Source organism: Rutidosis leptorrhynchoides, chromosome 3 (assembly GCF_046630445.1).
Source record: "Rutidosis leptorrhynchoides isolate AG116_Rl617_1_P2 chromosome 3, CSIRO_AGI_Rlap_v1, whole genome shotgun sequence".
Taxonomy (NCBI): domain Eukaryota; kingdom Viridiplantae; phylum Streptophyta; class Magnoliopsida; order Asterales; family Asteraceae; genus Rutidosis; species Rutidosis leptorrhynchoides.
This window is the reverse complement of record NC_092335.1, coordinates 584996771-585068859: the sequence shown is the minus strand read 5'-3', so window position 1 is coordinate 585068859 and position 72089 is coordinate 584996771. Positions and strand designations below refer to the sequence as shown.

General features: G+C 32.8%; 1 protein-coding gene across 1 annotated transcript in view; it reads right to left on the bottom strand.

Moving 5' to 3' along the window:
* The window catches only part of LOC139898721 (PLAT domain-containing protein 3-like), a 7015-nt gene extending 6737 nt beyond the window's left edge, over positions 1-278 (bottom strand). The window contains exon 1 of the mRNA XM_071881489.1: positions 242-278. The gene's annotated coding sequence lies outside the window, so the exon portion shown is untranslated. The remainder of the gene's footprint in view (positions 1-241) is intronic.
* Positions 279-72089: the final 71811 nt, after the last annotated feature.

Below are 72089 nucleotides of genomic sequence, written 5' to 3'. Positions count from 1 at the left end.
CTTGCACCATTTTCTCACACTTACAAAGTGTTTCTTTCTTTCTCTCCATTATCATCTTTGTTCTTACACTTCATTATTAGTATTCTAAATCAAGAATCAAATCACTAAAGGTAGTTATAAGCCTACTGAATTATAACATCAAGAATCAAACCACTAAAGGTAGTTATAAGCCTACTGAATTATAACATCAAGAATCAAACCACTAAAGGTAGTTATAAGCCTACTGAATTATAACATATATATGTTTATATAAACTATAGTTTGGTTAATGGGGTTTGGTAGAAAACTATATATATGATCTAGATAAGTGAAATCAATTGGTGATTCAAGTCTATGTACATGTGTTTCATTTTATTTGGTCCTTGTGGTCCACATCATTCATTTATTACGGAGTATTATAATATGGTGAGTGTTATATTTTAGTAGGCTTATAACTATTTTTAGTGGCATGGTTTAATATATTCAAATTGAAAGAACCAATAAAAGAGAGATGTGTTGTAGAAGATATAGGAGAGAGAGAGGTTGAAGAGAGGTGTGATGTATTTAATGTATATGTGTGTTTTTGTAACTTACATTATGCACATATATATAGTACAAATTTTACTATCCATATTTGACTAATTACCATCCATATTTAACTACTAAATTTACAACACTCCCCCTTGAATGGTAATTTTTTTTAAAGAGCAATTAATACTGCCTCGTTAAAAACCTTGCTAAAGAAAATCCAGTGGGATAAAACTTTAGCTAAGGGAAAAAGAGTGCAGCATAGAGTTGACTCCCCCTCAAGTAGACAACGCTGAGTCGTCACATCTTTTGAACTTGCCTCATGCCAATATTGTGAACGTATGTTTTGAAAACAGCGATTGACAGTGCTTTGGTATAAAGATCAGCAGAGTTGTTGATTGAACGTATCTCATTTTAATCTGGTTGTCTTTTACGAGATCTTGAGTATATGAGAAGAATCTGAGGTTTTCATCTGAAACTGTATCATCTAAATCTTTTATGTACAAGTTTGACCCATGTGATTTGTCTACAGTCTCCTTCATGGTTTGCTCAAACTGTTGTTTCAATTCCTATTCCCTTTCAGTCTTTTTCTGAGCCTTACCAATATACCATTCTTTTCCATCAAACTTATGACCGTTAAGACCGTTTATAGCTTTAGCGCCTCGTCAGCATTTATGTTTTGTTCTGTCATTTTTGATACTCTTCTTTCATTTGTACTATGTAAGCTGTATTATCTTCATAGATAGTTGTTGGGCTTTTATAGCGTTCTAGTCCACAAGAATCAATAATGATTTGTATCATTTATCTTAACTAAAATCATTCCCGAGTAGCTTCATGTAATGCAATCACTTCGGCATGATTTGATGATGTTGCAACAAGTGTTTGTTTTGAGAACGTCATGATATTGCGGTGCCTCCATTTAGGAATACATATCCAGTTTGAGATTTAGCTTTATGTAGATCAGATAAATAATCTGCATCTGTATAACCAAACAAATCTTGTTTCGAGTTGTTAGAATAAAATAATTATAAATCAGTAGTTCCTCGAAGGTATCAAACTATTTGTTTGATTCGATTCCAATGTCTTTTGGTAGGGGCTGAGCTGAACCTTATCAACAAATTAACTGCAAAAGAAATGTCAGATCTTGTATAATTTGTAAGATACATAAGAGCCCCAATTGCACTAAAATATGGAACTTCTGAACCAAGAAGATCTTCATGATCTTCTAGAGGATGAAATGGATTAGTATCAATATTAAGATCTAATAACCATATGAGTACTTAATGGTTTTTGTCTTGTCCATATTAAAATATTTTAAAATCTTTTCGGTATAAGTTGTTTGATGTATAAGTAAGTCATTAGTTATATGCTCAATATGTAAATCAACGTAATACTTGATTTTTTTTTATTTTAAAATCTTTCTTTAGAAGTTGAATGGCTTCATAGATTTCTTTATTTAAGATAATTGATATAAACAACTATGATCACATATCCGAACATTGTTTTTATAAAACACACGTGCAAATAAGTTTATATGTATACCCTTTTCTTATCAAGTAGTAATTTAATCGATTATACCACATACGTCCCGATTGTATAAACCTATTTAGAAATCTTTGTGATTTAATGGAATATATTCCCTTGGGTTTTGCATTAGATGCTTATGATACCTTAACCCTTCAGGTATATTCATATATATATATCACTATTAAGTGATCCATACAGATAAGTAGTAACAACATCCATGAGATGCATTTAAATAACTACCAGGTTGATTAAGTATCTAATAAGTAATTGTATTCATTATAGGAGGACAAATTATTCTCCTAATTCATTTCTGGTCTTTGTGGGAAATCTTGAGTTACAAGTCTAGTTTTGTCTTGTAACTTCATTTGCACATTTCTTTTCGGATAAAAATTCATTTGTATCCCATTGTTTCACATCTTTAAAAGTGATAACGATTGATCCAAAAACTTTTCTTTTATTGAGCGATTCTAATTCAGCTCGTATTGCTCCTTTCCGTTGAGTTCAATCACGTCTATTTTGATATTCAATGACAGATTTTGGTTCCAGATCATCATCTTTATTCATGATGTCATTGTAACATTATATGAAAATATCTCATCAAGATTTTTCATTTCATTTCAGTTTCATAATATTGCATAATTTATTGTAATTTATGTATTTACATTTATCAATATCCTCTGCAGAAGGAGTATTGATTTGTGGTTCTTCTTGAACACTTTCTTTTACCTCATTATTAGCTGATTTTCTTTTTCGAGGATTTTTATCTTTGGAACCAATTGGTCTCCCACGTTTCTGCCGTAGCAAAGACTCATGAGTGACATTATTGCCAGCTTTTGTAATTTCAATTCTAGCTGAAGCATTTACTGCTGGTATATATGATTTAGTCACTTATTTTTTGTATCTTTAAATGCATAAAGTAATTAATTTGCAAGTTCTTGCATATGCATTATATTTGAACTTTCTTTTCGCATTCTTTTGTGCGATGATCAATATTCCTTAATTGATGTTCACACCATGAAACATCATTTTATTTATATTTCATTTCTCCCCCTAATATAGGGAACAATGTTTCATTAAAGTGACAATCGACAAAACTTGCTGTAAAAACATCACCCGTCATGGGTTCAATATATCTTATGATTGAAGATGTTTCATATCTAACATATATTTCAATCCTTCTTTGAGGAACCATTTGTTGTGGTTGTTCAATTAAAAATACACTGCACAACCAAATGTTCTAAGATGGAAAATATTTGGTCTCCACCAAAATTAAGTTGGTAATGGAGAATATTTATAACTTGCACTTGATTTAATGCGAATTAATGTCACATCATGTAAATTTACATGTCCCCATATAAATATTGAGAGTTTTGTACTCATTTCTAATTGTCTAGTTATTAGCTGTAAGCGTTTATCTATTGATTCAGCTAAACCAATTTTGTGTATGCACATGAGCAACTGGATGTTCAACAACAATCCTTGTAGACATATAATAATCATTAAAAGCTTGAGATATTAACTCACCAGCATTATCAAGTCTCATCCTTTTAATGGTGTAATCAGAATAATGTGTTCTTAATTTAATAATTTGTGCAAGAAACTTTGCAAATGCCATATTACGGCTTGATAACACACAAACATGAGACCATGCGTTAGATGCGTCTATTAGAAAATGGTCCACATGATGGATGAATTGGTCCATATATATACCCTTGAATTCTTTCAAGAAACATTGGTGATTATTTCTCAATGTGCTTTTCATTAATCGCCATATGTGCTTTTCATTAATCACCATATGTGTTTTTCGTTAATCACTATATGTGCTTTTCATTAATCACTATATGTGCTTTTCATTAATCACCATATGTGCTTTTCATCATATATCATTTTCACCATATGCGCTTTTAATTATATGTGCTGCGGTTTTCATCATATGCACTTTTCATTATATGCGCTTTTAATTATATGCGCTGCGCTTTTTATCATATGCGCTTTTTATCATATGCGCTGCGCTTTTCATCATATGCGCTTTTTATCATATGCGCTTTTAATCCTATGCGCTGCGCTTTTCATCATATGCGCTTTTAATTATATGCGCTTTTAATCCTATGCGCCGCGCTTTTCATCATATGCGCTTTTTATCATATGCGCTGCGCTTTTCATCATATGCGCTTTTTATCATATGCGCTTTTAATCCTATGCGCTGCGCTTTTCATCATATGCGCTTTTTATCATATGCGCTTTTTATCATATGCGCTTTTTATCATATGCGCTTTTCGGTGCTACATAGATATTTCTCATTTTCGATTATCATTTACTGATAATCATATCCATTATGATATATATCAGAGAAACTTAACAAATTTCTCTTTGATTTGGGAGAAAACAAGACATTGTTTACCAAAAAATTCGTACCATTTGGTAATATGAAATTTTGCCTTTTTCGTTCCTTATATCAAGTTTGCAAGAGCTGATATAGTATTTATAATTCCTTCATTTGATTTAAATCAATGAAATATTTCTTAGATTTGATCATAGTGTGTATGTTACTACTATCTGCAATACATAGGTCTTTACCATTTAATTGATGTTGTATTTCAGCAGGATTCATACTAAAACTTCAAATAAGATAAGCAAATAATGAGTTATATTTCAGCAAGATAATCAAATTATATTACCTGCAAACAAGTTATAATCTGAAGTACATAAAAGATAACACTTAATAAAACATATGCGTTATGGTCTAAAACCATTTATTTATGAGTGATACATAAAAAAAGCTAGGCATCTTAGAAAATTCAAACCATTCAAGTCTCAAGGTAGCTCAGAGTTAATTTAATCAAGATTTGTCAACAGATTCACTCTCGTTTTCTTTTCTTTTTAGGACTTATTTGTAGAGCTAAACAAGATGTTCATGTATTCAAGAAATACTAGACTGATGATCCACGTTACCAGATCATTAATAAGAATCTCCGGAATTCTTATAAGAGCGTCTACTAATATCTTTAATTTTATTCTTTCATGGATCACCGTTATTATTATTATTATTTTTGATAATTAATATCGTATCTATCTTTGAGTATTTTCCATAATACACTTGGATTTTCGATCATATAATATGTAGATTCTAAGGACTCGTCAATATGTTTGCTAAGAAAAATACTTACTATTGCTTTCTCTTCTTCGGAATAATTGTTATTTTTATTCAGGGTTTCTAAAATACCGTTTGATTCGAGATGTTTTTCTACATTCATAACCCATGTTAAGTAGTTGTTCACACTTGTTCTAAATGAGCAAATTTAAGCCTTTTCAAATTCGACATTTTCTATTATCAAAAAGATGAATAACATAAATCATAATCATAATCAACTTCTATTCATAGACAAATAATAAAATGAAATTACAATCATTTTAAATTCATAAGTAGCAAATAACAGAATAATGGTATGATTACAAATAATAAAACCACAAGGGCAGGATAGAATATAGGTTCACCAGGTGGTATATTAGCAACAATGATGATAGTTAATATGACCAATACAATAGGAAAAATCATCCTTGTGTGAATCATTTTTACAAAAAACTTTTTGAGAGTAGTAATCTGAAAAATGAAGATTGATTTGTGAAAATGTGAAAACGGAGATGTTTATTTTATATTTGAAAAATATAGTTGTTGTAACATCGTCAGTTGACGTTAACAACCGTTATGTATATATGACCGTTGTAACGTCGTTAGTTGACGTTAACGAATAAAGTCACTATATCAAAACGCGTATGAGTAATATAAAGGACAAGATTTTTTTTTCTTATTTTAACTTTTAAGATTTACTTTTAATAAAAATACAAACTACTTTTTCTTATTTTAACTTTTAAGATTTACTTTTAATAAAAATACAAACTATTTTTTCTTATTTTAACTTTTAAGATTTACTTTTAAGAATAAACATTAGTATGCATGAAATAAATAATGATTAATTGCATAAGTAATCATAAATGTTAGATAACATATAAAGACCCCATCGTATTCGTATTGATCGGAATTAATCTCGACCCATGGTACCGTGTTGTCAAATGACGTGTTGCGTACATAAAGTACCGTGTTGTCAAATGACATGTTGCGTACAATCATGAGGTCTTATTAACATAAATATAAATGTTAGTGAAGTTAATAAGAGTTAGATTACAAAAAATATAATTCAGGTGGTATAACCGACCATATATAACTTAAATAACATAAATATAAATGTTAGTGAAGTTAATAAAAGTTAGATTACAAAAATATAATTCAGACGGTATAACCGACCATATATAACTTAAATAACATAAATATAAATGTTAGTGAAGTTAATAAAAGTTAGATAATTTCTTACCTTGATTAGTGACGTGTGCTTGCTTAGATAAACATTGATTATACGGAGCACTTCGTGCTGATAACGTGTTATATTTCAGTAGGCTTATAACTACCTTTAGTGGCCTGGTTCAATATATTCAAATTGAAAGAACCAACAAAAGAGAGATGTGTTGTAGAAGATATAGGAGAGAAAGAGGTTGAAGAGAGGTGTGATGTATTTAATGTATATGTGTGTTTTTGTAACTTACATTATGCACATATATATAGTACAAATTTTACTATCCATATTTGACTAATTATCATCCATATTTAACTACTAAATTTACAACAGTGAGTAAAATAATGCTAGCATTTTTGTTAAAAAATGCAATGTTCCATATAAAATTAAATGATCCCGCAGATGTAAAAAAAAAAAATTTTATTTTCTATTCAAATTTATTAGAGATCGATACACTCGAGATATACATCCTGATCATTTATGACTCTTTTGCTAACCAAGAAATAAAATAAAATAAATATGTCATCCAATTGGTGTATGTATAAAGTTTATAAATGATATTGTAGTAGTAGGTCACTTGGGATATTCCTAAGTTTTTTTTGAAAGACAAACTTGCATCAGTGTATCATTTATTTCAACGACACTCATCATTTGCACATACACACACGCGTTCAGGAGGAAACCCGAATATTCCTAAGTTTATTCTAGAAAATCAAAATCAATTGTTGACTGGTTTATGATTTTTTCCCCCTTCTCAAGATTTTAGATGTCTGGTTAGAAAAGCAAAAGTTAGAGGATAAATAATTACATATTTTTACGATATGGATGGATTCTCATTTTGTACGCATGCAGATGAATAGAAATGATTGATAATCTTGTACAGTAAAATTATGAATTATTGATTACTATTTCACCTACTCTATAATTGATTGTGAAAACGAATAATGTACAATTAACTTTTAGTATTATAAATACTCACTCAATTGTAAGGATATGTACATCATTCTTTAATAAGAATCTGCTCTTCTTTCTTCTTTCATATTAGTAGGATATATGCCATTATAAATTATTAAATTACAACACGTTATCAGCACGAAGAGCTCCGTATAATTAAGGTGATTTTTCCACTTACCTAACCACCACTTCCACCTCTAAAGATTCCCGCCGTCCGCCGCTGAAACCGCCGGAAGATCTTGAAACCTCCGATGTGAGTTACACTCATCAGGTATTCCAAAACGTTGTTGATTTTATCTAATTTACATTTATTTGACTTAATTAATTAACAAGAAAACCAAATCTTTACAACCACAAGCTATCTTGTTTAGATCAAGAGCGATAAGGAATGGTCGTACAGTAAAAGAGAAATAATTTTGATTAAAATATGAGTTGCTTGAAAAGACGATCGGTTATGGTCTTGAGAATGGAGATTTTTTTTTGATAGATGAATGATTTAATTTGGATAGAATTGTCAGTTAATATAATGTTAGAATTGAATATCTAGGATATTGAACTCTGACAATTTGGAGTACTAACATTTTGACTATATGAACATAGTATAAATTTAGCTATGAGACATAAGAGTAATAAAATAGATATAACTTACAAACATATGCATATCCATTATATTCAAACGATTGAAACTTGAATTTAAAACACCCGTGCTATATAGATTAGAGTACAAATTAACTGCTTTGAATTGAAATATATATATATATATATATATATATATATATATATATATATATATATATATATATATATATAGGAAAATAGAGATGAAATGAGACATAGCACAATTTACAGTATTATGTTGTGAACTTGCTATTATCAACTCTATATTTATACTCCATATGAATGATTACAATGAAATGTCCCGTTCATATCGATTATAAACGTTTCATATTAATTGGTTTCGTTGCGAGGTTTTGACCTCTATATGAGACGTTTTTCAAAGACTGCATTCGATTTTTAAAACAAACCATAACCTTTATTTTATCGATAAAGGTTTAAAAAGCATCACGAAGATTATCAAATAATGATAATCTAAAATATAGCGTTTACACACGACCATTACATAATGGTTTACAATAATATTACACAACAACTTAAGTCTCCGAATGCAGTTTTTAAACAATATTATACAAACATGCAGACTCTAATTCCTGTCTTTATTTAGCATGCAACAGCGGAAGCTCTTAATAATCACCTGAGAATAAACATGCTTTAAACGTCAACAAAAAATGTTGGTGAGTTATAGGTTTAACCTATATATATCCAATTTCAATTAATAGGCCACAAGACTTCATTTTTCATATCAACATACAGGAACACTCATCTGTATAAAAATTATTCATATGATTTACACCTGGTAACCGACATTAACAAATGCATCTAGAATATCCCAAAATATACAAGTACACTCATCTGTATATAAAATCGAAGTACTAAAGCATCCGTAACCCGGATGGGGTCTGTTAGGCCCATAGATCTATCTTCAGGATTCGCGTCAATTAAGGGGTCTGTTCCCTAATTCTTAGGCTACCAAGCTGAAAGGGTGATATCCGGTATAATGATTCAATCATAGAATATAGTTTCAATTATTTGTGCCTATTCTGTAAAACATTTATAAAACTGCATGTATTCTCATCCCAGAAAGTATTCGATAGTAAAAAATGGGACTATAACTCACTTTCACAGATTTTCAAAACGTCGAAAATAAGACTTGACCACGGGTCGATTCACGAACCTATAACAAATATATACATATATATACATATATATATATATATATATATATATATATATATATATATATATATATATATATATATATATATATATATATCAAAGTATGATCGAAATATATTCACAAGATTTTTTATTACATGTTGACGTTTTAAGTTGTTAAGTTAGCAGTCCACGTTAGTAGTCCACAATTAGTAGTCCACAGTTAGTAGTACATAAATAAATCAATATATTATCTCGAATCAATCCACAACCCAGTGTATACAAGTCTCAGAATCGATCACAACTCAAAGTATATATATTATTTTGGAATCAACCTCAACCCTGTATAGCTAACTCGAGCATTACCGCATATAGAGTGTCTATGGTTATTCCAAATAATATATATATGTTAGAATACATGTATAATACAATATAAGTTAGTTAAATTATGGTTAGTATAGATTTGTTACAAATTTTCACATAGCTAAAACAAGCAAAAATATCCAATTTTGTTTTACCCATAATTTCTTCGTTTTAAATCCGTTTTGAGTGAATCAAATTGCCATTGTTTCATATCGAACCAAAGATTAATAATCTAAACAGAAAAAGTATAGGTTTATAGTCATAAATATAGGTTACAAGTCGTTTTTGAAAGAGATAGTCATTTCCATCGAAAGAACAACATCTTGATGACCATTTTGAAAAACAAACTTCCACTTTGAGTTTAACCATGATTTTTGGATATAGTTTCATGTTTATAAGAAATATCATTTTTTCAGAAGAACAACTTTTAAATCAAAATTTATCATAGTGTTTAATTATCCAACCCAAAACAGCCCCCGGTTTTACTACGACGGCGTATGTCCAGTTTTACGGTGTTCTTCGTGTTTTTAGGTTTTAAATCATTAAGTTAGCATATCATATAGATATAGAACATGTGTTTAGTTGATTTTAAAAGTTAAGTTTGAAGGATTAACTTTGTTTGCGAACAAGTTTAGAATTAACTAAACTATGTTCTAGTGATTACAAGTTTAAATCTTCGAAAAAGATAGTTATATATATATATGAATCGAATGATGTTATGAACATCATTACTACCTCAAGTATAGTAGGTAAATCTACTGGAAATGATGAGAAAATAACTTGAGCTTCAAAGGATCTTTGATAGCTTGGAAGTTCTTGAAGCAGAATCATGACACGAAAACAAGTTCAAGTAAGATTACTACTTGATTTAAGATAGTTATGTTTATAGAAATTGAATCAAAGCTTGAATATGAATATTACCTTGATTTAGGATGATAACCTACTATAAATAACAAAGGTTTCTTGATCTTGGATGATTACTTGGAATGGATTAGAAAGCTTGGAAGTAAACTAGTAAACTTGAAAGTGTTCTTGATTTTATGAAACTAGAACTTATAGAATTTATGAAGAACACTTAGAACTTGAAGATAGAACTTGAGAGAGATAAATTAGATGAATAAAATTGAAAAATGAAAGTGTTTGTATGTGTTTTTGGTTGTGAATCATGGATGGGATTTAAAGGAAATTCTAGTTTGTATTTTAGTTTAATAATTCATGATATAAAACATGCAACTTGTTTTCTAGTTAGATATTTGGTATTAGATGACAAAGATTTGAGTCCAACATGTTATTAATCATTTAGAGCTACTAAGGAGTTAATTATTGAGGTGTATATACTAATAGTAAATACATCTAGAAGCTGCGTATCATACGAGTACGAATACTGAATGTATACGAGTAGAGTTGTTGATGAAAATGAATGGGAATGATATTGTAAGAATTTTTGTTAAGTAGAAGTACTTTGATATGTGTCTTGAAGTCTTTCAAAAGTGTACTAATACATCTTAATACACTACATGTATATACATTTTAATTGAGTCGTTAAGTCATCGTTAGTCGTTACATGTAAGTGTTGTTTTGAAACCTTTAAGTTAACGATCCTATTAAATGTAATTAATCCATTGTTTATTATATCTAATGAGATGTTAAATTATCATATTATCATGATAACATGATGTATGAATATATCTTAATATGATATATTTATTTTAAAACGTCATTACAACGATAATCGTTACATATATAACTTGTTTCGAAATTCTTAAGTTAGTAGTCTTGTTTTACATATGTAGTTCATTGTTAATACACCTAATAATATAATTAGTTATCATTTTATCATGTTAAACATAGTGTATTAATATCTTAATACGATACATATGTATTCATTAAGACGTTGTTATAACGATAATCGTTATATATATCGTTTCAAGTTTCTTAATTTAGTAGTCTCATTTTATGTATATAACTCATTGTTAATATACCTAGTGAGATACTTACTTATCATAATATCATGTTAAATATATATATATATATATATATATATATATATATATATATATATATATATATATATATATATATATATATGTATCATCATGTCGTTTTTACAAGTTTTAACTTTCGTGAATCGCCGGTCAATTTGGGTGGTCAATTGTCTACATACAACTCATTTCAATTAATCAAGTCTTAACAAGTTTGATTGCTTAACATGTTGGAAACATTTAATCATGTAAATATTGATATCACATTATATATAATCATGGAAAAGTTCGGGTCACTACATACAAGACCTCATAGTCCGTAATTAGTGGACTTCTTTTTCATTAGTGGAATCCTTTTTCACTATTGACCGAAAGCAGCACGTTGCATTAACTTTAAATAAATAAAAAAAATATGAAAAGAGTGAGATTAATAAAAGGGGACAATGATGATGAAATCAATTGTCATGTTTTCTTATTTAAAAAAACGTTTGTGGGAACATGTGGCCTGCTATACTAGTTTAAATCGCTCACATGAGGCCTGAAAATTAGTGGGTGATTAATAATGGGAGGAAGTGGAACTATATAGATTATGTTTATATCTCTTATATATATTTACTACTGTATTATGTTATGTATGGATCATGATAATGATAATACCAAAACGAAAGCATGCGGATGTTTTTTTTAATAAAAAAAATATTTAATTTGAGGTTAAAATAGTAGGTGATGTTTTACAGAATTTGGGTGCTTTGTTTCCTTATACCTTGTGCACTATTGACTTGTACTTTGACGAATGATTTAGATTGCAGCTTAAGTTCCATGTACACTTCACTTCTTTACTTGTACCTCTTCATTTATGCATTAAGAACTTGTACCTTTTGGGTTATAATTTGTACATAGAGCGTTTTGACTGTGTTCTTGATTAATTCTTCATTTTTCACACACCGTCTTCACTTTTATTTACTTATACAATTACAAATAGAAAATATAATAAATACATTTAAAAGCCTATTATTTCGGATACATATTGCTTCTAAACATAAGTTCATTTTTAGCAATATCATTATGTGTCACTCCTAAATAAAATAATTTTAAACCATAACACATATATGATTATTAGGTATTATCCAAGGCCGTCCTGTCAAATTTATAGGCCCTGTTCGATAAGTAAGATTGGGCCTTTTGTAAACAATATTATACTTTATTACACATCTACATGAAAAATTATTTGAAAACTATTTGCACTAGTATTTAATCTAGTAAAAGTAAATATTTTGATTATGTATACCTGGTCACAAATAGTAAAAGTTAAGATAAGAATATTTAAAGGATTAATATGATTTAAAATAAAATATGGGTTGATATAATAAACAAATTATACAGTAATACAAAGTAATGAATGACAATATCTTGAAATTGAAATTGACACATGATGTAGCGACCCGACAAAATCGTCATTGACGGCGCCGTTAACTTAGGTCCCGTTGCGTAGTCATAGTCCCTATATGAGACGCGTTTGACCAAAATTATGTCGCATTCATTTGAAACGTACAAGACTTGCAAAGTTTAGTTTACCAAACGTATCGACAACAAGTTTAAGTTTACAAAATATGTAAAGTATAAATGAAATAATTTGCGACATAATTAATTTAAAACCACGGTTACTATAAATAGCGTAAGTATGTATGCTTTAAGTTTGAATCCAAAGGTGCTATCACTAGCGTACGCATGTATGCTTGACTCCAAGCAAGTAATCAAAGTGTGTGAAAGCATGTATCAAGTAGCCAAGTATGAACCTGAGAAACATATAGAAAACTGTCAACGAAAAACGTTGGTGAAATCATAGGTGTATTTTGTAAAAGTATGTTTTTGAACCACAAGATTTAGTATAAACTGATTATCAAGCGTATACATCTCAAAAGATGTGTTTGTATCACGAGCATCCAATTATCAAAGCTTAACCGAATCTTACCTCTGCATATAGTGTTAGAACCTACATTATTTCTCGAAAATACATTTCATTCATCCGAATGAGGGTTCGTCAAACCCGTATGGCCACACAACATAAGTTCACGCTTACACCCTACAAGTGTAACTGATGATAATTGGACTTGAGGATTTTTGTTCTAACTCGTACGTATCTTTGCTTTCGTATTTGTGTTCAAAGTATAAGAGTATAAACCGTATAAAATGTATATAAAGTATATGTTTCTCAGCCCAGGATTTAAAAGTATAAAAGTTATTAAAAAGGGTGGGACTATGATCTCACCTCGAGTGCACGAGTATAAAAGTACTTCACAGGGTCGGGCGAAATGTGTTCAATTAGTCCTATGGCTCGTTACGACTCGATTATATAGCATGTGAATCACGTTGTCAAGTTTCATGCAAGAATCAAGTATAAAATAAGATTAGAACGATTGCATAAGTGTTTTATTAAGTTTTGACTAAAAGTCAAACTTTGGTCAAAATTAACAAAAAAGTCAACATGTTCGGGTCGGGTCTCGGACAATTTTTCTGAGTCATATAATCATATATGAGCATGTTAGAACAAGTTACATGTTAATCGGAGGTGAGTAGCATAGTTGAAATTAAACGAAAAAGTGCAAAGTTGAACAGTCCCCAAACACAGCCATTTCCGCGCCGTGACATTAGGCGTGGTCTGTACCTGGGCTGTTTCAAATGTCTAAGTCTCAAACCAAATTTCATTCAAACACAATTAACGAACCGTAAACACTCAAAACACGTATCTTATATCGTTGGAAAGGAAATTTAACGAGGAATACGACTAAACATGTTTCATAAATCAAATTCATCATTTACAACAACAACATCCTCGTCGAATGATCGTTAAAAGTTCATTATCAAAGTTTCAAGTTCATAAAATGCATTTCATGATTCGGGAATCCAATTTACAAATAAGATATGCCGTTTCGAAGGTAATTAAACATACATTGCAACTAAACACTTACTAACAACATTAATAAGCATACAATGCATCAAAAGTTCATTTTAAAGTTCATCAAACCATAATCAAGAATCATGAATTCAACCATTTTGTAAATGAAGCTTTTCTAAATCAACCTACATACCAAAACGAAGCTAACGATGCTAGTAACACATTTAATACATGAACTTTAACATTTAAACAACATTTAATCATCCCAAAACTCAAGATTAAACAAACTTATTTCAAGTACATGCTAGTTTATGTAAAACAACAAGATCGAGCATATAATTCACATATTCATGCTAGACTCGAGCCATAGACCCTAACTAACACCATTTCAAGTCTATAAATCGAATTAAAGAAATTTAGAGTTTTTAGAAACCTTACCCCAAGTAGTGAAATTGGTACCAAAATGTAGAGGATGAAGAGAGGATTCCAAAAGTACGATTTGTTTTAATGTTAGCTTCTTGATTCGGATTTAGATGATGAATTAGTGATGAAGATCAAATTATGGAAGTTTGGAAGTAAAAAATGGAGAGAAAATGGAAAAGAAAAGAAAAATAATGAATGGTGGGGAGGGAGGTGGTTGACTAGTCAACCACTAGTTACCTCTTTCCTCACTTGACAACATTAGTCCCTCGAGTTTGGATGCGGGTGCGTGAATCAACCGAATGAATTATTTAAATACACTAGAGTAACGAGAGGTGTGATAATCCAATAACGGAAATATTAAGAACGTTAGTTAAAGAAAGACACGAATTTAGATAACAAAAGATATTATCTAAAAAAAAACGGTGTTAAAAATAAATTTAACGGAAAAACGCGGGATGTTACATTACCTACACCTTAAAAGAAATTTCGTCCCGAAATTTGGTTAGAAGTAGTAGTCGTTGTTTCTTCCTCGAGATCTTGCATTGCAAATTCTACGAATAAGTGAAGGTACTTCCTTGAGCATTTCAACGAACTTGACAGTCGGGATTTTACGTTGTCTCAGAGTTTGGTTTCACGATTTATAGTTTCAACCGGTCCTCCTAGGAAGTGAAGTTTATCATCGATATTAAGCTCATCGGAAGGAATAACAAGTTCTTGTTCGGCAAGACACTTCTTTAAGTTTGATTCATAGAATGTAGGATGAACGGAGACTCAAATGGGTCGAAAAATCTAAACGGCTAGCAACGGGTCCAAAACGCCCCAAGATTTTAAAAGGATTAATATATCACGGATTTAGCTTTCTGCGTTTCCCGAAACAGATTACACCTTTTCAAGGTACGAATTTTAATATTATGCGGTAACTCACTTGGAATTCGAGAGGTTTACGTCTAACATCGGCATAGCTCTTTTGGCGACTACGGCCGTCTTGAGCCTTTTTCGGGTTAAAAGAAATTTCTCGGTTGTTTCATGAATGAGTTCGGGTCCGGTGGTTTGCTTGTCACCTACTTCGGTTCAATAATTAAGAAAACGTCAATTGCGGCTATATGAGTTCTCGAAAGGTTTGGCGTTAATACTCGAATGAAAATTATTGTAGTACTAGAATTCAGCTAAAGGCAAATACTTTTCTTAAGTAAATTTGAAGTTGATAACACAAATTCGTATTACGGTTTCCAAGGTTTGAATCGTATGTTTGCTCGGTCCGTCGGGTTGTGGTTGATGTGCGGTACTCATGTCTAAGCGTGGTCCCGAGGCTTTTTGTAAGGCACTCTAAAAATCTTGAAGTGAAACGAGAATCTCGATTCGAGACGAGGTACATTTCTTTAAGATATATTTGAACAAGTTTTTGTTTCTCAAGAAATTCGCGCCGCGGAAGATTTATCGGTTTCCGAAAACATTTGTTAGAGCAAGTTTCTTCTCGGTTTCTGAAAAACGTTCGTTAGGACTATTCACCCTCGAGGCGAATACTAGCATAATGTGAAGAGTCTCTCTCTCCATTGAGAATTTAGATAGAAGATTTCCTGAACCGGAAGTATGGGTGTGATGCGAGAGAAGTTTCCGCCTCGATGTGAGCATAACAAGCATATTGTAGTTCGCTGATAAAACTTTAGCGACCCGACAAAATCGTCATTGACGGCGCCGTCTACTTAGGTCCCGTCACGTGGTCATAAGTCTTTAAAATAACGTTTGACCAAAGATATGTTGCATTCATTTCAAAAGTAAGAGCGTTTCAAAGTTTACAAGAATTGTTCAACCAAAAGTTACGTTACAAGGTTATAAGTACAAATGAAACCTATGCGACACAGTTTTAAAAAAAGTCAAAAGACGCTCCATGTATGCATATATACTCGACATCCAAAGCAAGTATCAAAATAATGAGCGGAAGCATGTATCACATATCATTCAAAGACCTGAGAAAAACATAGAAATCTGTCAACGAAAACGTTGGTGAAATCATAGGTTTAAGTAAGTAAGTACAAATGAACCACAAGATTTATATCATTGAAATAATAGTTATCCATTCCAAAAATTGTTATCACGAGCACCCAATTATCAAGGCTTAACTTTCCATCCATAGAACCTCATTACAATAGTGTTAGAACATACACTGATTCTCGAAAATATATTTCATCCGATATGACGGTGGCGAACCGTCCGAATGGGGGTTTGTCAAACCCATATGGATCCACATAACATAAGTTCACGCTTACACCCAGCAAGTGTAACTATTGATAATCGAATTGAGGATTTTGTTCTAAACTCGTATGTAGAATGTTTGTTTTCCTGTACTTGTGTTCACTTAGTAAAAAGAAACGTTTATATTTTCTCATCCCAAATGTAAGTTCAAAAGTGTAAAAGTGGGACTATGATCTCACCTCGAGTGCAAGAGTAAAAAGATACTTCAACAAGTAATGTGCAAAGAACAAATGCTAGTCTTGACCTAAACAAATAGGTTTGTATCAATATCGGTAAACACGGTCGGTCAAAGTGTTCAATTAGTCCTATGGCTCATTACGACTCGATTACTATAGCATGTGAGTCAAGTTGTCACGTTTCATGCAAGATACAAGTATAAAAGCATGTTAGAACGATTGCACAAACATTTGGTTAAGTTTGATTAAAAGTCAATTTGGGTCGGGTCAAAGTCAACGAAAAAGTCAACACGTTTGGGTCGGGTCTCAAACTATTTTTATGAGGTTTTTAATCATATATGAGCATGTTAGAACAAGTTACATGTGAATCGGAGGTGTGTAGTATAGCAAACATTTTTCGTAAAATGGCAAACGAAAACAGTCCCTGGCAGTGCATCTGGACGGCGTCCAGATTTGCTGGACGGCATCCAGCATTGAAGGACTGGACGGCGTCCCAATATTTGGACGGTGTCCAAATTAGTATCCAGGTCCTGTTTGCTGAAACTCATAAGTGCACGAACCAAAACTCAAACAAACTCAAATTTTGAACCGAAAACACCTAGGACATGTATCATACACCGTTGGAAAGGTATTTTGACGAGGAAAACGTCTAAACACATTTCATCAATCAATTCCGCACTTACAACAACCCAAAACACATTCAATGCTCCTCATTTATAACATTCAAGTTCAATAATCTCATTCCACGATTCGGTGATCCAATTTACACATGTGATATGCCGTTTCGAAGATAATTAAGCCCGCAATACAACTAAACACTTACTAACAACATCTCATGTCATTTAAGGCATCAAAAGTTCATTTCAAGTTCATCAAACCCTAACCCAAAGTTCACAAAATCAATAATTATGTTCATGAAGTTTTCTTAATCAACCTACACATCAATTTGAAGCTAATGATGCTAGTAACACATTTAATACATGCACTTTTAACATCTAACAACTTTTAAGCAACTAAATCTCAAGAACATCACACCAAAATTCAAGTTCATGCTAGTTACTTCAAACAACAAAATCGAGCATACAAATCATATATTCATGTTAGACTTGAGCCATAGACACTAATTAACACTTTTATAAGTTTAAAACATCAAGAACAAGGAATCTAGTAATTTTAGAAAGTTACCCAAATGCGATAAAATTGGTATCAAGTTGTAGAGGATGAAGAGAGAATTCCAAATATGTAATTTGTTTTGATGTTAGCTTCCAAAATTGAATTTAGATGATGAATTAAGGATTGGAAAGTTGAGAGAAAAGTGTAAGTATGAGGAAGAGAGAAAGAGAGAAATGAGAGGTGAGTAGTGAATGTTGACCATTTGACCTAGTTAAGATTTTGGTCATTTGGCAACATTGGTCCCTCAAGTTTGTAGTCGGGTGCGGGAATTAACCGAACGAGTTATTTTGAATTACACGAGAGTACGGGAGACATTATAATTAAATAATGAAATTATTAATAATGTTAGCTAGCGGAGGATACGAATCTAGTTACGAAGGATATTATTAAAATAAAAAGACGGGCGTTAAAATAATTTAACGGAAAAATGCGGGATGTTACATTACCCACACCTTAAAAGAAATTTCGTCCCGAAATTTAGTTGGAAGTAATAGTCGATGTCTCTTACTCGGGACCTTGTGTTGTCCAATCTATGAATAAGTGAAGATACGTCCTTGGGCATTTCCACGAATCTGGATAGTCGGGGTTTTACGTTGTATTAAGGCTTGGTTTTACGATCCACAATTTCAACCGGTCTTTCTACGAAGAGGAGTTTGTCATCGATAGTAAGTTTATCTAGAAGAGTAGCACGTTCCTGTTCCGCAGGACACGTCTCTAAGTTTGTTACATGGAACGTAGGGTAAACGGAAACTTAATTGAGTCGGAAGTTCTAAACGGTAGGAAGCGGTTCCAATACGCCCCAAGATTTCAAAAGAATCAATATTGCGGATATAACTTTCCTCGATTTTCCGAAATGGATTACACCTTTCCAAGGTGCGGTTTTTCAATATTACACGGTTACTGACTTGGAATTTGGAAGGTTTACGCCTAACATCGGCATAGTCCTTTTGGCGACTACGGGCCGTCTTGAGCCCTTCTCGGACTTGAACTATCTCAACGGTTGTTTCTTGAATAAGTTCGAATCCTGTGATTTGCTTGTCACCTACTTCGGTCCAACGAATAGGAGAACGACAATTGCGGTTATATAAAGTTTCAAAAAGTGCACGTTAACACACGAGTGGTAACTACTATTGTAAGAGGGATCAACTAAAGGCGACAATACAAGTTTGTAACATGTCTTTCCAAGATGTAAATCGTTCATTTGCTTGGTTCGTCAGTTTGTGGAAGATACGCGGTACGCATGTCTAAACGTGTTACTAAGGCTCCTTGTAAACTAGATGTGTAACGAGTATTTTGATCCGGGATAATTGACAATGGTACACCGTGTTGGAATAGAATTTCTTAAGATATGTTTGAACAAGTTAGTTAGGGCTCGAAAGCATTCGTTGGAATAGGTTTCTTATCGGCTACTGAAAAACGTTCGTCAGGGCTAGTCCCCCTCGTGGTGAATACTAGTAATACGTGAAGAGTCTCTCTCTCCATTGAGCAATTAGATAAAAGGTTTCCTTATACGGAAGTACGAGCGAAAAGATAGGAGTGAAATGAGAACTTAGAATATGATGAGTTTATACCTTGAGGTTGCCATATCGCGCATCTAGTGGCCAAATGTTGAGACTTGGTGGGAAACGAGATAGTACACATAGTTGTATAGTTCGGGTTTGAGTAGTAGATGGCCAATTATCAGAAGCATAAAGACGATAAGTCAAAGAAGAAAGAGGTATCCTTGGATTGTGTGTTATCTTGGGTCCCAGTAATATCAGACGGTCATAGGGAAATAACAGAGTTACGTAACGTGGTACGTGGTGATGAGAAGATTGATCGGATTCATAATTATGTATTCAAATTCTTTGTGCAAAATAACGAATTTCAGTTTCCTTGATTTCGAGTCGAGAGAGTATGCCTTTCAGGTGTTCAAGTAGAAATATTTCCATATTTGGGTTCCATCTTGTGCAACACGAATTCAGCTAGTAAGGTTGGTGTGAAAAATCACGTTCAAGGCTCGGACACGGAGAGGTTTAAATTTTTTTTTCCTTAGTGAGTTAACGAGGTTAAAGGTCGTGCATGTAGTGACCCGAACTTTTCCATGTTTTTATATATTAAATGAAATTGATATTTACATGATTAAATGTTTCCAACATGTTAAGTAATCAAACTTGTTAAGACTTGATTAATTGAAATAGGTTTCATATAGACAATTGACCACCCAAGTTGACCGGCGATTCACGAACGTTAAAACTTGTAAAAACTATATGATGACATATATATGAATATATATATAGTTAACATGATATTATGATAAGTAAACATATCATTAAGTATATTAACAATGAACTACATATGTAAAAACAAGACTACTAACTTAATGATTTTGAAACGAGACATATATGTAACGATTATCGTTGTAACGACATTTAATGTATATGTATCATATTAAGATATATTAATACATCATGATATCATGATAATGTAATAATTTAACATCTCATTTGATTTAATAAACAATGGGTTAACAACATTTAACAAGATCGTTAACCTAAAGGTTTCAAAACAACACTTACATGTAACGACTAACGATGACTTAACGACTCAGTTAAAATGTATATACACGTAGTGTTTTAATATGTATTCATACACTTTTGAAAGACTTCAAGACACTTATTAAAATACTTCTACTTAACAAAAATGCTTACAATTACATCCTCGTTCAGTTTCATCAACAATTCTACTCGTATGCACCCGTATTCGTACTCGTACAATACACAGCTTTTAGATGTATGTACTATTGGTATATACACTCCAATGATTAGCTCTTAGCAGCCCATGTGAGTCACCTAACACATGTGGGAACCATCATTTGGCAACTAGCATGAAATATCTCATAAAATTACAAAAATATGAGTAATCATTCATGACTTATTTACATGTAAACAAAATTACACATCCTTTATATCTAATCCATATACCAACGACCAAAAACACCTACAAACACTTTTATTCTTCAATTTTCTTCATCTAATTAATCTCTCTCAAGTTCTATCTTCAAGTTCTAAGTGTTCTTCATAAATTCTACAAGTTCTAGTTTCATAAAATCAAGAATACTTCCAAGTTTGCTAGCTTACTTCCAATCTTGTAGAGTGATCATCCAACCTCAAGAAATCTTTATTATTTACAGTAATATATCTTTATAATACAAGGTAATACTCATATTCAAACTTTGATTCAATTTCTATAACTATAACAATCTTATTTCGAGTGGAAATCTTACTTGAACTTGTTTTCGTGTCATGATTCTTCTTCAAGAACTTTCAAGCCATCCAAGGATCCTTTGAAGCTAGATCCATTTTTCTCATTTCCAGTAGCTTTATCCAGAAAACTTGAGGTAGTAATGATGTTCATAACATCATTCGATTCATACATATAAAGCTATCTTATTCGAAGGTTTAAACTTGTAATCACTAGAACATAGTTTAGTTAATTCTAAACTTGTTCGCAAACAAAAGTTAATCCTTCTAACTTGACTTTTAAAATCAACTAAACACATGTTCTATATCTATATGATATGCTAACTTAATGATTTAAAACCTGGAAACACGAAGAACACTGTAAAACCGGACATACGCCGTCGTAGTAACACCGCGGGCTGTTTTGGGTTAGTTAATTAAAAACTATGATAAACTTTGATTTAAAAGTTGTTCTTCTGGGAAAATAATTTTTCTTATGAACATGAAACTATATCCAAAAATCATGGTTAAACTCAAAGTGGAAGTATGTTTTCTAAAATGGTCATCTAGACGTCGTTCTTTCGACTGAAATGACTACCTTTACAAAAATGACTTGTAACTTATATTTCCGACTATAAACCTATACTTTTTCTGTTTAAATTCATAAAATAGAGTTCAATATGGAACCATAGCAATTTGATTCACTCAAAACGGATTTAAAATGAAGAAGTTATGGGTAAAACAAGATTGGATAATTTTTCTTGTTGTAGCAACGTGAAAATTGGTAACAAATCTATATTAATCATATCCTAGCTAACTTATATTGTATTATATATGTATTCTAATATATTATGTAATCTTGGGATATCATAGACACGTATGCAAATGTTTTGACATATCATATCGACCCATGTGTATATATTATTTGGAACAACCATAGACACTCTATATGCAGTAATGTGGGAGTTAGCTATACAGGGTTGAGGTTGATTCCAAAAATATATATACTTTGAGTTGTGATCTAACCTGAGACATGTATACACTGGGTCGTGGATTGATTCAAGATAATATATATCAATTTTTTTTCTGTACATCTAACGTTGGACAACTAGTTGTAGGTTACTAACGAGGACAGCTGACTTAATAAACTTAAAACATCAAAATGTATTAAAAGTGTTGTAAATATATTTTGAATATACTTTGATATATATGTACATATTTGTTATAGGTTCGTGAATCGACCAGTGGCAAAGTCTTACTTCCCGACGAAGTAAAAATCTGTGAAAGTGAGTTATAGTCCCACTTTTAAAAATCTAATATTTTTGGGATGAGAATACATGAAGGTTTTATAAATGATTTACAAAATAGACACAAGTACGTAAAACTACATTCTATGGTTGAATTATCGAAATCGAATATGCCCCTTTTTTAAGTCTGGTAATCTAAGAATTAGGGAACAGACACCCTAATTGACGCGAATCCTAAAGATAGATCTATTGGGCCTAACAAACCCCATCCAAAGTACCAGATGCTTTAGTACTTCAAAATTTATATCATATCCGAAGGGTGTCCCGGAATGATGGGGATATTCTTATATATGCATCTTGTTAATGTCGGTTACCAGGTGTTCACCATATGAATGATTTTTTATCTCTATGTATGGGATGTATATTGAAATATGAAATCTTGTGGTCTATTGTTACGATTTGATATATATAGGTTAAACCTATAACTCATCAACATTTTTGTTGACGTTTAAAGCATGTTTATTCTCAGGTGAATATTAAGAGCTTCTGCTGTTGCATACTAAAATAAGGACAAGATTTGGAGTCCATGTTTGTATGATATTATGTAAAAACTGCATTCAAGAAACATATGTCGATGCAATATATTTCTATTGTAAACCATTATGTAATGGTCGTGTGTAAACAGTATATTTTAGATTATCATTATTTGATAATCTACGTAATGCTTTTGAAACCTTTATTGATAAAATAAAGGTTATGGTTGTTTTAAAAATGAATGCAGTCTTTGAGAAACGTCTCATATAGAGGTCAAAACCTCGCAACGAAATCAATTAATATGGAACGTTTATAATCAATATGAACGGGACATTTTAGTGCAACACTAGAAAAAGTCGGAAATGAATCTTCAGTAATAACCGGCGAGATCTAAGATTTTACAAATACAAGATAGAGTCGTGAGGGTTTCCCGATTACGTGTGGCTTCGATTGCGAGATTTTATTGTAATACCTTGACCACTAACAACATGGTCTAGAAATTGAACTTCGTTTAACCAAAATTCTCACTTGGAGAATTCTGTATAGAGTTGCTCCTTTCTCGAGAGTTCGAGCGTAAGACAGTGACGTTGTTTATTTTCTTCTTTACTTGAATAGGTTTAGACATCATTTGTAAATACGATAATGGATTTGTCTAGATAAGTTTGCATACGCGGTTCAGGAGGTCTATGAATACGGACGGAGCCTTAGTTAAACTGAACGATATTAAAAGAAAATTATAACTATCGTAGTGAGTTCGGGAAGCAGTTTTGGAGACATCGTCTCCCTTAACCCTCAATTGATGATAACCAGGATGTAGATCGATTTGGAATACACACGAGATCCTTGTACTTGATCAAGAAGTCACTGATACGGGGAAAAGGGATATTGGTTCATAACCAGAAATTATTTAGTTCACGATAATCAATACATATATGTGGGGAAACATTTCTTCTTAACGAATAGATTTCGAGCTCCTTAATTCTATAGACATCAAGTCAGTTTCTAACTTCTTACTCAAAAGTTTAACGTACACCCTCCGATAAAAATTTGTTGGCACACAATAGTTTCCGTTGGTCACTTAAATGGCGTAAGTAATATCTAGGGGGAGTGGTGGAGTGCAAAGAGTAGGCTCCAATGCCTTGGATACAAAACATTTATCGACACCCGAATCGAATAAACATGAAACATAAGAGTTGTTGAGAAGAAACGTACCCGTAACTAATTGTCATTCCGGGAATCCTAGGTGTTAATGTTGAAAGCTCATTCGCGTACATTGGGGTTGGTGTTCTTCTTGGGTCATGCATTCTTAAGGTGACCCAGTTGGCCACATTCGAAACAAGCACCCCTTCTGCGTGCACTGGGCACCTTTTTAGCGACGGGGGCGGCACCTTTACAACATGGGCCACATGCCACTTCTTTGACACTTGATGCAAAATGGTTTGCCACTTTTTCCATAATGATGTTTGTGGCACTTGTTGCAAAAAGGTTGAGTTCCGGCATAACTTTTCCTTTCGCCGGGGGTGAAAGGCTTCTTGGTGGAGTCGTTGTGGTTGTGGTTGCTTGATGGAGAGGCTTCCTGTTTTCTTTTGTTGTTTCCCAGTTGGGCCTCGGCCGTTGGTGCCGACGCTTCAATTTCGTCCACCGTTTTTATAAATCGGCGGGCTATCATCACAGCCTCTTGTAGGTCGGCGGGTCTTGATGGCATTACCCCGTGTGGAATGCTCTTAGGGAGGCCATCCATGTAAAACTCAACTCCTTGGGGCCCGGGAGCCCGGAGGTTTGGACAAATTGAGGTTAGTTCGGCAAACCGTTGATTATAAGCTTCGAGGTCATTTCGGGCTATTTTTAAATTTCTTGGCCCCTGTTCGAGCCTTCGAGTCTCTTTGTGCGGGAAGTATTCGGTGATCATTCTTTCTCTTAATTCGGTCCAAGAGAGTGTAAGGGCTTCATCGATACCCACCGATTGTACATACGTGTTCCACCATGAGAGAGCAATACCGGTGAGAGTGAAGGTGGAAAACTTGACCTTATCTTGGTCCCGATAACCAGTTATGCTAAAAACGGATTCCTTTTGTTCGAACCATCGGGTGAGAGCAACCGGTCCCCCGGTTCCATCGAAAGTGGGAGGGTTGTACTTCATGAAGTTTTTGTAGGAGCACCCCTCGTTTGAATTACCGGCCCCATGATTGTTGTTGTTGTTGTTGGAGAAGTGACCGGCCACGGCCTCTCCCACGACGGTGGCTATCATTCGTTGAAGAGCTTGTTCGAGAGTTTCAGGAGGAGTATTGTGTTGACCTTGGTGAGCCATCATTCCTTCATGACACAAAGATATCGTTGATTAGTATTCTCAATAATACTAACCGTGATATGGAATAAGGATAGAGAGAAAATTTTCCTTGACTCGCCCTAAATTCTTTATGTCATAATGTTGGAATGTCCACATGAATCACCATAATATAATCCCGGCAATTATATTATCCTAATTCACTTGTGCATTTAACATTGCTTCATAAAGTCAAGGTGGCGCGTCAATCACATTAAACGACGTGCGATTAAGATGAAATAGAGTTAGATGTGAATAGATGAGTTCGAGTATAAATGCATAATTAGTCAAGTAATTCCTACTTCAAGTCTATATGCCGGTTAAAGTCTAGATTCACTAATGTATCCTATGACTCGGGGTCGACACCAATGAACTCTAAATCCCTACAACCAACGCTCTGATACCATCTGTAGCGACCCGACAAAATCGTCATTGACGGCGCCGTCTACTTAGGTCCCGTCACGTGGTCATAAGTCTTTAAAATAATGTTTGACCAAAGATATGTCGCATTCATTTCAAAAGTAAGAGCGTTTCAAAGTTTACAAGAATTATTCAACCAAAAGTTACGTTGCAAGGTTATAAGTACAAATGAAACCGATGCAACACAATTTTAAAAAAAAGTCAAAAGACGCTCCATGTATGCATATATACTCGACATCGAAAGCAAGTATCAAAATAATGAGCGGAAGCATGTATCACATATCATTCAAAGACCTGAGAAAAAACATAGAAATCTGTCAACGAAAATGTTGGTGAAATCATAGGTTTAAGTAAGTAAGTACAAATGAACCACAAGATTTATATCATTGAAATAATAGTTATCCATTCCAAAAATTGTCATCACGAGCACCCAATTATCAAGGCTTAACTTTTCATCCATAGAACCCCATCACAATAGTGTTAGAACATACACTGATTCTCGAAAATATATTTCATCCGACATGACGGTGGCGAACCGTCCGAATGAGGGTTTTTCAAACCCATATGGATCCACATAACATAAGTTCACGCTTACACCCGACAAGTGTAACTAATGATAATCGAATTGAGGATTTTGTTCTAAACTCGTATGTAGAATGTTTGTTTTCCTGTACTTGTGTTCACTTAGTAAAAAGAAACGTTTATGTTTTCTCATCCCAAATGTAAGTTCAAAAGTGTAAAAGTGGGACTATGATCTCACCTCGAGTGCAAGAGTAAAAAGATACTTCAACAAGTAACGTGCAAAGAACAAATGCTAGTCTTGACCTAAACAAATAGGTTTGTATCAATATCGGTAAACACGGTCGGTCAAAGTGTTCAATTAGTCCTATGACTCATTACGAATCGATTACTATAGCATGTGAGTCAAGTTGTCACGTTTCATGCAAGATACAAGTATAAAAGCATGTTAGAACGATTGCACAAACATTTGGTTAAGTTTGATTAAAAGTCAACTTAGGTTGGGTCAAAGTCAACGAAAAAGTCAACACATTCGGGTCGGGTCTCGAACTATTTTTCTGAGGTTTTTAATCATATATGAGCATGTTAGAATAAGTTACATGTGAATCGGAGGTGCGTAGTATAGCAAACATTTTTCGTAAAATGGCAAACCAAAACAGTCCCTGGCAGTGCATCTGGACGGCGTCCAGATTTGCTGGACGGCATCCAACATTGAAGGACTGGACGGCGTCCCAATATTTGGACGGTGTCCAAATTAGTATCCAGGTCCTGTTTGCTGAAACTCATAAGTGCATGAACCAAAACTCAAACAAACTCAAATTTTGAACCGAAAACACCTAGGACATGTATCATACACCGTTGGAAAGGTATTTTGACGAGGAAAACGTCTAAACACATTTCATCAATCAATTCCGCACTTACAACAACCCAAAACACATTCAATGCTCCTCATTTATAACATTCAAGTTCAATAATCTCATTCCACGATTCGGTGATCCAATTTACACATGTGATATGCCGTTTCGAAGATAATTAAGCACGCAATACAACTAAACACTTACTAACAACATCTCATGTCATTTAAGCCATCAAAAGTTCATTTCAAGTTCATCAAACCCTAACCCAAAGTTCACAAAATCAATAATCATGTTCATGAAGTTTTCTTAATCAACCTACACATCAATTTGAAGCTAATGATGCTAGTAACACATTTAATACATGCACTTTTAACATCTAACAACTTTTAAGCAACTAAATCTCAAGAACATCACACCAAAATTCAAGTTCATGCTAGTTACTTCAAACAACAAAATCGAGCATACAAATCATATATTCATGTTAGACTTGAGCCATAGACACTAATTAACACTTTTATAAGTTTAAAACATCAAGAACAAAGAATCTAGTGATTTTAGAAAGTTACCCAAATGAGATGAAATTGATATCAAGTTGTAGAGGATGAAGAGAGGATTCCAAATATGTAATTGTTTTGATGTTAGCTTCCAAAATCGAATTTAGATGATGAATTAAGGATTGGAAAGATGAGAGAAAAGTGTAAGTATGAGGAAGAGAGAAAGGGAGAAATGAGAGGTGAGTAGTGAATGTTGACCATTTGACCTAGTTAAGATTTTGGTCATTTGGCAACATTGGTCCCTCAAGTTTGTAGTCGGGTGCGGAAATTAATCGAACGAGTTATTTTGAATTACACGAGAGTACGGGAGACATTATAATTAAATAAAGAAATTATTAAGAATGTTAGCTTACGGAGGATACGAATCTAGTTACGAAGGATATTATTAAAATAAAAAGACGGGCGTTAAAATAATTTAACGGAAAAATGCGGGATGTTACAAAAACTGTGCGAAAACGAGATAGTATACACGTGTAACATATGTTTAAAGTTGAAAGAATTTGTCATTCATTCGGAAGCATAAATATGGTTCGACAATAATCGAAGGTGTGTCCTTGGTATGGTTGTTATCAATATTCTCGGAGTTTTCGGATATCCAACAAGAAAAATGAAGTCATGTACATGGCACATGGTGGTGATTAGGTTGATCGAGTCCAATCACCATCACGTGTCATTAGAACTTTGGTATGACTTACTATAATATAACCACGTTGATCGAGTGTCGTTATATTATACTAACTCATACCTCCATTCCCCCATCACTCCATAGATTCAAGTTCGTGTAATCGTGAAAATTTAAAATGTACAAAGTATAGCAACATCACTAACGTGACTCGTATTGAATCGAAAGAATTAGTGCAACTCTAAAGAAGCGTTCCCCGAGGGAAGGGTATAATGATTGTTCACGTTAAATGCGGTTCAAGTCAAACAATAATGTATTCCGGCACAAGAAGTGTAACGAATCATGATAACGAGTAGTACATAACCGTAATGATAAGTAGCGACGACGATACTCACCTAGAGTAGTGATGGTAGTAACAAGAAGTGGTAGATAGTAAGGAACACCGGTGTGACACCGATAGTAAATTGAGATGGTGGCGAATAAAAATCTGGGAGACCGAGTTCCCGAACTAGTGTGACTAATGAAGTCGTTGTCATCCTTACGTGTATGAATCTTGAAATTAATGTGGGTTACCAGAAAGGGGTAGAATACGGATTCGTATGATGAAAGTTTGGTACCATTAAAAAGTTTGCCTAAGAATGATTCAAGTATAATGCACAAGTAGTCAAGTAAGTGCTATCTATAGCAAATGTATGTCAGAATGCAATGATTAACTATCCAGTTGTAGTCTAGATTCACTAATGCGTCCTAACGACTCTGTCAGACACACTAATGCATATCCTAGTTCCCTACAACCAACGCTCTGATACCATCTGTAGCGACCCGAAAAAATCATCATTGACAGCGCCGTTAACTTAGGTCCCGTTGCGTGGTCATAGTCCCTATATGAGACGCGTTTAACCAAAAATATGTCGCATTCATTTGAAACGTACAAGAGTTGCAAAGTTTAGTTTACCAAACGGATCGACAACAAGTTTAAGTTTACAAAATATGTAAAGTATAAATGAAATAATTTGCGACATAATTAGTTTAAAACCACGGTTACTATAAATAGCATAAGTATGTATGCTTTAAGTTTGAATCCAAAGGTGCTATCACTAGCGTATGCATGTATGCTTGACTCCAAGCAAGTAATCAAAGTGTGCGAAAGCATGTATCAAGTAGCCAAGTATGAACCTGAGAAATATATAGAAAACTGTCAACGAAAAATGTTAGTGAAATCATAGGTGTATTTGTAAAAGTATGTTTTCGAACCACAAGATTTAGTATAAACCGATTATCAAGCGTATACATCTCAAAAGATGTGTTTATATCACGAGCATCCAATTATCAAAGCTTAACTGAATCTTACCTCTGCATATAGTGTTAGAACCTACACTATTTCCCGAAAATACGTTTCATTCATCAGAATGAGGGTTCGTCAAACCCGTATGGCCACACAACATAAGTTCACGCTTACACCCTACAAGTGTAACTGATGATAATTGGACTTGAGGATTTTTGTTCTAACTCGTACGTATCTTTGTTTTCGTATTTGTGTTCAAAGTATAAGAGTATAAACCGTATAAAATGTATACAAAGTATATGTTTCTCAGCCCACGATTTAAAAGTATAAAAGTTATTGAAAAGAGTGGGACTATGATCTCACCTCGAGTGCACGAGTATAAAAGTACTTCACAAAGTAAACGTGTGCATGAAAGTTACTTAGTCTTGACCTAAACAAGTAAGTTGTATCAATTAACTAGTTACGACACAAGGTCGGGCGAAATGTATTCAATTTGTCCTATGGCTCGTTACGACTCGATTATATAGCATGTGAATCACGTTGTCAAGTTTCATGCAAGAATCAAGTATAAAATAAGATTAGAACGATTGCATAAGTGCTTTGTTAAGTTTTGACTAAAAGTCAAACTTTGGTCAAAGTCAACATGTTCGGGTCGGGTCTCGGACAATTTTTCTGAGTCATATAATCATATATGAGCATGTTAGAACAAGTTACATGTTAATCGGAGGTGAGTAGCATAGTTGGAATTAATCGAAAATGTGCAAAGTTGAACAGTCCCCAAACACGGCCATTGCCGCGCCGCGACATTAGGCGTGGCCTGGTACCTGGGCTGTTTCAAATGTCTAAGTCTCAAACCAAATTTCATTCAAACACAATTAACGAACCGTAAACACTCAAAACACGTATCTTATATCGTTGGAAAGGAAATTTGACGAGGAATACAACTAAATACGTTTCATAAATCAAATTCATCATTTACAATAACAACATCCTCGTCGAATGATCGTTAAAAGTTCATTATCAAAGTTTCAAGTTCACAAAATGCATTTCATGATTCAGGAATCCAATTTACACATACGATATGCTGTTTCGAAGGTAATTAAACATACATTGCAACTAAACACTTACTAACAACATTAACAAGCATACAATGCATCAAAAGTTCATTTTAAAGTTCATCAAACCCTAACCAAGAATCATGAATTCAACCATTTTGTAAATGAAGCTTTTCTAAATCAACCTACATACCAAAACGAAGCTAACGATGCTAGTAACACATTTAATACATGAACTTTAACATTTAAACAACATTTAATCATCCCAAAACTCAAGATTAAACAAACTCATTTCAAGTTCATGCTAGTTTATGTAAAACAACAAGATCGAGCATATAATTCACATATTCATGCTAGACTCGAGCCATAGACCCTAACTAACACCATTTCAAGTTTATAAATCGAATTAGAGAAATTTAGAGTTTTTAGAAACCTTACCCCAAGTAGTGAAATTGGTACCAAAATGTAGAGGATGAAGAGAGGATTCCAAAAGTACGATTTGTTTTGATGTTAGCTTCTTGATTCGGATTTAGATGATGAATTAGTGATGAAAATCAAATGATGGAAGTTTGGAAGTAAAAAATGGAGAGAAAATGGAAAAGAAAAGAAAAATAATGAATGGCGGGGAGGGAGGTGGTTGACTAGTCAACCACTAGTTACCTCTTTCCTCACTTGACAACATTAGTCCCTCGAGTTTGGATGCGGGTGCGTGAATCAACCGAACGAATTATTTAAATATACTAGAGTAACGAGAGGTGTGATAATCCAATAACGGAAATATTAAGAATGTTAGTTAACAAAAGACACGAATTTAGATAACAAAAGATATTATCTAAAAAAAACGATGTTAAAAATAAATTTAACGGAAAAACGCGGGATGTTACACATGAAGGCCTAGATGGAATTGGGTACCTGCGTGAAAGGATAGGATAAATATATTAAATACGATAATGCAAAATTCATGATGAGGTCAGTGACCTAGGAAAATAATAGAATGGACACGTTAATAGCTTTAATGGGATTGGGCTATGTAAAATTCAATAATTGATACGGACCGATATATGGATTCTTGGGGGTTTTTTTGGCTCTATTTGGTCATGGGCCCTGTTCCTTTGCACCGGTTGAACATGCTTAAATTCGGGCCTGGTATTATCTTTTATGTACTGCAGATTGTAACTTGTTTACAGGTAATATAATTTAATTATCTTGCTAAAATATTTACTCATTATTTACTTATCTTATTTGAAATATTAGTATGAATCTTGCTGAAATACAACATCAATTAAATTATGGAGACTTATGTATTGCAGATAGTGTTACCACACACACTATACTCAAATCTAAGAAATATTTCATTGATTCAAAATCAATAGAAGGAACTATACAGGTCTTGCAAACTTGATAAAAGAAACGAGAAAGGCAAAATTCATGTTACCAAATGGTACGAATTTTCTGATAAATAATACCTTGTTTTCTCTCAAATCATAGAGAAATTTGTTAAATTTCTATGATATATATTATAATGGATATGATTATCAAGTCAGTGACTACAGAAAATGAGAAATTTTTAAGCATCACTGACAAGAATCGCGTAGTTGAAAAAACTACTTAGACTTGATTCTGGATTACATTATACACATATGATTAAAAGCACATATGATGACAAGCGCACATGATGACAAGCACATATGATGAAAAGTGCATATGATGAAAAGCACATATGATTAAATGCACATATGGTGATTAATGAAAAGCACATATGGTGATTTATGAAAAACACATATGATGAAATGCACATATGATGGAAAGCACATATGGTGATTAATGAAAAGCACATATGATGAAATGCACATATGATGGAAAGTACATATGATGATTAATGAAAAGTATATTGTGAAAATGAATCACAAACGTTTCTTGAAAGAATTCAAGGTGAAATATTGGGATAAATTCATCCACCATGTTGACCATTTAGACATTTCATGGTTCTAATAGACGCATCTAGCAGATGGTCTCATATGTGTCTATTATCAAGTCGAAATGTGGCATTTGCAAAGTTTATTGCTCAAATTATTAAATAAAGAACACATTTTTCGATTACACCATTAAAAGGGTGAGACCTGATAATGCTGGTGAATTAACATCTCAAGCATTTAATGATTATTATATGTCTATAAGGATTGTTGTTGAACATCCAGTTGCTTATGTGCATTCAAAAATTGGTTTAGCTGAATCAATAGATAAACGCTTGCAGCTAATAACTAGACAATTGGTAATGAGTACAATAAAACGACCCATCCTAATCCACCTGGACGAAGTCTTTAACAGATGGTCCCATTGCGAGGTTCTGACCTATATATGCCATGAACGACTCCATGTAATGTCTTTAAAATGAGAAAATGCACAGCGGAAGATTTCTTTCATACCTGAGAATAAACATGCTTAAAAGTGTCAACCAAAAGGTTGGTGAGTTCATAGATTTATCATAAACAATAAAATTCATAATTTTGATAGACCACAAGATTTTAAATACAGTACACCTATCTCGTGTACAAAACCATTTTTCATAATGCTTGACAGAGTAGGTTCGTATCCTTTTCTCCCCCGTAGGTTGCCTCGCAATTTTTAATAACCGTACACATATCTCGTGCACAAAAATAACATACATATAACCTATGTATAAAATCATTCTCTCGATACATAACATTCACTTTGCTTTCATTGCTTGGCTTGGTAACCGACCTTAAAATATAATGCGCATCAATAATATCCCCAAAACAGAACATCTCGTCTGTATAATATATAAACCTCGAAGTACTAAACACCACGCCCACTAGCTCTTCCGTCTAGTGAACATTCTGGGAGAGGGTGTTAAACCCGGTAGCTACCTTTAGGATTCGTGAGATGTTATTATATGTATATAAGTAATTAGTATTATATCAAAAATCGGTAATTTGTTATAGGTAATATTTATATAATTAATGTGAATATGTTCATTCTAATATCTTATGTAATATTAATATAATTATATTATGTATCAAATATATTTTTATGTATCTAATATTTATTTGATAAAATAATGTTAATAATGATATTAATATTAATAATAATAATAATAATAATAGTAATAATAATAATAATAATAATAATAATAATAATAATAATAATAATAATAAGAATCATGTTAATGATAAAAATAATAATAATAATGCTAATTTTAATAATACTAATAATCTTAATGATTATAATAAACATACTTATAATGATGTTAGTAGTAATAATAATAATAATTATAATAATAACAATAATAATACTAATAATAAAAATAAAGATAAACTACCTTAAGGGTATAATCTCCCAAAATAAAATAAAACTGTCTCTGCCAAGAGTCGAACCCGCGACCTCTCGTTAACCCGACATAACCCCAACCACCTGATCTAGTCTGCTTTTCTTGCGTCAATACCCAAAATAATTATATTAACCCGTTAATTGCTTTCTTCTTATTCTTCCTTAAACAAAACCCAGATTATTCATCTTATATCATCATCAATTATTTACGTATTCATTATCTTTATGTTACCTTCATCACCATCATCATTTACATCATGAATCACCATCATTCTTATCATCATCGTCGAGCATCATAACCATTATCTAATATCATTATCATTTTTATCTAATCCCTGTAGTATCAACATTCATCGTGTCATCTATTATCATACACCCTATTATGCATCTCGCCTCACTTTAACATTGTTTCATCTTCATTCGTCAAAACAGAAAACAGAACCGAGTAATCATCATATTCTATCGTGATTTATCATACATCACGTATATCATTCATGATCGTATGATCATCACCTTCTTATCTCTTCATCATCTATATCATTATCTTAATCATAATCAAAAACCATAATCCTAATCCTTTCATTATTATGATCATCACTCCATTTCTACATTATACTATCATTATCTAAACTTCTTTCATCATGCTTCATGATCTTAATACACCATTGACATCTTCATAATTGTTTGTTAAAAGAAACAGAATAATTGCAGTACCAGTTGGCGATCAATTTTAGTAAAGTGATTGGCTTATAGATCTATTGGGCTTAGTCTAATACCAACGGCCCAATATCACTTAGAATTGAACAAGGCTTACTTGATTCTTACTAGCACAATTAAATTGAAAGCCCGTAACCAAAAAAAAAAAACACAAGTTCGGTTTGCTCCATGGATCTGTGTGGTTCGATTACAAACAAAAAGAAGCAATCTGCCCCGAATATTTTATTACCACTATCTTTCCCTCATCTTCACATCATCACGTGTAAAAAAAAATAATAATGATGGGAGTCGTTTTTCTTTATACCTTCCCACTGTAATCCACTAGCAAAAGGATATTTATAAGTGGGTAACTTGATTAAAGATTATCGGCCATATTCAGATATATATAGCCATCTTTTATTTGCATGCCTCATTTGCAAATTAAATATGTTAAAACAGAAAAATTCAGCGAGTGATAGAAGTGGTTCAATGGGATGATTCAAATATAAACCGAAAACAAATATTATCATCTTATTGTTCAGTTTCTCGAAAGGAGATAGCTATAGCAACAGTTCTTGCTGTTATTTCGACAGAACAAAAGCAAAAAAAATAAAAATAAATAATAGCGGCGAGCAGTCTATCTTCCTCGTTTTATATTAACAATAATGGGTGGTGGTGTTTCAAGTTGAAGTGGTTTCAACAGGTGGCGGTTTTTGGTGGTTTTCAAACGGAGCAAGGCAAAACAAGCAGGTTTCGAATTAGCAGTGGTAAAACGAGTAAGTTTATGGTGTTCACTAAGAAATTAGGGGAGAGAGAGAGGAGAGAGAAATATGGCGATTTTGTTTGAGGAAGAAGGTGATAGTGAGGGTGATGGCTATGGTAGTGAAGATGGTGGATTGGTGGAATCATGGGGACGGGTTATTCATGGTTGTAGGTGTTGGGTCGACTTGGGAGAAAAGAAACAGGAAATTCGCGTAGTAGTAATCAAAGGATCATTTTATGTTGGTGGTGATCTGGTGGTGGTTGGTGTAAGAAGGTGTAGCCGGTGGTGTTGTTGCTTTGGTTCGACTAACAATAGAAGGACAAAAGATGATCGTAGGTGTGGTGATCTCTATCTCCCTCTGAAATGTAACAGATATGTATATTCATATATAAGGAGAAAGGTGGTGATCGTTGTCGACAGAAGTATTCGAGCCAGGAAGAAGAAAACAAGAAAAATAAAAGTAGATTACAACCTGTAACAAATTCGTACACTTATTTGATATTTATTTCTGACAGATTTTGTTTTGTATCTGTGATTGAATTCAATTTCGAGCAGTGGAAGGACAATAAAGAAATATAAAGATGAAGTTGATCTGCAACTGAATTTGTTACGATATGTGATTGATCAATTGTCTTATAGCGGTAAGTTATTTAACTCAATTACTTTTAGCAGACATGAAGGACAATTGAATCGATGTAAAACAGATTCCCTAATTTTTATTGATTTTTCTTCTTCCGTTTCTTCCTAAATTATATCAGTTATAGAATGTAAAAGAGAGAGTAATACAGTAACAAGATTTGATTTAAGTTGTTTTATAGCTAATTGATATTGACAGAAGAATCATCTAAGTCGACAAGAACAAAAGAGAAAAAAATAAAATCCAAAAAGCTGATATCCACATTCAACTGATTTCGTTGTTATATAGAAAATTGGGTGTTGACAGCAGTTTCAATCAAAAATCAAATAGGGAATTATAAAAGTTGAGATGGATTGCTAACAGATTCGTACGAATTAGCAGACATGATTCTTCAATCAGGAAGAAGGAAACAAAATTTTTTTATCAGATAGTGATGGTTAACGGAGTCTGTATAATATCTGATTCATATAATATATCTGCATATATATCAGTTTATATAAATATCTGTTTTTTGTTTTTATATATCTGTATATATATCTGTATTTATATATCTGTATGTAAATATCTGGATTTCCATATTATAATTAATCTTATTAATTAATAAATATAACTATATTAATAATACTCTCAATATTATAAATAATAATAATAAAAATTTATAATAATATAATAGTAATAATAATAATATTATTATTAATGATAATGATAATAATAACTATAAAATTTATAACAATAATATAACAAATTAAATGTATCATATTTCATATCTATATATTATGTTAAAATGATAATATTCATAATAATGATATTAACGTTAACATTAATATTTATTTTAAGATTGATAATGAAAGTGATAATAACAATATAACTATATTTTATCTTGCAATTACTTATATTAATATTACAATTTATTAATTATTTAATATTTAATAATTATATATTAACATATATTGAATATTTAATATTTATACATTTTAATATATTACAATATACATATAATCATTAATTATATAGGCATCATATATATATATATATATATATATATATATATATATACTTACGTATATACATATTTATTTACACATAATTGTTCGAGAATCGTCGAAAATGGTCGAAAGTCAAATGAATGCAAGAAAACAGTTCAAAAATTTTGAGACTCAACCTAACAGACTTTTCTTATCGTGTCATAAATATTAAATCGTATCGAGAGTTTGGTTTAAAATTTGACGAAAATTTCCGGGTCATTACAGTACCTACCCGTTAAAGAAATTTCGTCCCGAAATTCGAGTGGTGACAGTTGGAATTGCAATCAGGAATGTTTTAGTACCAGATATGAAATCAGATTCTTAATAGAAAGATTTTATTCATCTAAGAATATTTTATCGAAGAAGAAAATGATAAGATTAGAGATTTTCTTCGAGGTTGATACGCAGATGGTTTTATGAATGCCCTTCTCGGGTTAAGTTCAGTTTCATGATGAATTCGAATCAAGTAACATGGTTCCTGATGAATACAAGTCAAGTAATACGGTTCGTGGTGATGGTAAGGTCGATCAAGCATTACCATCATCACGTTCCATTAGAACTTCCGCATGACTTACTGTAATATAATCACGTTGATCAAGTGTCATTATATTACATTAACTCATGCTTTCATTCCAATATTACTCCAATATATCAAAGTATTTAAACTTCAGGGTTTCACTGGAATTTAGAAGTCAAAGCAGTTTTCGGTATGAGGTATTATGGATAAAACGAATGTGAAAATAATTATGAACGAAAATGATATAAAGATACCTTCAGAAATGTCCAGGATATTCACAGTTAAGGATGCTATAATGATATCATAGAAATGTTGAAGATATTATGATGAGGAAAGAAGATTTTGATCGTTTTTCGAGCTTTTCCAACGTACCATTCTTTTATTGTCAAACTTTTGACCATTAAGACCATCTATAGCTTTTGCTGCTTCATCAACATTCTCAAATCTGAATCATTGGTTATCATTTCGAGGTGTGTTCAAGAGTTTGAAGAGTTTGAACGAAGATTGTAAATCGTCAAGATACCAATGATGTTTAAGATAGAATCAAGTGGCAAACTCGAAGAAATGTTTAGTCTAATATGTTATAATTAATATTTTAATACTTTTTAATTGTCCAATGTTAGTAGTCTAATAGTTTAACCAAGACTAGTATATTATAAGGAAATAGTCATAACGGATATAGGAACAGTTAGCTAGAATATTGTTAGCGTGGATTCTGAAATGTCCCGTTCATATTGATTATAAACGTTCCATATTAATTGATTTCGTCGCGAGATTTTGACCTCTATATGAGACGTTTTTCAAAGACTGCATTCGATTTTAAAACAAACCATAACCTTTAAAATATTACGACGATTATCAAATAATGATAATCTAAAATATAGCGTTTTTCACACGACCATTACATAATGGTTTACAATAATATTACACATCAACATAAGTCTTCGAATGCAGTTTTTAAACAATATTATACAAGCATGGACTCCAAATCTTGTCCTTAAATTAGTATGCAACAGCGGAAGCTCTTAATAATCACCTGAGAATAAACATGCTTAAAACGTCAAAAAAATTGTTGGTGAGTTATAGGTTTAACCTACATATTATTAAATCATAATAATAGACCACAAGATTTCATTTTTATAACACATCTCTTATCAGGCATTTCGCAAACTGCATAGAGATAAAAATCATTCATATGTTGAACACCTGGTAACCGACGTTAACTTAATGCATAGAATATACCCAAAACAGAACCTCTCGTCTGTATAATAATCTCGAAGTACTAAACCATCCATAACCTGAATGGGGGTTGTTAAGCCCAATAGATCTATCTTTAGGATTCGCGTCAATTAGGGGCCATTTCCCTAATTCTTAGGCCACCAGACTTGAAGGGCGATATTCGGTTTAATAATCCAACCATAGAATGTAGTTTTGCGTACTTGTGTCTATTTTGTAAAACATTTATAAAGCTGCATGTATTCTCATCCCAAAATATTAGATTTTAAAAGTGGGACTATAACTCACTTTCACAGATTTTTTACTTCATCGGAAAGTAAGACTTGGCCACTGGTTGATTCACGAACCTATAACAAATATGTACATATATATATATATATATATATATATATATATATATATATATATATATATATATATATATATATATATATATATCAAAGTATGTTCAAAATATATTTACAACATTTTTTAATACGTTTTAATGTTTTAAATATTTTCAGTCAGCTGTCCTCGTTAGTAACCTACACCTAGTTGTCCATAGTTAGATGTACATAAATAAATTAATATATATTATCTTGACCCAATCCATGACCCAGTGTATACACGTCTCAGGCTAGATCACAACTCAAAGTATATATATATTTGGAATCAACCTCAACCCTGTATAGCTAACTCCAACATTACTGCATATAGATTGTCTATGGTTGTTCCAAATAATATATATAGATGGGTCGATATGATATGTCAAAACATTTGCATACGTGTCCATGGTATCCCAAGATTACATAATATATTAGAATACATGTATAATACAATATAAGTTAGCTAGGATATGATTTGTATAGATTTCTTACCAATTTTCACGTAGCTACAATAAGTAAAAATATCCAATCTTGTTTTACCCATAACTTCTTCGTTTTAAATCCGTTTTGAGTGAATCCAATTGCTATGGTTTCATATTGAACTTAAGTTTATGAATCTGTACAGAAAAAGTATAAGTTTATAGTCAGAAATACAGGTTACAAGTCATTTTTATAAAGGTAGTCATTTCAGTCGAAAGAACGACGTCTAGATGACCATTTTGGAAAACATACTTCCACTTTGAGTTTAATCATGATTTTTGGATATAGTTTCATGTTCATAAGAAAAATCATTTTCCTAGAAGAACAAATTTTAAATCAAAGTTTATCATAGTTTTTAATTAACTAACTCAAAACAGCCCGTGGTGTTACTACGACGGCGTATATTCAGTTTTACGGTGTTTTTCGTGTTTTCAGGTTTTAAATCATTAAGTTAGCATATAATATAGATATAGAACATTTGTTTAGTTGATTTTAAAAGTCAAGTTAGAAGGATTAACTTTTGTTTGCGAACAAATTTAGAATTAACTAAACTATGTTCTAGTGATTACAAGTTTAAACCTTCGAATAAGGTAGTTTTATATATATGAATTGAATGATGTTATGAACATCATTACTACCTTATGTTTGGTGGATAAACCCACTGGAAGTGAGAAAAATATATCTAGCTTCAAAGGATCCTTGGATGAATTGAAAGTTCTTGAAGCAGAATCATGACACGAAAACAAGTTCAAGTAAGATTTCCACTCGAAATAAGATTGTTATAGTTATAGAAATTGAATCAAAGTTTGAATATGAGTATTACCTTGTATTAGAAAGATATATTACTGTAAATAAGAAAGATTTCTTGAGGTTGGATGATCACTTTACAAGATTGGAAGTAAGCTAGCAAACTTGGAAGTATTCTTGATTTTATGAAACTAGAACTTATAGAATTTATGAAGAACACTTAGAACTTGAAGATAGAACTTGAGAAAGATCAATTTAATGAAGAAAATTGATGAATTAAAGTGTTTGTAGGTGTTTTTGGTCGTTGGTATATGGATTAGATATAAAGGATGTGTAATTTTGTTTACATGTAAATAAGTCATGAATGATTACTAATATTTTTATAATTTTATGAGATATTTCATGCTAGTTGCCAAATGATGGTTCCCACATGTGTTAGGTGACTCACATGGGCTGCTAAGAGCTGATCATTGGAGTGTATATACCAATAGTACATACATCTAAAAGCTGTGTATTGTATGAGTACGAATACGGGTGCATACGAGTAGAATTGTTGATGAAACTGAACGAGGATGTAATTGTAAGCATTTTTGTTAAGTAGAAGTATTTTGATAAGTGTCTCGAAGTATTTAAAAAGTTTATAAATACATAATAAAACACTACATGTATATACATTTTAACTGAGTCGTTAAGTCATCGTTAGTCGTTACATGTAAATGTTGTTTTGAAGCCTTTAGGTTAACGATCCTGTTAAGTGTTGTTAACCCATTGTTTATTATATCAAATGAGATGTTAAATTATTACATTATCATGATATTATGATATACTAATATATCTTATTATGATATATATATACAATTAAATGTCGTTACAACGATAATCGTTACATATATGTCTCGTTTCGAAATCATTAAGTTAGTAGTCTTGTTTTTACATATGTAGTTCATTGTTAATATACATAATGATATATTTACTTATCATAATACCATGTTAACTATATATATATATATCCATATATATGACATCATATAGTTTTTACAAGTTTTAACGTTCGTGAATCACCGGTCAACTTGGGTGGTCAATTGTCTATATAAAACCTATTTCAATTAATAAAGTCTTAACAAGTTTGATTGCTTAACATGTTAGAAACACTTAACCATATAAATATAAATTTCATTTAATATATATAAACTTGGAAAAGTTCGGGTCACTACAGTACCTACACGTTAAATAAATTTCGTCCCGAAATTTTAAGCAGTTGGAGGTGTTGACGTATCTTCTGGAAATAAGTGCGGGTATTTCTTCTTCATCTGATCTTCTCGTTCCCAGGTGAACTCGGGTCCTCTACGAGCATTCCATCGAACTTTAACAATTGGTATCTTGTTTTGCTTGAGCCTTTTAACCTCACGATCCATTATCTCGACGGGTTCTTCAATGAATTGTAGTTTTTCATTGATTTTAATTTCGTCTAAAGGAATAGTGAGATCTTCTTTAGCTAAGCACTTCTTCAGATTCGAGACGTGAAAGGTATTATGTACATTGGCGAGTTGTTGAGGTAATTCAAGTCGGTAGGCTACTGGTCCGACACGATCTAAAATATTGAATGGTCCAATGTATCTTGGATTTAGTTTCCCCTGTTTACCAAATCGAACAATGCCTTTCCAAGGTGAAACCTTAAGCATGACCATCTCCCCAATTTTAAATTCTATATCTTTCCTTTTAAGGTCCGCGTAGCTCTTTTGTCGACTCTGAGCGGTTTTCAACCGTTGTTGAATTTGGATGATTTTCTCTGTAGTTTCTTGGATTATCTCCGGATACGTAATCTGTCTATCCCCCAATTCATTCCAACAAATTGGAGATCTGCACTTTCTACCATAAAGTGTTTCGAACGGTGCCATTTCGATACTCGAGTGGTAACTGTTGTTGTAGGAAAATTCTGCTAGTGGTAACTGTTGTGGATGATAGGCAGTACTCATATCTAGACGAGTTCTCAATGCTTGTGGTAATGTCTGCGAAAACCTTGAAACAAATCTGTCATTCCTATCAGAGATAATAGAGATTGGTATTCCATGTCTGGAGACGACTTCCTTCAAATACAGTCGTGCTAACTTCTCCATCTTGTCATCTTCTCTTATTGGCAGGAAGTGTGCTGATTTGGTGAGACGATCAACTATTACCCAAATAGTATCAAAACCACTTGCAGTCCTTGGCAATTTAGTGATGAAATCCATGGTAATGTTTTCCTATTTCCATTCCGGGATTTCGGGTTGTTGAAGTAGACCTGATAGTTTCTGATGCTCAGCTTTAACCTTAGAACACGTCAAACATTCCCCTACGTATTTAGCAACATCGGCTTTCATACCTAGCCACAAAAAATGTTTTTTGAGATCTTTGTACATCTTCCCCATTCCAGGATGTATTGAGTATCTTGTTTTATGAGCTTCTCTAAGTACCATTTCTCTCATATCTCCAAATTTTGGTACCCATATTCTTTCAGCCCTATACCGGGTTCCGTCTTCCCGAATATTAAGATGCTTCTCTGATCCTTTGGGAATTTCATCCTTTAAATTTCTCTCTTTTAAAACTCCTTGTTGCGCCTCCTTTATTTGAGAAGTAAGGTTATTGTGAATCATTATATCCATAGCTTTTACTCGAATGGGTTCTCCATCCTTTCTACTCAAAGCGTCGGCTACCACATTTGCCTTCCCCGGGTGGTAACGAATCTCAAAGTCGTAATCATTCAACAATTCAATCCACCTGCGCTGCCTCATGTTCAGTTGTTTCTGATTAAATATATGTTGAAGACTTTTGTGGTCGGTATATATAATACTTTTGACCCCATATAAGTAGTGCCTCCAAGTCTTTAATGCAAAAACAATAGCGCCTAATTCCAAATCGTGTGTCGTATAATTATGCTCGTGAATCTTCAATTGTCTAAACGCATAAGCAATTACCTTCGTTCGTTGCATTAACACACAACCGAGGCCTTGCTTTGAGGCGTCACAATATATCACAAAATCATCATTCCCTCCAGGCAATGACAATATAGGTGCCGTAGTTAACTTTTTCTTCAACAATTGAAACGCTTTTTCTTGTTCATCCTTCCATTCAAATTTCTTCCCTTTATGTGTTAATGCAGTCAAGGGTTTTGCTATTTTGGAAAAATCTTGGATAAATCTTCTGTAGTAACCAGCCAGTCCTAAAATTTGGCGTATATGCTTCGGAGTTTTAGGGGTTTCCCACTTTTCAACGGTCTCAATCTTTGCCGGATCCACCTAAATACCTTCTTTGTTCACTATGTGACCGAGGAATTGAACTTCTTCCAACCAAAATGCACACTTTGAAAACTTAGCGTATAGTTTTTCTTTCCTCAACAACTCTAGCACTTTTCTCAAATGTTCTTAATGCTCTTGATCATTCTTTGAGTAGATAAGTATGTCATCAATGAAAACAATGACAAACTTGTCGAGATATGGCCCACACACACGGTTCATGAGGTCCATGAACACAGCTGGTGCGTTAGTCAATCCAAACGGCATAACCATAAACTCGTAATGACCGTAACATGTTCTGAAAGCAGTCTTTGGAATATCGTCCTCCTTCACCCGCATTTGATGATACCCAAAACGTAAATTAATCTTCGAATAAACTGACGAGCCTTGTAATTGATCAAATAAGTCATCGATTCTCGATAGTGGGTAACGGTTCTTGATGGTAAGTTTGTTCAACTCTCGGTAGTTGATACACAACCTGAATGTACCATCCTTCTTTTTGACAAACAAAATAGGAGCTCCCCATGGTGATATACTTGGTCGTATGAAACCACGCTCTAGAAGTTCTTGTAATTGGCTTTGAAGTTCCTTCATTTCGCTGGGTGTGAGTCTGTATGGAGCACGAGCTATTGGTGCAGCTCCAGGTACAAGATCTATTTTAAATTCAATGGATCGGTGTGGAGGTAATCCCTGTAATTCTTTCGGAAATACATCGGGAAATCATTTTGCGACGGGAACATCATTGATGCTCTTTTCTTCAGTTTGTACTTTCTCGACGTGTGCTAGAACAGCATAGCAACCCTTTCTTATTAGCTTTTGCGCCTTCAAATTACTAATAAGATTTAGCTTCACGTTGCTCTTTTCTCCGTACACCATTAAGGGTTTTCCTTCTTCTCGTACAATGCGAATTGCATTTTTGTAACATACGATCTCTGCTTTCACCTCTTTCAACCAGTCCATGCCGATTATCACATCAAAACTCCCTAACTCTACTGGTATCAAATCAATCTTAAATGTTTCGCTAACCAGTTTAATTTCTCGATTCCGACATATATTATCTGCTGCAATTAATTTACCGTTTGCTAATTCTAGTATAAACTTATTATCCAAAGGCGTCAATGGACAACTTAATTTAGCACAGAAATCCTTACTCATATAGCTTCTATCCACACCCGAATCAAATAAAACACAAGCAGATGTATTGTCAATAAGAAACGTACCCGTAACAAGCTCCGGGTCTTCCTGCGCTTCAACCGCATTAATATTGAAGACTCTTCCTCGGCCTTGCCCATTATTATCCCCCTGATTTGGACAAATATTTTTGTAATGGCCCTTCTTCCCGCATCCGAAACAGGTAATGTCTGCATAACTTGTTCCGGCATTATTTATTCCCTTAGCCATTGATCAGTAGATTTTGCACTTTGTCGCACCATGGCCCTTTCTATTACACTTAGTACACACTGCTGTACAGAGCCGAGTTGGATGGTATCCTTCACATCTTTGGCAGAATTTCTGCCTCTTGTTGTTATTGTTGGGATTGTTGTTGTTGCGGTTGTTATTGTTGTTGAAATGGTTGTTGTAGTTGTTGCTGGGGTGGTTGTTGTTGTTGCATTTGTTGTTGCGAAAATTGGTGCGATTGTAGTTATGATTGTTAGGTTGATTATTGAAATTGTGACCCTTGTCACTGGTTTCTTCCCATTTCCTCTTGACTTGTTTCGTATTGGCTTCTTCGGCCGCATGTTCTTTAATCCTTTCTTCAATTTGATTTATAAGTTTATGAGCCATTCGACTTGCCTTTTGTATTGAGGCGGGCTCGTGTGAACTTATATCTTCTTGGATCCTTTCCGTAACCCATTTACAAATGCGTCGATTTTCTCTTCTTCATCTTCGAACGCTCCCGGACACAATAGGCACAACTCTGTGAATCATCGTTCGTACGTGGTAATATCAAACCCTTGTGTTCGTAACCCTCTAAGCTCTACCTTGAGCTTATTGACCTCGTTTCTGGGACGGTACTGCTCGTTCATTAAGTGTTTGAATGCTGACCACGCTAGTGCGTAAGCAGCATCTTGTCCCACTTGTTCGAGATATGTATTCCACCATGTTAACGCAGTACCTGTGAAGGTATGCGTGACGTACTTTACCTTATCTTCCTCAGCACATTTGCTTATAGCAAACACAGATTCAACCTTTTCGGTCCATCATTTCAGTCCGACTGGTCCTTCAGTTCCATCGAATTCCAGAGGTTTACAGGCAGTGAAAGCCTTATAGGAGCATCCTACACGGTTTCCTGTGGAGTTAACTCCACTGCTAGACCCTGATTTATTGTTGGTTTGCATTGCAGCCTATACTGCGGCTATATTTTCTGCAAGGAAAGCACGGAAGTCTTCCTTACTCATGTTCAAGTTCTGACGAGTAGTCGGTGTCATTTCCTTCAAAAATTGCCAAAAGAATTAAGTTAATCATATAGAATATTAAGAGTAGTCAATAGTATTCCGTAGCATAATATGAACTCATTTATAAAAGCTTTTTCTTCATATTAGCGTTTTATAAGTTTTAATTCGGGTAATACCTACCCGTTAAGTTCATACTTAGTAGCTAACATACAATTTAACTACTACAATTCTATATGAAAACTGATTATAATAATATTTCACATTCAAACTTTTATACAATATTTTGCAAACTTACAATACCGCTATTTTACATATAGCATGAAATATAGCACATAAAAACCCTGATACAAAACAGTCGCGAAGACAATTCTAGTTAATACGCAAGTCGTTCAACAAAGGCAATAAAGACACGTAATTCATATGTCCAGAAACAAGTCATGCATTCTGGTTTTACTATGACTACTTCACATCCTTGGTCTTGTGGAACATAACCGTTGTGACCGTTGACATGACAGCATGTTGTAATGTCGTCAAAAGGACGAGGGTTTCGTAATGTCCAACAGCCCCGTAATAATCTAAAAACCTTGTTTCTCATCTCAACTACCGAGCCCATCACTTGTGGGAATGTTTTATTTAAAAGTTGCAACCCAATGTTCTTTTTCTCAATTTGATGAGAAGCGAACATTATTAACCCGTAAGCATAACATGCTTCTTTATGTTGCATGTTAGAAGCTCTTTCTAACTCACGAAATCCTATGTTGGGATATGTTGAGTCAAAATAGGTTCTTAACCCGTAGCGTAAAATTGCATTTGGGTTCTCCGCATTTAACGCTTTAAAGAAAACACGGCGTAACTTACGGTCTCCCCAATATAATATACCTCACCTATCAAAGGAAAGCCTTTTATAAACTAAGGCATTTCTGAAAAGTCTTTCAAACGTTTGACAAGTTAATTTCGCCATAACTAAATGTGCTGATGAATTCTGACCCACTCTAGACAAGATTTCCTCAATCATATCCTCTGGTAGGTCTTCTAAAATATTCGGTTGTCTACCCTTAACGTCCATTTTGTTTTTATACTGTAAAATAGACAAGGATTAGATTCATAAAAGATAATTAACAAACAATACAAGCAATTTTTACATAGAATATAAAAGTACAAGCACACTATATTACATATATTACACAACATGATTACAACTCTTTAATTCGACTCACTCGTTTCTTCTTCTTCGGACTTGGTTCGTCTTGCTAATTTCCTAGGGATATATGATGCTCCCCTAATACTAGCTGTCATTTTCCACAATGGTTTAGAAAAACCTGGTGGTTTAGAGGTTCCCGGGTTATTGTTATATTTTAGGAAATACGGATGTTGCTGATACATATAAAATTCATCGGGGTTGGAATCGGGTTTCTCTATTTTTATACCTTTTCCCTTATTATTTTCTTTCACTTTATTAAATTGGGTCGAGGTAATTTCTATAACATCATCGGAATCCTCATCGGGATCCGATTCATCGGAAATTGATAATCTTCCCAATATTTTGCTTCCTTGGCGGAAACACCATTGACCATTATTAACTTTGGTCCGTTGGTTGAGGATTTTCTTTTATTTAATCGATTTACTATAGGTATCAATATTTCTTCTTCCGGAACCTCTTCTTCTTCTTCCGGATCCTCCTCTTCTGATTCCTCTTCTTCTGGTTCCTCTTCTTCCGGTTCCTCTTCGGGAATTTGTGAATCTTCCTAAATTATATTCGACTCTTCATTATTATTAGGTGAGTCGATGGCATTTGTACTAGTGGTAGACATCTATCACACAATATCAAACACATTAAGAGGTTAATATATCCCATAATATTTACATGTTAATAATATATAATTTTCAACAAAAGTGTTAAGCAATCGTTTTTAAAGAAAAAATGGTCGAAGTCCAGACTCACTAATGCATCCTAACAAACTCGATAAGACACAATAATGCAAATTTCTGGTTCTCTAAGACCAACGCTCTGATACCAATTGAAATGTCCCATTCATATTGATTATAAACGTTCCATATTAATTGATTTCATCGTGAGGTTTTGACCTCTATATGAGACGTTTTTCAAAGACTGCATTCAATTTTAAAACAAACCATAACCTTTAAAATATTACGACGATTATCAAATAATGATAATCTAAAATATAGCGTTTTTCACACGACCATTACATAATGGTTTACAATAATATTACACATCAACATAAGTCTTCGAATGCAGTTTTTAAACAATATTATACAAGCATGGACTTCAAATCTTGTCCTTAATTTAGTATGCAACAGCGGAAGCTCTTAATAATCACCTGAGAATAAACATGCTTAAAACGTCAAAAAAATTGTTGGTGAGTTATAGGTTTAACCTACATATTATTAAATCATAATAATAGACCACAAGAGATAAAAATCATTCATATGTTGAACACCTGGTAACCGACGTTAACTTAATGCATAGAATATCCCAAAACAGAACCTCTCGTCTGTATAATAATCTCGAAGTACTAAACCATCCTTAACCTGAATGGGGGTTGTTAAGCCCAATAGATCTATCTTTAGGATTCACGTCAATTAGGGGCCATTTCCCTAATTCTTAGGCTACCAGACTTGAAGGACGATATTCGGTTTAATAATCTAACCATAGAATGTAGTTTTGCGTACCTGTGTCTATTTTGTAAAACATTTGTAAAGCTGCATGTATTCTCATCCCAAAATATTAGATTTTAAAAGTGGGACTATAACTCACTTTCACAGATTTTTACTTCGTCGGGAAGTAAGACTTGGCCACTGGTCGATTCATGAACCTATAACAAATATGTACATATATATCAAAGTATGTTCAAAATATATTTACAACATTTTTTAATACGTTTTAATGTTTTAAATATTTTCAGTCAGCTGTCCTCGTTAGTAACCTACACCTAGTTGTCCATAGTTAGATATACATAAATAAATTGATATATATTATCTTGACCCAATCCACGACCCAGTGTATACACGTCTCAGTCTAGATCACAACTCAAAGTATATATATTTTTGGAATCAACCTCAACCCTGTATAGCTAACTCCAACATTACTGCATATAGAGTGTCTATGGTTGTTCTAAATAATATATATAGATGGGTCGATATGATATGTCAAAACATTTACATACGTGTCTATGGTATCCCAAGATTACATAATATATTAGAATACATGTATAATACAATATAAGTTAGCTAGGATATGATTTGTGTAGATATGTTACCAATTTTCACGTAGCTACAACAAGTAAAAATATCCAATCTTGTTTTACCCATAACTTCTTCGTTTAAATCCGTTTTGAGTGAATCCAATTGCTATGGTTTCATATTGAACTTAAGTTTATGAATCTGTACAGAAAAAGTATAAGTTTATAGTCAGAAATACAGGTTACAAGTCGTTTTTATAAAGGTAGTCATTTCAGTCGTAAGAACGACGTCTAGATGACCATTTTGGAAAACATACTTCCACTTTGAGTTTAATCATGATTTTTGGATATAGTTTCATGTTCATAAGAAAAATTATTTTCCCAGAAGAACAACTTTTAAATCAAAGTTTATCATAGTTTTTAATTAACTAACCCAAAACAGCCCGCGGTGTTACTACGACGGCGTATATCCAGTTTTACGGTGTTTTTCGTGTTTTCAGGTTTTAAATCATTAAGTTAGCATATCATATAGATATAGAACATGAGTTTAGTTGATTTTAAAAGTCAATTTAGAAGGATTAACTTTTGTTTGCGAACAAGTTTAGAATTAACTAAACTATGTTCTAGTGATTACAAGTTTAAACCTTCGAATAAGGTAGTTTTATATATATGAATCGAATGATGTTATGAACATCATTACTACCTTAGGTTTTGTGGATAAACCCACTGGAAGTGAGAAAATTTATCTAGCTTCAAAGGATCCTTGGATGGCTTGAAAGTTCTTGAAGCAGAATCATGACACGAAAACAAGTTCAAGTAAGATTTCCACTCGAAATAAGATTGTTATAGTTATAGAAATTAAATCAAAGTTTGAATATGAGTATTACCTTGTATTAGAAAGATATCTTACTCTAAATAATAAAGATTTCTTGAGGTTGGATGATCACTTTACAAGATTGGAAGTAAGCTAGCAAACTTGGAAGTATTCTTGATTTTATGAAACTAGAACTTATAGAATTTATGAAGAACACTTAGAAATTGAAGATAGAACTTGAGAGAGATCAATTTGATGAAGAAAATTGATGAATGAAAGTGTTTGTAGGTGTTTTTGGTCGTTGGTATATGGATTAGATATAAAGGATGTGTAATTTTGTTTACATGTAAATAAGTCATGAATGATTACTAATATTTTTGTAATTTTATGAGATATTTCATGCTAGTTGCCAAATGATGGTTCCCGCATGTGTTAGGTGACTCACATGGGCTACGAAGAGCTGATCATTGGAGTGTATATACCAATAGTACATACATCTAAAAGCTGTGTATTGTACGAGTACGAATACGGGTGCATACGAGTAGAATTGTTGATGAAACTGAACGAGGATGTAATTGTAAGCATTTTTGTTAAGTAGAAGTATTTTGATAAGTGTATTGAAGTCTTTCAAAAGTGTATAAATACATATTAAAACACTACATGTATATACATTTTAACTGAGTTGTTAAGTCATCGTTAGTCGTCACATGTAAATGTTGTTTTGAAGCCTTTAGGTTAACGATCCTGTTAAGTGTTGTTAACCCATTGTTTATTATATCAAATGATATGTTAAATTATTATATTATCATGATATTATGATATATTAATATATCTTAATATGATATATATACAATTAAATATCGTTACAACGATAATCGTTACATATATGTCTCGTTTCGAAATCATTAAGTTAGTAGTCTTGTTTTTACATATGTAGTTCATTGTTAATATACATAATGATATGTTTACTTATCATAATACCATGTTAACTATATATATATATATCCATATATATGACATCATATAGTTTTTACAAGTTTTAACGTTCGTGAATCACCGGTCAACTTGGGTGGTCAATTGTCTATATAAAACCTATTTCAATTAATCAAGTCTTAACAAGTTTGATTGCTTAACATGTCGGAAACACTTAATCATATAAATATCAATTTCATTTAATATATATAAACATGGAAAAGTTTGGGTCACTACAGATTCTTAACAAAATTTTACATACATAATTAGTTTGTTTCTAATAAATTTTATTTTGTCCAATATTATCCTCATTATGCCACATGTTAAAACTTGACTTGGATTTTGATCGGCAGAAATTCGTATATGAAATTAAATTGGAATGAAAATGGTTAGTCTTTGATGAACGGATACGTATATATGTGGTTGTAAGTAGGATAGTAAATGATTGTTGAATCGGATTTGAAGAATGTACAGTGTAACATGTTAATGTGAGATCTAAATATTTCTTGGGTATTACCTACCCGTTAAAATATTCTCATCATTAATAGTTTGTACAAGAGGACTTTTAATTACCATCTTTATGAAAATATATGTACATATATATCTTTTTCCGATGTAATCATGGATTTAATGAGTTAATATAATATTAAACTCATTTAATTTACCGTTAGAATGAGAATACATAATCTCTAAAACATTAGAGATTACATAATCGCCATGTCGAACGAAGATAAATGATGTAGAACGATACGTAGAATGAAGATAACCGATGTAGAACAAAATGTAGAACGAAGATTATGCTCGAGGTATAGATTACGATGTTGAGGCGTGTGATGTAGATGTTGTTATTGGTGGTTCTGTCGGTGTCAGTGATGTTGTTACAGCTGGTAAGTTTTGTACCATATTCTCTAAAATCATTACTCGGGCACGAAGCTCGTTGACTTCTTCGATTACTCCGGGATGATTGGCGGTTGGAACAAGCGGGTGAATAAGGTTTTGAATTTGAGATAGTATATAATCATGGCGAGATATTATGAAAATGAGGGTGAAAATGGTATTTCGGACTGGTTCGCCGGTAAGTGCTTTAGGTTCATCGCCAAGAGGGAAATTTGGTTGATGGAAAGTATCGCCTTCTTCTCATCTCTATTGATTTAGTCGACTACGAACTCAGCCCCAATTCATCCAGAATTGATGATGGCTGATTGATTGATCCATTCCGGTTACACTACTTTCGGAGTTTGAGTGAAAATCCATATTGGAATAGCTGTCAGAATCCGAGGAACTTGAACTGGTTGAAGAATTCATCTTGCACGGTCAGATAAAGGATTTTTGATATGAAATGATTTTCAGATATCAGATGATATTCTAATTACATAGAATACCTATATATAGTATAGAAGATCCCGTAGGTTACGGAGGAACTTTCGGAAGTTTTCAGGCAAAGTTTACAGTAACTGATATGCTAGGATATGAATTTATCTATACCCTATCTATGCATTAAGTGCAGGAAAGTCGTGTCTAGACTTAGGAATGATAAGCAGGAAATTTTCCACTAGGAATGATAAACAATACTTTAATATGCAGCTAAGGTCGAAGTCCAGACTCACTAATGCATTCTAACGACTATCAGTTAGACACACTAATGCAAGACCTGGTTTGCTAAGACCACTGCTCTGATACCACCTAAAATGACCCGTCCTAATCCACCTGGACGAAGTCTTCAACAGATGGTCCCATTACGAGGTTCTGACCTATATATGCCATGAACGACTCCATGTAATGTCTTTAAAATGAGCAAATGCATAGCAGAAGATTTATTTCATACCTGAGAATAAACATGCTTAAAAGTGTTAACCAAAAGGTTGGTGAGTTCATAGATTTATCATAAACAATAAAATTCATAATTTTGATAGACCGCCAGATTTTAAATACAGTACACCTATCTCGTGTACGAAACCATTTTTCATAATGCTTGGCAGAGTAGGTTTGTATCCTTTTCTCCCCCGTAGGTTGCCTCGCGATTTTTAATAACCGTACACATATCTCATGCACAAAAATAACATACACATAACCTATGTATAAAATCATTCTCTCGATACATAACATTCACTTTGCTTTCATTGCTTGGCTTGGTAACCGAACTTAACATATAATGCGCATCAATAATATCCCCAAAACAGAACATCTCGTCTGTATAATATATAAACCTCGAAGTACTAAACACCACGCCCACTAGCTCTTCCGTCTAGTGAACATTCTGGGTGAGGGTGTTAAACCCGGTAGCTACCTTTAGGATTCGTGAGAATTAGGGGCCATACCCGTTTCCTAATTCTTAGGTTACAAGCTATAATAATCAAGGGGAAATATTCACATCAATTAATGGCAATTATAACGTCCAACTAATTCAATAATAATCCACAGAACTTCTGTCTGCATAATAATTCATTCGAGGAATGTTTTGCTTGTGTCATATCGCGTCAAACATTTATAAAAGCATTTCATGTATTCTCAGTTCAAAATATATTTCAGAAGCATTTAAATAAACAGTTATAAAAACAGTGCATGTATTCTCAGTCCCAAAAATGTAAAGAGTAAAAGGGAGCAAATGAACTCACGATACGATATTTTGTAGTAAAAATATGCATACGACGGAACTGAACAATGCAGGGTTGGCCTTGGATTCACGAACCTATACCAGTAATATATATTAAAACATATAATCACATAATTCCATTTATTAATCATATGATATTTATTTAAGTATTTTAATTATATAATAATCATACTCAATTCTATTTACGATATATATATATATCTATATATATACTTTACTTATATATTATATCTTCAATTATGTGTTACATATATTTATTTTGTAAAATAATTAATACTTATACATATAGTTATATTATTATATGTATATAAGTAGTTAGTATTATATCAAAAATCGGTAATTTATTATAGGTAATATTTATATAATTAATGTCAATATGTTCATTCTAATATCTTATGTAATATTAATATAATTATATTATGTATCAAATATATTTTTATGTATCTAATATTTATTTGATAAAATAATGTTAATAATAATAATAATAATAATAATAATAATAATAATAATAATAATAATAATAATAATAATAATAATAATAATAATAATAATGATAATAAGAATCATGTTAATGATAAAAATAATAATAATAATGCTAATTTTAATAATACTAATAATCTTAATGATTTTAATAAACACACTTATAATGATGTTAGTAGTAATAAGAATAATAATTATAATAATAACAATAATAATACTAAAAAAAATAAATAAAGATAAACTACCTTAAGGGTATAATCTCCCAAAATAAAATAAAACTGTCTCTGCCAAGACTCGAACCCGCGACCTCTGGTTAACCCGACATAACCCCAACCACCTGATCTAGTCTGCTTTTCTTGCGTCAATACCCAAAATAATTATATTAACCCGTTAATTGCTTTTTTCTTCTTCTTCCTTAAAACAAAACCCAGATTATTCATCTTATATCATCATTAATTATTTACGTATTCATTATCTTTATGTTACCTTCATCACCATCATCATTTACATCGTGAATCACCATCATTCTTATCATCATCGTCGAGCATCATAACCATTATCTAATATCATTATCATTTTTATCTAATACCTGTAGTATCAACATTCATCGTGTCATCTATTATCAAACATCCTATTATGCATCTCGCCTCACTTTAACATCGTTTCATCTTCATTCTCCAAAACAGAAAACAGAACCGAGTAATCATCATCTTCTATCATGATTTATCATACATCACGTATATCATTCATGATCGTATGATCATCACCTTCTTATCTCTTCATCATCTATATCATTATCTTAATCATAATCAAAAACCATAATCCTAATCCTTTCATTATTATGATCATCACTACATTTCTATCATAATACTATCATTATCTAAACTTCTTTCATCATGCTTCATGATCTTAATACACCATAGACATCTTCATAATTGTTTGTTAAAAGAAACAGAATAATTGCAGTACCAGTTGGTGATCAATTTCAGTAGAGTGATTGGCTTATAGATCTATTGGGCTTAGTCTAATACCAACGGCCCAATATCACTTAGAATTGAACAAGGCTTACTTGATTCTTACTAGCACAATTAAATTAAAAGCCCGTAACAAAAAAAAACACAAGTTCGGTTTGCTCCATGGATCTGTGTGGTTCGATTACAAACAAAAAGAAGCAATCTACCACGAATATTTTATTACCACTATCTTTCCCTCATCTTCACATCATCACGTGTAAAAAAAAAATTAATAATAATGATGGGAGTCGATTTTCTTTATACCTTCCCACTGTAATCCACTAGCAAAAGGATATTTATAAGTGGGTAACTTGATTAAAGATTGTCGGCCATATTCAGATATATATAGCCATCTTTTATTCGCATGCCTCATTTGCAAATTGAATACGTTAAAACATAAAAATTTAGCGAGTGATAGAAGTGGTTCAATGGGGTGATTCAAATATAAACCAAAAACAAATATTATCATCTTATTGTTCAGTTTCTCGAAAGGAGATAGCTATAGCAACAGTTCTTGCTGTTATTTTCGACAGAACAAAAGCAAAAAAAAAAAAAAAATAGCGGCGAGCAGTTTATCTCCATCGTTTTATATTAACAATAATGGGTGGTGGTGTTTCAAGTTAAAGTGGTTTCAACAGGTGGCGATTTTTGGTGGTTTTCAAACGGAGCAAGGCTGATAATGCTAAAAATTAACATATATTTCATAGCATTATCCCTCAAGAAAGACAAGAGTTTAGCTGCAATTGTTCTATTTACAAGTAATATTCGTTTAAATAATAAAAGGTGAAGACAAAAGACAGATTCGACGAATTGAAGACGCAAACGACCAAAAAGCTCAAAAGTACAAAGTACAATCAAAGTGATTCCAATTATTGATAAGAAACGTCTCAAAATTACAAGAGTACAAGACGCGAAACGCAAAGTACAAGATATTAAATTGTACGCAAGGACGTTCGAAAAACCGGAACTGGGACCAAAGTCAACTCTCAACGCTCGACGCAACGGACTAAAAATTACAAGTCAATTATGCACATAAATATAATATAATATTTAAATAATTCTTAAAATTATTTATATATTATATTTATTTATTAAACCGTCGGCAAACAAGAAAACAAAGGAGTGTGAGCTGATACCTACCTCCATGCGATCGCATGGCCTGTAGCCTTATTTTCCCTGCGATCGTATGGCCCTGAAATCCAGGCCACATGCTATAAATTCGCGTGTTTTGGCTCAGTTTATATCATATATCCATCATCTCTCTATCTCACTCACGTATATATATATATATATATATATATATATATATATATATATATTTATATTTTAATTTTAAATTCTAATAATAAGGGTATATTAGCGAATATTGTAAGGGTGTAAGTCAAAATTCTGTCCGTGTAACGCTACGCTATTTTTAATAACTGTAAGTTATGGTTAATGTTATTTTTAAATTAATGTCTCGTAGCTAAGTTATTATTATGCTTATTTAATACCGAAGTAATCGTGATGTTGGGCTAAATATTAAAATTGGGTAATTGGGGTTTGGACCATAATTGGGGTTTGGACAAAAGAACGACACTTGTAGAAATTAGACTATGGGCTATTAATGGGTTTTATATTAACTAAATGATACCTCGTTGATTTAATATATAGACTTATAATTTGACGTATTTATATATAACCACATACGCTTGACTGGGCACGGTGGGCGGGATATCTATAAATACCAATAATTGTTCATTTTACCGGACACGGAACTGGATTAATAGTTAATAGACTTGTTGAAACAGGGGTGGATTACATTCAAGGGTAATTGGTGTAATTGTTAACAAAGTAGTAAAACCTTGGTCTACACGCAGTCGATAATCTGGTGTATTCATTAAACAAAGTAATAAGACCTTGTTACAATTCGAATCCCCAATTAGTTGGAATATTTGACTTCGGGAATAAGAATAATTTGACGAAGACTTTCGCACTTTATGATTATGACTGATGGACTATTATGGACAAATCCGTATGGACATATCGAATAATCCAGGACAAAGGACAATTAACCCATGGTAATAAAACTAAAATCAACACGTCAAAATCATGATTACGGAAGTTTAAATAAGCATAATTTATATATTTCATATTTAATTGCACTTTTAATTATCGCACTTTTATTTATTGTCATTTTATTTAATTGCATTTTTAATTATCATTTATATATTTCATATTTAATTGCACTTTTAATTATTGCACTTTTATTTATTGTCATTTTATTTAATTGCATTTTTAATTATATTACTCTTTAATTATCACAATTTTATTTTATCGCACTTTTATTTATCGCAATTTCATTATCATTATTCAATTTATGCTTTAAATTAAGTTATATTTATTTTTAATATTTTACATTAGGTTTTAACTGTGACTAAAGTTTTAAAATCGACAAATCGGTCATTAAACGGTAAAAACCCCCTTTTATAATAATAATACTAATTATATATATTTTTGTATTTTTACAATTATAGTTTTTAAAAATATAGCGTTAAGCTTGTTTAAAAGATCCCTGTGGAACGAACCGGACTTACTAAAAACTACACTACTGTACGATTAGGTACACTGCCTATAAGTGTTGTAGCAAGATTTAGGTATATCCACTCTATAAATAAATAAATCACTTGTGTAAATTTGTATCGTATTTAATAGTATTTCCTTGTAAAAATATAACTATTTCATATACCCCTCGCATAACATCAAGTATTTTTGGCGCCGCTGCCGGGGACAGCTAAAACGTCGAAAGCGCAACGCTATTAAAAAAAGATTTTTTTATTGTTATTAAGTTCTTTCTATAAAAATATACGTTTTAAATTTTAAAATACAAAAATATAAAAAGAAAAACAAAATTTATATATTTTTAAGAGATTGTTAAATATATAAGTTTTATAAAGTTTCTTTATTTTTAGTTTGTAAAAATATAAATTTTATTTAAATATTTTGTATTAATATAAAACTGAAAACTGAAAAAAAAAAACATTCGGCCCGGTACTGTAGCAGCCCAAGTCTGGCCCGAAACCCTAGCTCATGCGATCGCATGAGCCCGAAGGCAAAACTTCATGCGATCGCATGAAGCTGTCTGACACGCCACAGTTGATCCTTTCTGCAATAATTACGTATTTATTATTATTATTATTTATTATAACCCTAATTAGGTTTTTGTTTATTTAATTAATTAAGTTTAGTTTTAGTATTTAATTTATATATTTAGTTTAATTAGTTTTAATAAATATATAAAATTAATACTTTTATAAAATAAATAATATAAAAATAATATTTTTAAAAAATTGTACTTTTTATAACTTTAAGTTTTATTTTTATATTTTGTATCTTTTTATTTGTTTTAGCGTAATTTTTATATTTTTCGCTCGTAATTAGTTTTAAGATATAGTTTTTGCCATAGTTATTTTTATTTCTAGATTTTTAGGCTTTGCCGTAAAATCCCTTAAGTGCTTTTTCTTTATACTAAGATTTAGGTGCTTTAGAAATTTGCGACGCCGTTTTTATATTTTAGTACCTTTTTAAGTTATTGCCATTTGGGATTTAGTTTTTCTTTTAAGCTTTAATATTTTTAGACGCAACTTTTAATTCTTAGTTTTTAGTTCCTTTTTACGTTTTGACGCGCTACTTTCTTATTTTTATTTTTCGACGACTATTATTTTTCGACCTTTTATTTTTTTCGACGTTTTTCGACGCGCTCTTTTTCTTTTTTATTTTTCGCCGCTCTAGTTTTTAGGACTTAGATTTTTTTCTATTTCTTCTCTAAAATTTCTTTAAATTTCAACGAAAAATTATTTTAAGCGGTTAAATTGATAGACATCCAAATTTTCTGTTTCGTAGTAGCTGAGTTGTGAGCTTCCGATTTAAAGGGTTCTGGCTCCCTGCTGCATCTATTGGCTATTCGAAACGTGGGCAAAAGCAGAAAAGTCTATTAATTTGATAACTTATATAATTTTTATTTTTATAACTAATAGGATATTCAGTGAATGCACCGAGCAAAACGTTCACCACCTTTTGTACGTTCACCACCTGTAACTCGATCAAGACATCTAGCAAATATTGTCGCCGTTGATTTTTCTTTAGAATCGTCATCTAGTCGACCAAGTACTCCAATTCAAATTTCCGATAATCTATTTTTTGAACCCGACCTTACAATTGAGAATCCGGAGAATATTCAGGGACAATTCAGAGATCCTGAACCATTAATCTTCCCTCCAGAACCACCAATCATTCAAACAGAGATTGTCGAGGAACCAACCATTAAATCAGAATCCTATAGTGATTCAGATTCAACAAATTCAATCATGGAAAATCTGGAACCTCTAAGTATGGAAGACCGAATGCGAGCTAAACGCACTGGCCAAGGTCACGCAATTACTCAACCAGACATTAATGCGCCAGATTATGAAATCAAAGGACGAATCCTACACATGGTAACTAATCAATGCCAATTTAGTGGTGCGCCGAAGGAAGATCCAAACGAACATTTTCGTACATTTAATAGGATCTGTACTTTATTTAAAATAAGAGAAGTGGAGGATGAACAGATATATCTCATGTTATTTCCCTGGACTTTAAAGGGAGAAGCCAAAGATTGGTTGGAATCGTTACCTGAAGGGGCGATTGATACATGGGATGTTTTAGATGAAAAATTTCTTAAACAATTCTTTCCGGCATCTAAAGCCGTAAGACTTCAAGGAGAAATTGTTACGTTCACACAAAAACCAAATGAAACTCTGTATGAGGCATGGACAAGATTTGGAAAGTTGTTGAGAGGATGTCCGCAACATGGTTTAGACACCTGTCAAATAGTATAAATATTCTACCAAGGATGCAACATCACTACACGAAAAGACATCGATATAGCAGCAGGTGGTTCCATTATGAAGAAAACAGCAACTGACGCTTACAAAATTATTGATAACACTGCTTCCCACTCACATGAGTGGCACCAAGAAAAAGATATCGTTAGATCATCTAAAGCAGCTAGAGCCGATTCTAGCCATGACTTAGATTCCATTTCCGCAAAGATAGATGCTGTCGAGAGACGAATGGAAAAGATGACTAAGGATATACACTCAATACGAATTAGTTGTGAGCAGTGTGGAGGACCACATTTGACAAAATATTGTCTTAGTATTGAACTAACAATGGAACAAAGAGAGAATGTTTCATACATAAACCAAAGGCCTGGAAATAATTATCAGAATAATTATCAACCGCCAAGATCGATCTACAATCAAAACCAGAATTATAACCGAAATGTTCCATACAACAACCAACAAGGTCCAAGTAATCAACAAGTATCCAATAATACTTACAACCAGCAAAGACCTAATTTTCAAAATAAACCACCACAAACCGATGATAAAAAGCCAAATTTAGAAGATATGATGTCAAAGCTGGTTGAATCTCAAACACAGTTTTTCACATCTCAGAAACAAACCAATGAACAAAATGCTCAAGCATTTAGAAATCAACAAGCTTCTATTCAAAATTTGGAACAAGAAGTAGGTAACCTAGCAAGGTTAATAGGTGAAAGAAAACCGGGAAGTCTTCCTAGTGATACAAATGCTGACCCCCGGAATGAAACAGCTAAAGCCATTACCACAAGAAGTGGTATTACACTTAAACCCCCTGAAATGCCTGTAATTTCTGATGACTCTATTCCTACTCCACAAGAACCACAACCTGAGCAAGAAAAGGAAACATGACCGGTAGTTGAAAAGGTTAATGAAGATAACACAGTTAAGGCAAAACCTTATGTTAAACCATACCAACCACCACTTCCTTACCCGAGTAAAATGAGAAAAGAGAAACTTGAAGAAGAGCAATCCGAATTTTTGGATATGTTTAAACAGATAAATGTAAATCTTCCTTTCATTGATGTGATTTCAGGAATGCCTAGATATGCTAAATTGTTGAAAGATCTAATCACTAATAGAAAGAAAATGGAAGAACTCTCGGCTGTTACTATGAATGCTAATTGTTCTGCAGTACTGTTGAATAAGATACCAGAAAAATTATCAGATCCAAGAAGTTTCACAATTCCATGTTTTCTGGGTAGTCTTAGTTCAATAGAAGCATTGGCAGACTTAGGTGCTAGTATAAATTTAATGCCATATTCACTATACGCTAAACTAGACCTTGGAGAATTGAAACCAACACGAATAAGTATACAACTAGCCGATCGATCAGTAAAATATCCTAGAGGGATAATGGAGAATATGCTAGTTAAATTGGTACTTTAGTATTTCCAGTAGATTTTGTTATTCTGGACATGGAAGAAGATTCTCGAGTTCCTCTCATATTAGGAAGACCATTCTTAAACACGGCCAAAGCAATAATAGACGTGTTTGATAAGAAACTGACCCTAAGTATAGAGGACGAGAGTGTTACTTTTTCAGTTGATAGAGCCATGCAACATCCGCCATCTGCAGATGATACATGTTATTATATTCAAACTATAGAATCACATGCAGAATTGTTAGAAGAATTTCCAAAATTACAAGGAACAGGAGAATGTTCTTTAGGAGAAAGTACTGAACCAATTGATGAAACTAAAATGTTAGCTACACTTATGGCTAATGGATATGAACCAACAACAGAAGAAATTCAAATGCTAAAAGAGGAAGACAGATATCGATATAAATCATCGATAGAAGAACCACCGACATTAGAGTTAAAGCCACTTCCAAACCATTTGGAATATGCTTATTTACATGGTGAATCTGAATTACCTGTAATAATATCGTCTTCTCTTACTGAAAATGAAAAATCTCAACTCATTTCTGTGTTAAAAGCTCATAAACCAGCTATTGCATGGAAAATTCATGATATTAAAGGAATAAGTCCTTCGTATTGCACACATAAAATCCTTATGGAAGAAGGTCATAAAACGTATGTGCAACACCAAAGAAGACTAAATCCTAATATGCAAGATATTGTTAAGAAAGAAATTATTAAACTGCTAGATACAGGTTTAATTTATCCAATCTCTGATAGTCCATGGGTAAGCCCAGTTCAATGCGTACCTAAGAAGGGTGGCATGACTGTCATCACAAATGAAAAAAATGAGCTTATTCCTACTAGAACTGTAACATGATGGCGTGTGTGTATTGATTATAGAAAATTAAATGACGTCACCAGAAAAGATCACTTTCCCTTACCTTTCATTGATCAAATGTTGGAAAGATTAGACGGAAATAGTTACTATTGTTTTCTTGACGGTTTCTCCGGATACTTTCAAATTCCAATCGCACCCCAGGACCAAGAGAAAACCACTTTCACGTGCCCTTATGGTACTTTTGCTTACAAACGCATGCCATTTGGACTTTGCAATGCCCCTGCAACCTTTCAAATGTGCATGATGGCGATTTTTCACGACATGATAGAAGAATGCATAGAAGTTTTCATGGATGACTTTTCAGTCTTCGGTGATACTTTTAAATCATGTCTAGTTAATCTTGAATGAATGCTTATTAGATGCGAACAATCAAATCTAGTTCTTAATTGGGAGAAATGCCATTTTATGGTTAAAGAAAGCATCGTTCTTGGTCATAAAATTTCAAAGGAAGGAATTGAAGTGGATAGAGCTAAAGTAGATGTAATTGCTAAACTTCCACATCCCACCAATGTTAGAGGAGTTAGGAGTTTTCTAGGGCATGCCGGTTTTTACCGACGTTTCATAAAAGATTTTTCTAAAATTGCCACTCCTATGAATAAACTCCTAGAAAAAGATGCTCCATTCATCTTTTCAGATAAATGCATCAAATCTTTTAATATTATTAAAGAAAAACTCACTAATGCGCCGATCATGATAACTCCAAATTGGAATCTACCGTTTGAACTTATGTGCGATGCAAGTGATTTTGCAATGGGAGCCGTTTTAGGACAAAGGATTGAAAAACGATTTCAACCTATTTATTATGCTAGTAAGACATTACAAGGAGCACAAACAAATTATACAACTACTGAAAAAGAACTCCTTGCTATTGTCTTTGCTTTTGACAAATTTCATTCATATCTCGTTCTAGCTAAAACGGTGGTCTATACCGACCATTCTGCTCTTAGATACCTATTTTTGAAACAAGATGCTAAACCACAATTAATCCGTTGGATCTTACTCTTACAAGAGTTCGATATTGAAATCCGAAACAAAAAGGGAGTAGAAAATCTCGCCGCCGATCATCTTTCTCGTCTTGAAAATCCTGAATTAGAAGTTCTAAATGAATCGGCCATACAAGACAACTTTCTTGATGAATATCTATTGAAGATAGATTATAATGAAATTCCATGGTTTGCAGATTATGCAAACTACTTAGTATGTGGATTCCTTGAAAAAGGGTTGTCGTACCAAAAACGAAAGAAATTCTTCAGTGATATAAAACACTATTTCTGGGAAGATCCACATTTGTTTAAAAGTTGTCCCGATGGAATAATACGCCGATGTGTATTCGGAGATGAAGCTAGTCAAATCTTAAACCATTGTCACACAGGACCAACAGGAGGGCATTATGGGCCTCAGCTCACAGCAAGAAAAGTTTACGATGCTGGATTCTATTAGCCTACAATTTTCAAAGACGCACACCTTCTTTGCAAATCCTGTGATGCTTGTCAAAGGGCCGGAAAAATAAGTCAACGTGATGAAATGCCACAAAATGTCATTCAAGTATGTGAAGTATTTGACATTTGGGGTATTGACTTTATGGGTCCATTTCCAAAATCTCATAATAATCTCTACATTCTCGTTGCCATTGATTATGTATCTAAATGGGCAGAAGCACAATCTCTCCCAACTAACGATGCACGAGTTGTAGTCAACTTTTTAAAACGTCTTTTTGCAAGGTTCGGAACACCGAAAGCTTTAATAAGTGATCGGGGTACTCATTTTTGTAACAATCAACTTGAAAAAGTTCTCAAAAGATATGGAGTAACTCATAAAATCTCAACCGCTTATCATCCACAAACAAGTGGACAAGTTGAAAATACCAACCGAGTTTTAAAACGTATTCTAGAGAAAACCGTAGGATCAAATCCGAAGGAATGGTCCATGAAATTGGAGGATGCACTCTGGGCTTTTAGAACAGCCTACAAAACTCCAATTGGAACCACACCTTTTAAACTCGTTTACGAAAAAGCATGTCATCTTCCAGTAGAAATTGAACACAAAGCATTTTGGGCTTTGAAGACATGTAATCTTGATTTACATGAAGCTGGACGTCTACGGTTAAGCCAACTAAACGAATTAGAAGAATTGAGACATGAAGCATACTAAAATTCGTTAATCTATAAGGAAAGAACGAAGAAATGGCATAATAAAAGAATCAGAAGTTCAAAAGAATTTAAAGAAGGAGACAGAGTTCTTCTTTTCAATTCACGATTCAAGCTATTTCCTGGAAAATTGAAATCAAGATGGTCTGGACCATTTATAGTCAAAAGAGTTTTTCCATACGGAACAATAGAGTTAATAAATTCAAAGGGGATTGAATTTAAAGTTAATGGTCACAGAGTTAAACATTACGTACATGATCCGATGGAAGTTGACAACGAAGTTAATCACAATTTCAACACCACAGCTAACTAAGTGTGGGGAGAATCAAGTCTTTAAAGGATAATATATATTTCTGTTAGAGTTAGATATTCTGTTTTCGTGTAGTTCTCGAGAATGGAATCCGAATGGTCTTTCCCTAGCAGACCCTAAAGAACTAGTCTTCTCCCCCCATTCTGAATTTTTATTTTTTTTAGGTTTTACGAGATGAAGACTTACTGTGAACTAAACCATGGTCTAATGCTACACGCTTTGATCACTAAACGTAATAATGACACCCTTCCAAGTGAATTGGTATCATTAATCAGAGGTAAATTGGACGGAGTAAGAAAAGAATCCAGGAACGAAAATAATAAGTTACAGTTTGGTAAAGAAAAATAAAAATCCGCAGCTAAAAGAAGAGCATGACACCTTGAAAGATGTCACAAATGCGGAAAATGGTCACACGAAGGTAAATGTTCAAATAATCAAACATATTCAAATACCGAGTTCGTTACTTTATGTAGAGAAGGACCGTTCATATGTTTCGGAAAAAAAACGTTGAATGCTCGAGGTTACGCCTATGTAGCTATGGAAAACCAATTAGTCCGACTATCTTATGAGTGGGCTAAAGCAGGTCACTGAGAATTCTATCTCACAGGTAAGTATGTACAGTTTTTATTTTTATTTTATTGTTTTTAACCTTTTGATAATAAACGCTAAATTGTTCGCTATAAAGTATTAAATTGGTATTCAATAAAATTAGGATTTGCGATCGAAATTATTGATATCATACAAAAATTTATTACATCACTGCGAAATTTACCGTTTATTCTTAAGGTATAAATATCTTTAATCGATCAAACCAAAATATTTCAAAAATTCGTCATGAGTTAAACTAGGTTATGGAACCGAAATTACTTTACCGAAAAGAGGGGCGTATATTTTTGATAATATTTGATTGATTAAAGTGGGATAAAAGACAAAAAAAAAGATTTTTAATTTTATTTTTACTTTGTTTTTAAAATTAATATTAAATTAATATTGTAAACCTTTTAAAATCAATATATTTAAATTTATAAATATTTGAAAAAATTAATATTTTTAATATAAGTTTGTTGTATAAAAACAAAAATATAATATAAGTTTGATGTGAATTTTTAATTTTCATAATATGAATTTTTAATTTTATGCATTTTAAATTTAAGTTTGGTGTGAATTTAAAAATAAAAATTTACTTTATTTCGCTAAGTTAAAAATATGATTTTTAAAATTCGTCGTGAGTTGAAAAATAGGTCGTTGAACCGAAATTGCTCTACCCAAGGGAGGGACGAGAACTTTTATTATCATTATTTTTATTCTTATTGAATTAAAGTATGCCAAAAACATTAAAAAAACCCAAAAACCTTTGCTTTTAAAACTGCGCTTAAAATTGACAAATTTTAAAATTTTGTCGAGGGACGGACTAGGACATCGTTCCGAAACGCCCTCATCCTAAAAAGAAATAAATTTTTAAAAATTTTATTAATATATGTTTTAAAAAGTTATAAGGTTTTTATTTAAAAAAAATGTGTATAATTAATAAAATTGTGAAAATGTGTATAAGTTTAATTTTGATATAACATGTTATTGTAATTGTTTCAAGTTGTTATTTTGCTAACACTAATGCATATTTGGATGCACAAATTTTGTGTTTAATGTGTTTTGCAGAAAACCGATACTGCTGGTGCTTCATCATCATCTAGACAACCACAACAAGAACCTGAACCAGAATATGAGCCGCAATACGAGCCAGAACCCGAACAAGAACCACAACAGGAATAACAACATCAACCTGATCAACATGTACCTTATTATGATCCGCTACAATTTGTTGATGCCTTCACAGTATTTTCGATACATCCGCCAGTAGAATACCCAACGATTCCTGAACATACATTGCATCCTAATATGAGATTCGATAGAAGTTGGAGAGATTACCTGACATATCAAAGTAATAAATTCAAATTAGTAACGAAAGATGTAGAGGTGCCTAGGGTAATTGATTGGAATCCTTTGGAAACAGTACATCTAGCTGACTGTGTTAGACTGCTAATGATTCAAAGGTATGGCAGTTCTTCTTTTACCGATTGGGAACGTCTATTCACCATTCGTAGACCTGTATATAAGGAATGGTGTGTCGATCTTATGAGTACTATAGCATTAAATGCAGATGTAGATAGGTTAGATGATAGAAGTTTTCTTAGATTTATACTTGACCGTAGGATGTACAGGATGTCCATGCTGGACATAGCCAGGGCTTTGCAGATATACACGCCCGCTGAATTACTACAACCCGATTGTATTAATTTGATTTATCGTGGTGAAAGGGTAGATAGGAATTTTGATGCGAACGCCGTCTGGAGGCGTGTGTCAGATTATAATGTTTTTGAGCGGGCAGGAACACATACCTACTTACATATTAACAGAGCCGAGCTTCGTATAATTCATAGATTTTTGGCTAACTCGATTACACAGAGAGGTCACAACAAGGAAAAATTGACCTTACATGATTTATTTTACCTAAAGTGTATTCGAGACCCAAGAGGCTTTGTTAATATCCCTTACTGTGTTGGTTTTTATTTATCTAAAATGGTGGAAGGAATACAGGAAGGGGGGATAATTGGAGGAGGTATTTTTGTTACTCTCATTGGAGAGTATTTAGGTGTAGATAGGGACCAAGAGGGTCCACTTTTGGTATGTAGAGAACAGGTTGAGCCTTTTGGATTGAGGTTTTATGTGGGTGCTAAGGTATTAAAGAGTAGACGCAATCAGGCAGTACCATATGAAGGTAGTCATCCTCAGGTAGAGAGAGGTTCAGACTAGGAAATGGAGGAAGCGGATGACATTAGGGATGTCATTCGGGAGGCTATGACTGATGTCTACCAGCGTGTAGATGAGGTAGACATGACAAACGCGGAGAGATTTCATCGGATGGAGCAGTGGCAAGCCCGAAATGATTACGAGCATTCCAGGCAATGACAGCATCATAGATGGGACTATCATCAGCGTCAGATTATGAGTCGGCTGTCACCTCAGGAGCACTACGTCCCGACCCGACCAGCTTACTATCCTCCACACCAGCCCGAGATGAGACCACCATTTACTCTCTACGACCCTAACCAGGCATACCAGTACACCTATCACCAACCATGGAACCCGGACGATGACATGAACTGGAACCCCTATCCAGATTGATTTAGTTCCTGTTGGTAATTTTTATAATTTTTATCTTTATTTATGTTTAAACACATTATATTATGATACTTTTATTGTAATGTTTAATATTTTTATTTGTTGTACTAATGTTTCATATTTGATTTGAAAGTGGGATTTTAAGTCCCATTTCAAATTACCATGCATGTTTGTATTTGTATTGTATGTATTTTATTTCATGTACACAACAGGGTAAAACAGCGCATTTTCAAAGACTGGCATTAAGTTCAGCAAAAGCTAGTACTTTTGACGACAAAACGAAAAACAAATATGATGTAACAATAAGACGGAATGAACAAATGATGTGCACCATTTATTATTCAACAAATAAACGCCAATATGTTTGGAAACTTTGGTAAAATTTAATCATTTTTCTACGCTAATCACCCTCAATAATTTAAATTGTTACTGATTTCTTGCAAATGAGGGCATTGCAAGATCTTAAGTGTGGGAAGGGGTTAAATTCTTTCGGAATTTTAAAAAATTTTGACTTATACACTTGGTTACCATTAGAAATACTAGTAACGCAGTAGTTGTATTAGAATCTACTGCTCTCTGATAATAAAGAACAGCCCTAGTCTTATATACTGACTACCAAATTCTAGTAAAATTTTCAAAATTTTTAATTAAATGAATTCAAAATCATGTTTATACATATTTATGAACGATAAAACTAGGTGTTAACACCGAAATTATTGTTACCTCGGAAAGGACATAAATTGAGAAACAAACCAAAATGTTAGAATTCATTTAAAATGGAATAGAGGACAATAAAAAGGAAAATAAAAGCCAAGTGTGGGAAAAATTTACCAAGTTATTTAAAAACATATATCACATATTTTTGTACAAATAATTGAAGATACTTTTGTTTTGGACAAAATTAACCGTTTTACCCGGAAAACTGTAATATATTTGAAAGAAAGATGGATCTACACGATGAATCAATTCCATCATTGAAAGGAAGTAAAGTCTTCCGAAAAAGAAACGCGCTTCTTGATTTAGGTCAGGAAGTTGTCGTCCAGACCAGTTGTAGAGTCTATGAAAAACCTTGAAAAGTTTTCTCGAAAATCAGCTGGAAATCCACGGACCTCAGCATTAAACAGGGTCGCCAAGTGGTTAGACTTATCCTAACCATGAGAGGATCTGTCTCGTAAAATGGGGAGGACGCCGTGCAAATTAGCTTGATAAGACTAATGAATCAGATCCCCAGAGAGGATAATCTCCTTAAAAGATCAAAAATCAGCTTTTAAGCCTGATATTACTCAATCCTTGAGATTGACCTTAAAAATTGAGAATTACAAACTCATGGAATTCGATGATATCTAAACTCGAGCTTGAACGAGAAAATATTTTGATCAAAATTATAAACCGATTTGTTTTCTGAAAAACCCATTTTTAATGCGTTCATTACCATTGAACGTAAAATCCTAGGAATTCACCTGGAATTCATTAGGTCACCTGAACCAAATTGAGTGTCAACCGTAAGAATGGTGGTTGCATAGCATGGCCAAAGACAGGACCTTGTACCAGACCGAAAAACTATAGGGTGAGCTTTACTATTGCTCCTACAAAGGATAGTAATTGCATCCGACATGTTATAGACCATAATTAAAAGCATGTCAGGGGGCATTGCCTCAACAGTTGCTTGTTCAACACTTTCCTTTATAACCGGACGGTAGTTTATCGAAAGGTAATATACGGAGCAAGTATACTGGACGTGTTGCTTTCCTAATACAAGGTTAGCAAAGTGGGTGACACAAAACCGCAAGTTTTAAGCTAAAATTTTCAAATATGAAACCCACCAAACCCACAAAAACATTTTGCAAACACCGGTAAAGGGTTATTCCGGAAAACTTATCTAGGGTAAAAGCTAGATTGAATTTTCAAAAGATCAAATGTTTTCATAAAGATCCAATTTTCTAAAGGATCTAAATTTTTATAGTCATGTGGGACTGTAAACCACATCGTTACTACCATTGTTCATACTGCCGTATAGAAATCACAGATGTACAAAGTGTGAAGAATAAAGAAGTGATTCTAGTATTTTTATTTTCAAGACTATATTGCTTGAGGACAAGCAACGCTCAAGTGTGGGAATATTTGATAATGCAAAAAATGAACATATATTTCATAGCATTATCCCTCAAGAAAGACAAGCTTTTAGTTGCAATTGTTCTATTTACAAGTAATATTCGTTTAAATAATAAAAGGTGAAGACAAAAGACAGATTCGACGAATTGAAGACGCAAACAACCAAAAAGCTCAAAAGTACAAAGTACAATCAAAGTGGTTCCAATTATTAATAAGAAACGTCTCAAAATTACAAGAGTACAAGACGCGAAACGCAAAGTACAAGATATTAAATTGTACGCAAGGACGTTCGAAAAACCGGAACCGGGACCAAAGTCAACTCTCAACACTCGATGCAACGGACTAAAAATTACAAGTCAACTATGCACATAAATATAATATAATATTTAAATAATTCTTAAAATTATTTATATATTATATTTATTTATTAAACCGTCGGCAAACAAGAAAACAAAGGAGTGTGAGCTGATACCTACCTCCATGTGATCGCATGGCCTGTAGGCTTATTTTCCATGCGATCGCATGGCCCTAAAATCCAGTCCACATGCTATAAATTCGCGTGTTTTGGCTCAGTTTATATCATATATCCATCATCTCTCTATCTCACTCACGTATATATATATATATATATATATATATATATATATATATATATATATATATATATATATTTATATATATATATTTATATTTTAATTTTAATTTTAATTTTAAATTCTAATAATAAGGGTATATTAGCGAATATTGTAAGGGTGTAAGTCAAAATTCTGTCCGTGTAACGCTACGCTATTTTTAATCACTGTATGTTATGGTTAATTTTATTTTTAAATTAATGTCTCGTAGCTAAGTTATTATTATGCTTATTTAATACCGAAGTAATCGTGATGTTGGGCTAAATATTAAAATTGGGTAATTGGGCTTTGGACCATAATTGGGGTTTGGACAAAAGAACGACACTTGTAGAAATTAGACTATGGGCTATTAATGGGTTTTATATTAACTAAATGATACCTCGTTGATTTAATATATAGACTTATAATTTGACGTATTTATATATAACCACATACGCTTGACTGGGCACGGTGGGCGGGATATCTATAAATACCAATAATTGTTCATTTTACCGGACACGGAACTGGATTAATAGTTAATAGACTTGTTGAAACAGGGGTGGATTACATTCAAGGGTAATTGGTATAATTGTTAACAAAGTAGTAAAACCTTGGTCTACACGCAGTCGATAACCTGGTGTATTCATTAAACAAAGTAATAAGATCTTGTTACAATTCGAATCCCCAATTAGTTGGAATATTTGACTTCGGGAATAAGAATAATTTGACGAAGACTTTCGCACTTTATGATTATGACTGATGGACTATTATGGACAAATCCGTAGGGACATATCGAATAATCCAGGACAAAGGACAATTAACCCATGGTAATAAAACTAAAATCAACATGTCAAACATCATGATTACGGAAGTTTAAATAAGCATAATTTATATATTTCATATTTAATTGCACTTTTAATTATCGCACTTTTATTTATTGTCATTTTATTTAATTGCATTTTTAATTATCGTA